Raw genomic sequence first — 51610 nt, 5'->3', positions numbered from 1 at the left:
GATGGACATAGAGTGAGTTCTCAGGCTCACATCTATGAGGAATTAGGGAATCAAAATGCTGAAAAGATCATGGAGCTCTTCCATGATCATCAAAGTCGACTAGAACAGCTAGAAAACGAGTTAGAATAACGAAGAGAATTGGAGAGACAGCTCTGAAAAGAGTTGCGCAACCAAAGAGAGATTGAAGATGAACTAAGAAATCTGGAATTTGAGCCAAGGGAAAAAGAAAGTCGGGATGACAAAGACCTAGTCTTCACTATAGGGGATGATTTTTTCTCTAAAGAGGTCATACGTGCAAAGGTCCCAATAAATCTCCAATATCCCAACATGAATCCCTATGATGGATTTACTGGTCCATATAACTATCCCATCTAGAAGTAAATGCCTCCTTAAATATCTCCTATTATCTCTACCTCATCTAGAAGGTAGATCTCAACAAACTCCCAAAATAAAGGGAACGATTATCCACCAACAAATGTGGAACTACTAAAAAAGGTGGTTATCTACTCTACTATAAATACACTGACACCCCTCGGGTATATTCACGTTCTAATCTACTAAAAACTTGCCTAAAGTCCTTGCTAACCTAAGCATCGAAGTCTCTTACAAGTACCACCCCCACCTCCTCATGAGGAACTCGGACAGGTGGCACTTCGGTACCAAACAAGTCAAACGCTACCATCTAAAGGGATCTAAACCTCATGTTCAAGCCCAAATTAACGTTTTAGGTAACTCTCAGAATAACAACTACATTAAAACATTATTAGTAAGAAATCACTCAGAATATTAAACAAAAAATGATAGACTAACTAAAAAAATATTAAAAAAAAACTTACCTTAATCACACACAGGAAGAGAATCGAGCCAGAAGAGAAAAATAGGAGACAAATAGTAGACAAGAGAAGAGCGCAAACGATGAGCAGTGACATCAACAAGTAGAGAAGGAGGCTGTAGTGAGTGATGGACATGCAGTGAGTGCAACGAGTGGAGAGGAAGGCAGCAGCGAGCAGTGAGGGCGAGAAACGAGACGACGCGGTAACGCAAAAGGGCCGGCGTCCGGCGAGTGGCGCGGTGATAAGATGGAGGCCGACGAGAGACGATGACAAAGAAGGTTGACGCTTTAAGCTCTACCTCTGCCGTGTGTTGAGTGCTGCGAGTGCGAGACAATAGGGTTGGGGAGGGGGCCTCGAAGGCCGTTAGGGTTTTTTTTTTTATAAATACCAAATGACGTCGTTACAGTGACAGCAGGAAGCAGTCTAGTTCAGGTTTTCGATGACAAGCGATGGACAAAAAATGTTTTAGGGACGACTATAAATTTTGAAGTACAACTTTAAATGACATATTTAAGTTATTATTTAGATAATTATTAGGTTTAAGTACAATTTCAATGATCACTTTAAAGCTTACCTCATAAAATTTGTGTTTGTTTCACATTTCGTTTAACATTTTGCTATATTGAATAAAAACCGTAAGATATCCCATCTAAAAATGAGATTCAATGTGTATTTTATTATTATAAATGTTATATAATTAAATTTTTTTCCTTCGACTTAAATTAGTACTATTTCAATTAACTTTTTATTGCTTTTTAAAAATATTATATGTGTATTAAAAATTAGTCATTAAATAATTATTATATATTTATGTATATATATGTATTTTTTTATATTTTTAAATTTTTTTATTTGAGTGTATATTTTACATTAAAAATTAATTTAATATTAATTTTTAATATATACTTATACACAGCATAACTAATTTCTTTTTTCTAACAATGCTAATTACCTAGCTAACGGTAGTCCCTTTCTATATGTGCATGTATATTTGTTGTATGTTAAATAATGTGTAAAGATTGAGCGTATCTTTGACGTGGAAAACATCATTAGTTCATTACAACTTGCAACTTGCAAGGCCATCAAATAAAGGAGATTCCATTATTTATCTTTCAATCATTTCAATACCAATTTCATTTCTTATTCAAACTCTCAATTAAGCTTATAGTGACCAAGATATTGCTCCTCCTTCTCCTTCAAATTAACAATGATGGGAATGTAATTAATTAATAGACAGAAAGAAGTCTAAACCTTGTGAAAAATTGGATATTTTAATTATTATTTTGTTTTTTAAATTCAGTGTGAGTGTTAAAAGTATTTGTTTGCTAAATAATAAGGTGGAAAGATTGAATGAACATACAGTGTGAGTTGTTTATTAGGTCCTGTTTATTAAATGACATGCGTAATTAATCTTTTAAGTTATTTAATAATTAAGTTCTTATATCTTACATTGGGGCCAGCAGAAAAGAAAAAGAAATAAAAAAGCGACGGGCAATGCCGTTTTCTGAATGCGCCTGGGTAAGTATCATGTGTGGACATTAATATAGTTATCAATATGATTCCTAATCTAATAAATAATGCTAAATTAGGATATCAATATGATTCAGAGTAACTAAAAGTAGCTACCGGCGAGAAGGTCCCACTAAGGTATAGGATATTTCAAATTGATTATCACCGTATATTCCATATTCCATATAGGGTAAGTATCATGTGTGGATCGGATACTTTACAAATTTTAGTTTTTTTTCTTATAATTTTATAAACATTATTAATTAATTGTAATCACTTATATTACTCACGTTTCTTATCATTGTTAAGCTTTATTTTCAGCTTTCCCCATCACTACTATGTACTATCCCTTTGCTTTTGTATAAATTTTAAATGATGTAGCAGGATTATATCCCCTCTCTAAATCTTCGTTGAACTAATATTTTTTCCCATTTTTCTTTGAACATACACATTAATTCTCACCTATTAAAACCCTTGCAAGAATTTTTGGCCTGGTATTTTCTTGACATTTACTTTCACCTCCTTCAATCAGAGTTCACCTTCCCAAGGCCTGATGATACGTATTTTAGATTTTTAGAACATAACATTAAAAATGTAATTATTATTTTAAAGTTATTAATTTGTATTTTAAATATTAAAATATTTATTTTAATTTTATATATTATTTTAATTTTATTTATTTAATTAGTAAATTAATATTTATGTTAGTGAATTTAAAATTTTTTATATTTAATATAACATAAGGTATATAAATATTTTTTAAATTATTGTAACCGATAGAAATTAGAAGAATGAAAAATTATTTTTTTAATTTCATGATGAAACAATAATATAAACAAGGGAGGTCTAATGAAACAAAATTGTTTCAGTCTATTTCTATTTAAATTCAATTTTTATTTAATTCTAATTCTTATCTATCTCTTTGTTTATCATTAATTTCGTTTCGTATCACCTCAGATCTATTTGACTTTTCTTTCTACTCCTTTCTTGTTTATTTCCCTACAATCTTGGGTTTTTGTACTTTTTTTTTTCCTCCCGGTTAAAAAATAATGCCTTAAACTATTTAAGCAATTTTATATACTCAACTTATATTTGCATCATGTTTTATATTTTTTAAACCTCTTTATCATACTCCATATTCAACTTTTATCATGCTTGTATCTCATGTTAATTTTTTTCGTAATTTATCCGTTGTAATCGACGTATCTCTGTGCAAAGTATGATCCATATATAAGGTATAACAGTTTTGGTGAGTTAAAAAAATATCATTAGGCCTGGCAGCATGAATCCTATATGCGGGTACCTAACTCGACCCAATTTGATTGGGTAGGGTTGCCAACTCGATCTGCTGCGAGTAGAGTTGGATGCAGAGCGGGTTGAGCCTCAACCAACTCGATTCGCTGCGGGTAGGGTTGGGCGCGGAGTAGGTTGAGCCTCAATCTTACCCGCACTCCCTATAAATATGTGTTATATATGATTAAAAATGTTATATATATGGAAGTTGAACCAAGAACTTTAAGTATGTGCAAAAATTTCTTGGCCACTGAATCAAATTTATAAATTTATAAATTTTTCTCATTTATTTTTATAAAACATATTTTTTATTAAATGAGATATAAATACAATTTTTAATAATTTAGTGGCCTCTATTTTTGTCAACTTGCGAGTAGGGTCGGATACCCGCGAATTGAATGCGGATAAGGTTAGGGTTGAGTATTTCTCAATCTGCAAGTAGGATAGGGTTGAGTGTTGGTTAAAAACTCAACCCGCAAATAAAATTAGGATTGAATTTAAATCCTACCTTACCCTACTCATTACGACTCCTATATATCACCCATCAGTGTCATCGACTAGCTTTCGGTCATTATGAGCTGAAAGCCTGAAACTATATATATATATATATGCACTATACAGATAATATAATGTTCATTCACAACTAAATCTCTCGAGTCAAATTCGATTAAGTGGGCTTCCAATAAGAAAATTTGGGTATCAATAGTTGACTTTAATTCATAGTACAAGTTGTTCTTTTTCTTTGTCAATTTTTTTATAAAAAATAAAAAATGAACACTTAGTGATTTTTTATAAGCCAAGGTACGTAGAGAGAGTATAGAAGCCCTGATGTCACTTTCAGGAGTAAAGAGAAGAGACCCCATAAGATACAGTAGCAGCGCATCCTCTGAACACAGAACCAGCAAATTAACAGCTAAGACTACCACTAATGCGTGTTCATTTTGTGTATGCAATGTGGCCTCCTCACCTTTGACATATGCCAACAACGAACCATCAATCAATTATTATTAATAACACAAAAAGTTCATTATTAGAAACGTATTATTTCACATATTTTTAATTAAAGATATTTTAATATGTATTCTATATGAATAATTAATTTTTTTATACAATAGCATGATTGTTATAAAAAATATTGAATCAACTAAATAATTATAATTAGTTAAACTTTTTATTATAAAATTATTTTTTAATTCTTAACTTTTTATGAATTTTGAATTTAATTTTTAAAATTTAAGATTTAGAAACTAAAATTTTAAATTTTGAATTTAAAAAATTAATTCTCTAATTAAATTTATTATAATAATATTATAACAATTCTATTTCAACCAAGAAATCTATTTACTTTTCTTTCTATTTTTATTATTTGTTAAGAATTAGTTAATAAAATAGGTAATACTTCTTTCGTTTTAAAATAAGTATTTTTTTTAGAAGAGTTAAGAGTGTGAGAGACAGTAAATTTTGTAATTCGGTAGCTATTAATTAGTCATTATTGATGTTTTTAATAGTGTATAATTTTATTTAATGATACGAGATTACTTATTTTTCTTTTATTAATTAAATGTTGACCAAATTTTAATAAAAATATTGACTTAGACTATCTCTTTTTTTATTTCTTTAAGTTTTTTGAAAATTTAATTTTTGCCTAAATACATTATTTTTTAATGAAGTCAAAAAATAGAAGAAACACTTAGATTATTGAACTGACTTGCGAACTTGATTAGTAGAATATTTGGTCGCTTATCATTACCAAAAAAATAAATATTTAAGTATAATTATTTTTATGTGAAGTTAATAATTAAGATTTATTAGATGAATATAGAGTCAATGGAATTTCTGTACAATGTGTACAATAAAAATTTAGGAATGTCCGATTCAATATTAGAGATATAACTATTAGTGTTACTTTTTTATATTAGTTTAAGTTTTTAGTATAAATAGTTTCATGACATGGTATAAGAATTCTAGATCTGAAAGAACTTTAATTAGCTTAAATTTTTAGAATAATAATTTCATAACATGACATTATACAAATATTCCATTAGCTCTCTAGCGGAATTTCAAAAAGCAAACGAAAATAATAATTGATTATTAGAAGAAAAGTGTGTTTGTGATGAAACAAAAATCCCCGCGACTTGGCCACGGTAAGGTTTTGATGATTTAAGTGTTAAGTTGCGTGTCCTAAAAACCCTTAACCCTTGTTCTAAGTTCTATCTATGCTTTTACTATTACTAGCTACTTCATGGATGATGGTAACAACCCTCTTCCTCCTCCGATACAAATCCCACCAGCCACTACTCCAGCCCCAACCTCATCATCCTCTTCCCCCTCTTCTGCCGTGCGGTACCGGGGAACACGCTGCCGGAGTGGGAAGTGGGTGTCGGAGATAAGGGAGCCACGCAAGACGACGCGCATTTGGCTGGGGACATACCCAACACCTGAGATGGCTGCTGCTGCCTACGATGTTGCTGCTCTTGCCTTGAAGGGTCCCGATGCGCCTCTCAACTTCCCCGATTCCGTACAATCTTACCCTATTCCTGCCTCATTGTCTCCTCCTGATATTCGCGCCGCAGCCGCCGCCGCCGCTCAGGCGAGGCTTCCGAGGCCACCGCAGAACCCTCTAGAAGGTAGTAGTAGCGGTGGTGGTGGTAACGATAACGTTATTGTTGAAGGGTCTTGTTCCAGTTTGAGTACTGAAGAACAAGGAGGGATGATGGTGGCGGAGTACATTGACGAGGATGAGCTTCTGAATATGCCGAGTGTCATCGAAGACATGGCCAGGGGAATGCAGGTTAGCCCTCCAAGGATGCACTCTTTCTCCTCCGATGACTCCCCTGGGAATTCCGATTTAGATACCCTTTGGAGTTTTTGATTCTCAATTAGCCACTTCAATTGATCTCTATCTATCTCTGTTGTTGGGGGCATCTATGCTTTTTTACTTTCTGTCTGTGTTTTTAGGTCTTACAACAAACAAAGCCTAGACAATTTCGATTGTTTTTGCTGTTGCTGCTCTTGCTCTTGTTGTTGTTGTTGTTGTAAATACAAGATTATTGAGGGGGTTGTTATGAGTTATGGGGTCACTTTCATGGACACTGCAATGCTGCGTGCAGAAGAAAGATCTATTCATATTTATTGAATGTTGATTCCGGATTTTGTAGTGTTGGTGGATCTGTCTAGTTCGATGCAAAGAGGTTAGGCTTTGTAACTGGAATATTGGATCATGGGGCCTTTCTAGATAGCTTAATTTCTTTCTACATGTATTTAGATCAGATGATGATGATTATGATTATTCTATGTATGTGTCTCTTTTTTTCTAGCCAGCCACTAGCTACTACCAATGGTTTTCTATTCAATAATACCATCCGTTTCTCTCTGGCTGTAATTAATTAGTTCATGAATTTGTTGCTGCTGATCTGAGAGATATACATGGTTCTCTATCTGTACTAATTCACTATGAATCTCTTGTTATTATTTACATATTCATCCCAGTTAACTTTACTTTATTCTATCTGCAACTATTGTTTAATTTGCTGCAAATTGTTATATTTTATATAACTCATAATTTCCAAGACTTAAGATGATATTGTATGCATGATTGAGACTTCATCAAATTAGACCATAATAAACCTGCGGTTACCGTATAATGCATGCATCATCTCTTTAGTTTATGCATATCTGATCTATCTCAAATAATAACTAATTATATGAATGATATATAGTGTATATATATATATAAATGTGATTGATGAATTAAACTGATCTGACTTGCTTGCAGCATATACAAACATAAAAAAGCCGAGAAACAATAATAATGTATTGGAATTGGAATTGAATTCCTTAACTCATACATATATCACATAATTTATTTCATGCATCTATTTACAATATCTATCTCAGATTACAAGAATGATTATGAGTCCTCTCTGATATTTTACATTCACTCAACGATATCAAGGGAGACTCTTCTCTTGGCACAATATTTCTGAGCCCGGAGTGTAATTATATATATATATATATGAATGAATGCAAGTAGCTAGTCCATCATGTCGGCCAGTAGCCTGATATTGATCCATGTTAGGTGAAAAAGCTAGGTTTCTGCTTTAGAAGGTAGATGCTATCTATAGCTACATTTTATTTGAATTTAGAAATAATAGAGAGTTATCAAAATGGAAAAGTATAGGTAACCAACAACATTTTTTGAACAATGTGGTTACATTTGTTTTCGAAAACAGGACAGAACAAGTCATCATTGAGAATAGGACAGGATAAGACACTGATGGACAGAGACACAAAATTTTATGTTCTCGTATTATGTTTAATGATAAACTTAAACAAATTATGAAAATTCAATTTATTCTCATTTTTTTTCATTCAAAAAATTTGAGAATAAAAATATAATAATAAAAAATATAATTATGAAAAATTAATAAAAATAATGAAAAAAAATAATAAGTTGTGTCCTTTATTAGTGTCTCCGTGTCCTTAGTGTCAGGATGGATACAAAATACACTAATTCAGTGTCTCTTAACACATTGTTTCTGTCCATGTCTCCTCTGCCAAACACAATTTTGTGTTTCTGTGTCCCTGTCTCAGTGTACTGTCTCTATAAACAAACGCAGCCTGTGTGAACAATGTGAATTAATAGGGTTAAAGGAGTAAATTAATCTTAAATTTAATTAGTAGCATTAAATTAGAATGTAGTGTATTTTTATTTGATTAGTGGTTGTTCATGTTGTTCAATATGATCATTGTTTACCTAGTATTTTCCTATCAAAATTTATTGTTTTTGACCATCAACTAATCATTAATATTTAAAAGTGTGAATTAAAAATATATTATTGAGTTACTAAATCAAAAGAATTAAGTTGATGGTTAAAAATAATGATAAAAAATAATAAATTTCGACAATTCTTAATTTTTTTTTTAATGAAAAGAAGATCTTGACCAAAATGGGCAGACAACTATTAGTAGAAAAAAGATATATATGACATTGGAAGAAATTAAAGTGAGTAGATGACAATAACATGTTTTCATTTCCTCTCTTTTATCGTATATGTTGTGAATGTATATATGTCCTACATAAATATACCGAGTTCCCTAGATTTCGAATATGTGTTTGATGAAATTGGAACATGGATAGGGATAGAACAAACAAGTAAATGATAGTACATTTTTTGCCTTTGGATGTCAAACTTGGCCGACATCACGCAAAGTTTGTGCCGGCGGTTATGCCAGGATGTTCATTCTAGGCGCCCCTATTTCAACAGTGCTTATTAGTTTGCTAATTGCAATTAATTTGCATCACTCATCATATATTTGAAAATATATGTTTTCTGTCTAAGAGACAATGACTATGTCTTGGTCAATGGTTTGCATCACTTATTACTCATCATTTAATTATATATATATTTTTTTTATAATTATTCATCTAGTAGATGAAAAGTAGTTTTTTTATTCAATGTTACATATATATATATATATAATATATGCATATAACTTTTAAAACAATAATTATGTATCTAAATTAAATTTTAATACTTTTTTTTGAAATTGTTCAGATATACTAGTACATAACAAAAAATTTAGGAAAATTTTTAAGTGTACCGTCATACCGGTGTTTCAGTTATTTTTAACCGTTGATCTTAATTATAAAAAATATATATAATATATATAATTAAAATCAACAATTAAAAATCACTGATACACCGATATGATAGTACACTTAAAAATCTTTCAAAAATTTAATATCATCTATCTTCTTTTTCCTTTATCTTCTCATCACAATTTGTCTCTTTTGATATTCTTCGTACTATGATACAGCATAACCTGATAATAACATGTATGGATCACAATTTCATAAGATACCACTTGGTGGTCATGATAAAAAGTGGAGGCGATATTTTTGCTTAAATAAAATCTTACTACACTACATGTAGTTGAGTAGATAATATACATAATTTAGTCTCTGAACTTTTTTTATACCAACTTATTTTTAATAAAATTAAAAGTGACATTTCAATGACTATGTCTTGCCATGTCAATATTTTCAGTATTTAATAGAATAAATTAATAATAAAAATTAAAATAAAAAAATTAAAGTTTATTGAACTTATAAGAATTTAAAAATGTTATTTATACATTAAAATTAGTTACTAAAATCAGCCACCAATGTATTTATGTATAAATACATGTGTGATTTAATTTATTTTCAATATGTATTTATATTCTAACATGTATTTTATACTTATGACTGACTTTGCTGACTGAATTTAATGTATATATAGTATTATTCATAAGAATTATAGGAACAAAAATAAAAAAAAAATGTGAACATAAAACCTTATTTAAACCTAATATAAGCAACAAAATATATAAGAATCAAAACGTTATTTAAACCTAATTTTTAATATGTTTAACATGTTAAAAGTGAATTAAAAATATATATGAAAAGGTATTTATTACTACGATCCAACCAACCACATGTATTAATCTCTTTAGTAGACAATCTCTTTATTAGTATAAGTACTATAATAATTTAAGTATTCATTATAGTCATTATAACGAAATTAAAGAATGAAGAGGGAAATTATAGTGTTATAGATGCGGGGAACTTGCCCTGGATATAGATAGATACAATAATAAAACAAGTGCATGCATTGTTACTTATTATTAATTACTAATGCTGAAAGCCATCAGTGGACCGTACCTGCTCTGATCTATCTGATACGCGAACTGGGACCTGCAGCTTCAATTCTCTTCAAATCAATTCGATATCTTTTTGGTGTATTCTCCCAAGCTAGCCAAAACAATTTTACCAACTCCATGTGCCTGGATTTTCGAATTATTATTGCCAATCGGCACTTTTAGAATGAATTATTAAAGATGATTGATACACTTAACAACAGAATTTCATATATTATGAGAATAGAATTATTTGACGTTACTACTGTCTAAGCACGAATCATTTATAATCTATGAAGCACGGACACTTTGCTGAGTTGCTGTGTCTGCGTATCAGACACATTTCGGACACGACACTCACTTATACTTGTCCGACACGCGTGTCTGCTGTGTTCAAACCGTGTCTCAATAAAAAATAAAAAATTCTTCTTCGGACATACTTGGACACACCTAAATACCATCACGTGTCAGCGTGTCCGGTTTTATTCTTAATATATATTTTTAAAATAAATTTAGATATAGTATATATTATTATTTATTAAAACAAAAAATATTTTAAATACTTGATATAATTAAAATAAGACATTAAAAATAATTTTAAAAAATTAATTTATATTTTAATATCAATAAAATATTAAAATATCATTACGGTTTATCTAAAAAATACTTTATATTTTATATGTATGTGTGTCCCCGTGTCATGTAAAATTTTCAAATTCGCGTGTCGGGGTGTCCGTGTCGTGTCAGTGTGCGTACATCATAATTTATAATATATTTATAGACACAAATTCAGAATGATGTTTTATTTTTCAATTCTTGGTGAAATAATTAAAAAAAAAAAAACGAGCAAGGCTATTAATAATTGGAGTAATAATACACAACCTGGCCTGATTTGAAAGCTTAGAACAGTAACATACACTAACTCATCAACTCATCGTTGTTGAGAATTTTCATTTCAAAGCTAGTATAATCAATTGGCCGTACGTATATTGGGTTTAATCATCTCTCCTACTTCACCTTCTTAAGTTAGGAAAAGGTGCAGTGGTATACATGTATTATTACTTAATAATTTGAATTTGCAGGAAAGATCAATTTAATATATGACATTAAAATTTTTGTCACTAAAAATATAAATATTATACATAAAATTTAAGTATAAAAATAAGATAAAATATATTTATACAATATATACAATTCAGACTGAAAAAGAAATTATTACTTAAAAGCAATGACTTGAACCCTAAACTATATAACAGTAACTAATTCGTTCTACACACACTTTAGACTTTTCAACTTTAATTCTAGCGTAACAATAATGGTGTTGGCACTTTGGCTCCAGGCTAATAAGTGTTTGTAATACCGTACATTTAGGTAAGTCTGTTTTGAAAAAAATACTTGTGTTTTTTGAAAAAATATGTATTTTAGTTTGTGTTTTGATAAATTGTACTTATGCTTTTAGTTGAAAAAAAAAATACAAGTGATTTTAAACTATTTATGAAGATATGTTTTAAGATAACTTGTATTTTTTAAGATTAACAAGTTTAATATAAATTTACATATTAATAAGTATTTATTTTTATTTTTTTATTTGTATTTATATTTATTACAGTCATTTTAAATGTTAAAAATAATTTTATCATATATAAATTTTGTAATTTATACTTATTAAAATTTATTTTTATTTTAATTTATTAAATATAAAAACTATAAGTTCTTAAAAAGCTATTCTTTAAAAAAAATATCTTTAATAAAGTATTTAAAAAAAAAAATCAAAACCCTATAAGACTCAACCATTATTCAACTTTGTTGTTTTTATAGGCCCCAACCTTTTTTTCCTTTTCCACCGACCCTACTACCCGAATAATCTTATTTTGGATATTGTAACTTTAGAAAGAGAAGTGTATTTTTTTTTTCTCAAATAGTCGAAGATAATATTATTTATTTTAGGGTAAAGTATACTTTTTGTCTCTAAAGTTTGACAAAAATTTTAAAAATACTCCTAAATTTTATTTTATTTCAATTTTATTCCAAAAATTTTCGATTTGCATCAAATATACTCCTAACAGCTAATTTTTCAAAAAAATTTAAGATCAATTCAACAACAATTTCATAAGAACAACCCTCAACATAAGCAAATCAAGCATAATTTTCATACATTATTGTTAGATTTGTCTTAGATTTTCTTAAAAAATTTAGCCATCAAAAATATATTTGATGCAAATAAAAAATTTTTGAGATAAAATTAAAATAATATAAAACTTAAAAATATTTTTAAAATTTTTGTCAAACTTCAAGAACAAAAAATATATTTTATCCTTTACTTTATTACTTGCATTGTTTTTTGTTATATTTTAAGATAAATCATTACTCCGAATTCCTTGAATAATATCATCAAGGTCTGAAGAACCGAGTCAGACCCTAAAACTCCTTCGCCATGGTTATCAGGACATTGGGAGCTGGAATCTGTATATCAACAAAGATAAGCATCATATATACAATATACAATATAATACAAGATGGTACATAGCATTCACCTTAGATATAAAGTGCTCTGTAGTTGTCATCATATATATAGCGGTGAAGCAGAGATGTAATTGGATGCAAACAATGGTCGTTTTAATTTTAATTTATAGTGCTTTTTATAGCATACATATTGCACCAAAGAACAAATTAAAGACTATTCACTACTAACTTCTTCCTTCTGTCTCAAGTCTGAACCTAGCGTATTGTCGTGGTCTTGTACACATTTTAACGCTATCGTGTTAACACTCGAACTTATTCAATTTCTTGAGCTAAGACCAAGTTAATCTAACCCTTAATACTTAACAAAAAAATTAGGAACATAAGAGAACATAAAAGAAAAGAAGTTTTGGTGGAAGAACACTTTATTGATCAAGTGTTTGTTACAAATAATTTACACAAATCTCACACTAACTCTCACCTCTTATTTATAGCCATCCACCTTCTCAATGGATGGTTAGGATTAAATCTAATTAACGGTCTAGATTAATTATCTAGAACCTTCTTTACAAATATTTATCCTACTACAACTTTCTAAATGTTTCTAGATTATTCCATACCACTCTTTATACTTCTATATATATTTACACTCTTCTAGAATATTCTATGACCTTCCATAATCTTCTAGAACCTTATAGGATATTCCGAGACCTTCTAGAACATTCTAAAATATTCCGGAACCATATAGAACATTCTCAAACACTCCAAAAAACTTTACAAACACCGTTAAATTTAACCTTCTAAAATTTATCGTGACAGTATAGTTTCAAAATATTAGGGATATAATTATTTAGAGTTAATATTTAAGTTAATTTTTGAATTTGTAAATGAGTTTTAATTTAGTCGTTAAAATTTTAGTTATATTTATTTAGTTTTTAAATTTTATAAACATGATTTATATTATTTTTTGGGATAATTTTTGTCATAAAAATATTAATAGAATGTTGATATAGACAATCATATATCACGTTGGAACTTATAAAATGTAATTTTGATTTTAGCGTTTAAATAGTTTAAAAATGATGTCGTATCATTTGTTTTGTAAAAAAAAGTTCTAATAAACACCGCTTATAATATTGTGTTTAGATTATTTGAATATCAAATTTAAAATAATATTATTTTTTAGAATTTAGTGTGACATTCGGTTGTTCATATCAGTATTCTGTTAACGTGATTAATATGAGTCACATCCACAAAATTTGAGAATTAAATAGAGACAATTGAAACTTTAATAAAGACTAAATTGAGATTTACGTGTAAGTTGAAAGATCAAATTGAATATTATCTATAACAATATATGTTGCCTCCTCTATTAGTTTAAATTTTTTAGAAGTGTAATTTTATGATATAATATCAAAACTCTATATTTAAAAAATTTAGGGTTTGATTTTTGGTGAATCTCAAAAATAAAAAAATACCATAAGATAACTAAAAAAAAGTCCATATAAAAAAATAAAACAAACTCAAAATAAAATCTTATTAAACAAATATATTAAAAATATAATTATTTAATTCATTTTTTTTACCGTTGACTTAAATAATAATAATAATAATAATAATAATAATAATAATAATAATAATAATATTATTATTATTATTATTATTATTATTATTATTATTATTATTTATACTCTATCTAAAGATGTGAAATGGAACAAAAAGTATAAATAATATATTTCTCATAACAAAGAATAATTAAATATTTCATAATAATATGATTACTTTTTTTATGAATAAAAAAATACATTATATATCATAATATTTTTATTCGTATTCTATACTTATAATTACAAGTCTAGTTTGATTAAAATTGATGAAACATTACTTATATAAATAAAGAATAAAATAAATTAAAGAAGAAGAAAGGATAATGAAATATGCACTTCTGAAATTCCACTCCCACACAATGAATTTCTTTTGCCACACATCCATAGTAACTTTATACGTCCACGTATGGCAATATTAATCTTGATCATATATACAAATTCCAGTTTTAAAGAATTTTATATTATTAAAAGCAACTTTTTATTAAATATATTTATGTGATCATTAAATATAATTTTAATGATGTGGGGTAGTTCATGTCGCCTTGCAATTGGGTTATTGTGATGAAGGGTTTCCATTTCGTATAAAGTCCCTAGATTGAAAATTCGGATTCCTCTTATTCATGACAAGACCAGATGGCAGATGGTTCTTGAATCTTAGCTCCCAACTTTAACGATCCACGCCTCAGATGAACGACAAGTGTAAAAATAGACTACACAGGTTAATATCATCGTTAGATGGGGACTACATTATTATTCTTCACATGAATGAGTGAATGAGAATGATGATTAAATATAATCATATATAATTAATTAATTGGAGAGGGTTGGCCGACTTGTTTGATGCACAACCCAAGAAAAGAAAAGAAAAGAAAAGATGTAGACAGGGGCTGCTGCTCCTATAGCGGCCATGCCCACATTTGGCTCTTTGCATTGATAAGTAAACTACCACAAATTAAATGCCACTGTGCTCCTCAAAACCACTGTTCCAAAAGCGGCTGCACCAAAACAATTCTCTCATATTATCCTTAATCCTACCGTTACATCCTGTATGGATAGTGTCCATGTTCACTATAGATATCGACATGATCATAGTATATGTCTATTATTTATTTATTTGAGATATAAATATACTAGTCAGAATATATCCATTTTCTCCGACTAGAAGGTTGAGCCAGATTCTGAGTCTGATGGATTTATTCATCATGAAGAATATGTTCCTCTTTGTTTCAGTTTTTTTCTTTTTTTAAAAAATAATAATTGTTGAATTAATTATTATTAAAATATAATTCTTGCTGTCATTAATGGTTAAATTTTTTATTGAAATTATTAGAGTTTTCTGTTATATGAATTAATTATTTTTAGTTATGAATAATAATAGAGGAAAAAAATACGTAGTGGTAGATGAAAATTTTGGATAATAATAATTAGGAATATTTAAAATTGATCAAATTTGAACAAAAACCAGCTAACCGAATAAAAAAAGTGATAACTGAACAAACAAAAAATAAAAAAATAACCGAAAAATTAAATTTTACAATTTTTTATTGGTTCAGTTCGGTTTTCAATTTTAATAGAAAAAATATGAACTAAATCCAAACCAAACCGATCAGCATAACTAAAACTCTAAATATCATTACACTCATCAAACCTAACCCTAACACACAGCGCCGCATTCACACTCATTCTCACTCATCACACTCGTTCAATTTTTTCTCTTTCACACTCGTTCAATCTTTTCTCTCTCATGATAAGGGTATTATAAATTTTTTAGTATTTTATGTGTTTTGTGCATCTACTTTACGAAAAAATATAAAATATGTATGATTTTTTATGTGAAAAAGGGGATAAATGACATAGTTTTTTATTCTCATATAGAGGTTTTGGGTTTAAGTTTTATGTCTAACTTTGGCCAACGAGCTATACTTCAAATGGCATAGTCTCTCCATACTCATTTAGAGGTCGCGAGTTCGAGTCTCCCTATCTTAAAAAAAAAAAAGAATAGGGGCCAAAGGCCCAAAAAAAACAAAAAAAAAAAGTTAAGACAGAGTAACTGGTGTTGAGTGGGCAAATTTAATGAGGACATTTGTAGCAAAATTCTCTTCTCTTCCCTAAACCTTTTGCACGATACTGACGAGCTAAAAGAGATGAAAAAACTATCCGTATTCAACTTAAAATACTCATTGACAAAGCCTATATTTATATATTTATAAGGGTAAAACACGTAGTTAAACCAAATGGAGAAAAAAATACACAATTCGACCAAAAGTAAAACCGTAATGTGAATCTCCCAAAAGCAGCAACCTATGTAACTCGAATTATTCTGATTCGAATTATACTAGCATGAGCTCTATATGGTAATTCAAATCATGTTCATTCGAATTACACACAAACAAGTATCCATAGTAGTTTGAATCACCTTGTTTCGAACTAGCACACCGATTTAAAGCCCCTAGTAATTAGAAACAACCTGATTCGAATTACTACCGGTTTGGTTGTCCCTAGTAATTCGAAACAATCTTATTCAAATTACAAAGGCTTGGCCTATAAACGGAGTTCGAGTCAAGCTCATTCGAACCACTATTTTCAAACTCCTGCACCACCAAATCCTAGAGGAATCTCATTCCGTACGACCCCAACAAATTGTTCAACAGAATACTCAGCTGATGGGGATGACCCAGACCGACTCTATCGTTTGGATGGGGTCGCCCATATAGTTGGTGTGATCAATGAAGAGGTTAGTGCGATTTTTTCCTTTTAAAATGGGATTTAATGTGTTATTTTTTATGTTTCTTCCTTTTGTATGTTATAATGATAGTGATTATATACCGTTGTTAAGTGGTTATATCAGTGGTTTATTAGTGAACACAAGTAAATAGAAAAAGTATGAGTAGTAAGGCTAACAGAGGGTGGAAGTTATCTGGAGTCAGTTTATTTTTGTTTATATGAGTGGTAATCATTGAAGTAATTTTTTTAGCGTAATATTATACTCTCTCAAAAAGAAAATGTTTTATTGTAATTAAGCATACTCTTTTTAAAAAAATGTTTTAAAAATATTTTCTCATTAGGCCCAATTTGATGTGTAAATGAGGTTATTTTCCATGTTGACGCGTAACATGATTTGATAGAGTACAAGTTGTATGTTCTGCTCTACGATATGCATTAGTGAATGATGTTGTGTAAATATGTTTCGACCCGAGAGATAATCTGATACATTCATTATGCAGCCCACCAATGTATCTCGAGCATGCGATGGCAGCAGGGTATGCGCTTGGATGAGAGGTACGTTCCGTACTTGCAGATAGCCGGCTTATACCATCTAGCGAGGTTGAACGAGAGATGGTTTAGGCTGAATGAGCCCCTGGTTAGTGCATTCGTGGAGCGCTGGCGTCCGGAGACACACACCTTTCATATGCCATTCGGGGAGTGCACGATTACACTGCAGGACGTGGGGTATGAGTTAGGGCTGCCGATTGATGGGCATTATGTTAGTGGTTGCCTGACAGATTTTCAGACATACATCGAGGGTGGTCGCCCAGCTTGGGTTTGGTTCAAGGAGCTGCTGGGTATGTTGCCTCCTCCTCCTGCTGTCCGGTGGCTAGCTGGGCCTCTGCCCCTCTCCCATGCAAACAAATAGCTCGGCCAACCTCTCGTAAGTGGCCTTCACTAGTGAATACACCGAAAGGTTCCTGACTCCCTTCAGAATGAAATTGACACACTCCGAAATATTCATCGTCATATGGCCAAATCTCCTACCCTCATTCCAATGCTGAGTCCATATTGCATCCTCAATCTTGTTAGCCCAGCTACCCCGGGCAGGGTCTTCAGTTCGTAGAATATCAAACCAGTAATCGAACTCCACCTCAGTCTTGGCATATGTCGCATTCACAAGAAGCCTCCATGCATTTTTGCCCTTAAAAGTGAGGGCAAAATTTGCCGCCACATGTCGAATACAGAATGCACAGTATGCAGCAAGTGGTAGCCAACCTCCGTCGGGAGCCTCAAGTACGGCCTTGATACCATTGTGCCTATCTGATATCACCAGGATACTCAGCTGCGGGGTCATGTGCTGGCGGAGATGAGATAGAAAAAAGACCAGGATTCAACATTCTCACCCTCCACGAGTGCAAATGTAATAGGCAGGTTGTTGGAGTTTCCGCCCTGCGCAATTGCAACGAGCAGCGTACCCTCGTATTTATCGTACATGTGGATCCTGTCAATACTCACCAACGGCTTGCAATGACGGAATGCCTCAATATACGGTGAGAATGTCTAGAAAAGCCGGTGAAAACAGGCTTGCGAGTCGTCCACCTGCCCCCTACTCTAACAGGACTCGTCTTTTACACCGCAACACTACCAGGTATCGTCAACTGCACACCTAAGATCCATCGCGGGAGCTCGTTGTATGACTCATCACAATCTTCGTAAATATGTGCCACGGCCTTCTGCTTAGCCAACCAAACCTGCCTATAAGTCGGTCTAAACCCGAAATGTGCCTCTGTCGCATTCAGCAGTACCTTGATACAGACGGATGCATCAACTCTAACCATTGGCATGATGTAGGCCGAGATCACATGATAATCAAGACTCCTGTGATCGTTCGAGATCGACGTGGCCAGACAGGTATGAGGTCCGTTGTACCGTTTTACCTCCCAAATACCCCTGCGCTGGCGGAGACTGATCCTAATCAACCATGTGCACCCGTTGCCAAATTCAGTACACTTCTCAAGGTAATCGGACTCCACCACCTTGTATTGTACCCCCCGTCGGATGCTATACGTCTTCACGCTTAACACATCCTCTTTTTTATTCTGAAACTGCTGACCAACCTGAAACTCTGATATACCTCCGGTACCCTGCGTATCTCTAGCACCAAATCCAATAGGCCAGGTTCTTAGGAACCCCCTATTTTCTCATGGCATCCAAGTCCAAAGATGAAAAGTGCGGCGAGTACTGTTGAGTCCCTAAGCTGGAACCACCACCAGCCCCACCTGGATTACTCGCTGCTATGTCATCACCACTCTCATCAGCAATGATGTCTGACTCCACATCATCAGCGTCATCGTCATCCGGTAATGTATCGTCCATACCAACCGATGCCCCCACACTATAATGAAATTGGCGTCTTATCAACGATACCAACTTCTCCAATACCACTGCGGTTGAGATCAACGGCGAACGACAGGGAAGCCACATGCTCGTCCTGACCATGGCTGGTTTTTTTGCTTAATTCGAATCAATATGATTCAAACTACCTTAATACGAGATGCATGCATAATTCGAATCGTGTTGATTCGAACTACTTAGGACTATTAGCATGCATAATTTGAATTTATTAAATTCGAATTATACTTCCTTGTTAATTCGAATTGTGTTAATTCGAATTACTTATGATTTCTTAGTTCGAATTAGGTAAATTCAAATTACATTAAAATATATTTTTGGGTGATTCATATCATAATTTTTGTTTGGATATATAGAATCGTATAAATATTTCTTCCATTTGATTTAATACAATTTTTTACCCTATCTATAACTTTATATATTCATAATCTATATTTCAATATCTATGTATCATATTATACACCAACTAAATAGATCCTTATGTCTTTCTATAAAAGTTTATTATTTTAATTAAATTTCCATTGCCCACATATGGTTCTTTCCATTGATAAGAAAACTACCACAAATATTAAATGCCACTGTGTTCTTCAAGGTACTGTTCCAAAAGCGGTTGCACCAAAACCATTTCTCTCGCATTATCTTTTAGAAAGAGTTTCAAGTGTGCCTTCTTTCTAAAACGTTTATTATCTTAATTAAATTTTCATTTACTGTTTTGGAACTATGATTGTTCTTTTTATATATAATATATTAATATGTTGAACACGAGATTACATCATAATTTTTCTGTTCAAATAAAAAATATTTCCGGTGGTATAAATGTAGTACTTATAAAAAAATATTCAGACGCTTAATTCTGATAAACAAAATTTATATAGTATAGTTATCTCAAAAAAAAATTCCTTGTACTTATTCTTTATTTTATACCTATTTTATTTAGCCATTGAGAAGAATTGTTAGTTACCGAATAAAAGAAGAAAAAATGTTAAAATTCCACATGAATTGCAAAAGAGAAACTGAAAATTAATCATTTAACTGAGTTATAATGTTGAAATCATTTATTATAATTAAATATATTTAGTAAGTATTAGTTAATATGACTGTGTTTAGGGCACTACAACATTTTGAGTCTATGGCCACAGTTTTTTTTGTCACAGTTTTAAGGAAAGGTGACCATAGATAAGGCTATGGTCACAATGATAGATAAGTCTATAGTCACGATTTTAAGGTGGGGTGACTATAGAGACTATGGTCACGGCGAAAACCGTAACCATAGATTTTCACCGTGACCATAGATTAACCTATGGTCACGATTAAAAACTGTGGTCTAAAGTGTCAGAATTTAAAAATTATAACCGTGACCATAAAAACCGTAATTATAGATAAAAAAACCGTGATCATAGACCTATGACCACGTCAGAATAGGCCACGGTAAAAAACCGTGACCATAGATCCAAAACTGTGACTATAAATCTATAGTTGCCTTTTTCACTAACTTTTATCGTGAACATAGACCTTTTTTTTGTAGTGATAATAAAAAATATAAATCCTAATTTTTTTTTTTTTATTTTTCTGATTCAATATAAAGATGATTTAGAAAAACAGTTTTGTATTTGACATACAGTAGTGTACTGTTTATGTCAATATAAAAAGAAAAAGATTTGTCGTTGTATGATATCCCATTTTGAGGCTAAGCGGGGATTTGTCCTTAGCAATTGAATATCTATATAGGCATAATAAAAGTGAAAATCACATAGCCTGTCGTACGGTCTTATGTTGGAGTCAGTGGTTCACTGGCTCTTTATCAGTTGTAAGTATCAATTTCTACATTCAAAAACAAATTATCATAAGAATTGGGGATTTGGGATGCCCTTTTGTGTGTGAAACGTGTTAAACATTAGGTATTATGAAGATTGTGTGTAATTTTAGAAAAATATAAAACTTGTAATAACAAGTGTAAAATGTCGAGTTAAAGATAATAGAATAGGACACGGCTGATAATTAATAGTCAAAAGAAACATTTGTGCCACTAATTTGATTTAACTCGTTCATATATCTTTAATTTGTTTTGTAAAAAAAGAGGAAATAGACTTAAAAATTCTTCATATTTCAAATTCAAAAAGGAAAAATATATTAAATATAAAATTAGATTTATGCACAAATTATGTCATTCAAAATCCCTTTCATGTAAGAAAAGCAGAATACCATATACGGTCCATAAAAATTCGTTAGATACTTCACCCCTTTGAAAAACTTTCCTGTGACTATATAATTTCACTGGAGAATCAGAGATGTGCAGTCGCACATGCATTTTCTAACAGCAAAATTTTTTTTGTAAATATAAAAATAACAAAAATAAGTAAATGTTTAATTTATTGGAACCAGGTTTAAACATCTAATTCTGTTGCCCCTTTATCTTTTTACCTTGTGTGTAACTGGCCCACTTTTTTTCTGTGTGTGTTAGTGTTTGTCTTGATTGTGGACGAATAATAATAGGACTTAGGCATTGCCTCAAAAAAAAGCCGAAATTAAATGGTGTCTCTGGGGCCAAACTTTGCATCCCTTTAATCTACCTTATAGCCAGTCACTATCACATTATGTGACCTATGTTTGTTTCCCCAGAAAATCATGCATTATATATACAAGTTCATTGACAAATTGAATACTAACATTGATTAACTCTCTAAGAGTCTAAGGTCAATTTGTAACAAAATATATATTTAATTAATGTTTGCTTCAGATAGAAAATTGAAAAAAAAAAAAAGGTACAAAATAATTGTGGGAATCCACGTATTCTACTCGTTTCCGCGTAAAATGAACAAAGGAATACCAACCTTTTTGTTATCTCAGTAAATAGCACCCTTTTCGTCGTTTTCTTCATGAGTCATTCAATTTGAATAACCTGGGTCCCGCACCGTCACTATAATTCACCAGTAAAATATTCTGGATGTACAATATCAATGGGCTTCATTAATCAATATATGAAAAATATAAAAATAAGATTAAATATATTTATTTCATAATATATTTATTAACTAGAGCTTTAAAATATTCACTATCTAGGATGATCTACTAGATTTTACAACAAAAAGTTGAAGTCAAATAGAAAGAAAGATAGCCCTTAAGATTTGTGATTTTAGATTACTCTATATTAGGTATGAAGGGATAAGGCAAGAGTAATAGTAAAGTACGGATGGAAAAAGGCAGTTAATAACTGTCAACCGCGTTTGGGAAAGTGTGATGGATGTCACCTCACAGAAAAGGCATCTCTGACTATGTGCTCAGTTGAGTTTAGTAATTGGTTGAGGCCTGACACTCTAGAAATTTCATACTGGCCCTACTTCTTTTCTTTTTAACTATTTTCTCCTTTTCCTTCTTCTTATCTTTTTGTCGTGCTCCAATTTTTTCTTGTTTGTTTGGGTCACCCTTCCCTCCTTTTCTATTCTCGTGTTTGTTTTGGGTTCTCCAATGGAAGAAGCTTCCATTTGTTGGGCTTTTTTGGGCTCAGAGCAAACCCAAACCAGTCCATTAAACTCGGAACCTTCCACATTACCAAAATAAATAAAACAAGGACTCTCATAACAAAAAGAAAAAGGAAACTCAGAACCTTCCATGGAGCAGGACCAAATAAATAAATAAACAAAGAATCATAACGCTAAAAATTGTTAATAAATAATAATATTTCATTAATTTATTAAGGTAAACTAAAAAGAATATGCGAGTCAATTGTCAAATTCTTTTAATCTCTCATCCTTCATCTATTTGTCAAAATTCATAATAAATTATTCTATTTTGTTATAGAAAATATAATTGTCAACCGATAAACCACTCCACCCCCTCCTTTTTATTCTTTTAATTTTTTTGTTTACATTGATCAAACTTCTTTGATTTGGCACAATCATTAAACTTTTAAGTTAATGGTATTTTATTGCAAAGTTGGGACAAAAAGCTAGCAAATAAGAGAAGAAAAATAAACCAAGTTGGGTTGGTCTAGTGGTTAGCTCACTAGTCCGCTTAAGCAAGTGTCGGGGGTTCGAATCCCGCCTTGTGCATGCAGCAATCCATTGGCCAGCGGCAAACCCTTAAATGGAGCTCAGTACCGCGACGGATTAGTCCTTGACCTGTCGGGTTGGGAGATACCGTGGGAAACACAAAAAAAAAAAAAAAAAAAAAAAAAAAAAAATAACGCTATGCCTACGCAGTACGCACACATATTTTTGGCATGTGGTTATGTAAGTATGAACCCTGGTTTTGTGTCCATGATCCAAGTCCACAGTATCATTTCCCTACGCAAATCCAGCTTTGTGAAATCACTTTAATTAAGTCTTAACTATACTATTAAATAATTCAATCTAAGGGTCAAGTGCGGTGCGTTGTCTCCTCTTGCTTTCTAACCTTTACGTCACACTGACGGAGCCAAGACCGGAGGCAAATCCCACCCACAAAATCCAAAGATCTAAGCCCAATCACTTCCTTTAATCAGGTAAAGAACAAAGTGAATTAAATACCAAAAAAGAAAAAAAGAACAAAGTGAATTTTTAAAAGAGTTTTAATCTTAAACAATATATTAAAATATAAAATAAATATTAAATTAAATTATATATTTTATACATAAATATATAATAACTAATTTTAATATATAAATAAGATTTTCAAATCTTAAAAGAAGAAAATAAAATATAAAATATTAATAATAAGGTTAAAGATTCAATTCCTTTGACCATGACAAGGACACCCAGTTCACTTCACAAATTCTTGTATCTCTCTTTCCAGGTGATGGATGGCTTATCACAATTCAAGAGACACACACCCCCTTCTTTCTCTTCACCTTCTCCTATCCCTTTCAGTCAAGCCCCCCCTTATCCAGTTTTAAATTCTAGATGTGGGGAGACAAAGTCACACGTGTCATAATCCACACAGGGCGCATGACAACTCCAACTTGTTAAATGCAAAGGCGAAGCCCACTCTGCTACTTCTTACTTCTTACAATTCCTTAATCATAGTCCATACCGTGGGAAGACAAAGACAAACTGCAACCCATAACTCCCAATCAAATTCCTCAAATAAACTAAGCCCTAAATACTAGAAACATTAAATTACTTAGCTGTCTCCTCTCCATAGAGTCCGCGTTGCCACTTTCCTTCAAACACAGTCTCACTTCCCGCACACACTATATATAACTCATCAATTTCAATTCTCTATTTCCCTCCCAAAAACACACACACACAACAACAACAAGTCAAGACCAGAAACAAAGACATCAAACGCCATAAACTCACCCTTTTCAACAAACTATTCCATTCACTCAAATAATTTCAAAGTTATAAACTTTACATCCATTAGCATGTTTCCCATCAATCATATTGTCAATAACCAGCTTCCGAGTAGCTCCTCGGAGAACACTGTCTTGTCATCGCCGTTGTCGGAGGGGGAGGTAGTGCTGGCGGCTAGCCACCCCAAGAAGAGAGCGGGGAGGAAAAAGTTCAGGGAGACGCGCCACCCTGTGTACCGCGGCGTGCGGCGGAGGAACTCCGGCAAGTGGGTTTGCGAGGTGAGGGAGCCAAACAAGAAGACGAGGATATGGCTCGGGACGTTCGCCACTGCGGAGATGGCAGCGCGTGCGCACGACGTGGCCGCTATCGCTCTCAGGGGGAGGTCTGCCTGCCTCAACTTCGCAGATTCGGCGTGGCGCCTTCCCATGCCGGAGACGACAGACGCAAGAGACATCCAGAAGGCTGCAGCGGAAGCTGCCGAGGCATTCCGCCCCGTGACGGAATTGGAGACTGGTGAAGTGAGGCGGGAGGGTGCTGTGGGGGTAAAGGCGGCGTCAGAGACGACCATGGTGGCGGAGGCGGCGGAAGAGCAAGAAGGAGAAGGGGTGCCGGAGATTTGGAGGACCATGGCGTTGATGTCTCCAACGCATTACAGTGGGAGTGAGTTTGGCGTTGATGACGTGGAATTTGATGATGCCGAAGTATCGTTGTGGAGTTATTCGATTTAATTTAAGGAGGCAAAAAATACGAGTCATTCATTCATTCATTATTTATTTATTCATTTAGAAACTATTTTTAGGAATAAAGAGATTGTTTGTGTAGTATTAGACGTTTTGACCTTTCTGGGCTAAAGTGTCCGTACTCCTAGGTTTTTTTTTACACTAGTACGGATGATGCCACAGAAAGTGATGGGGAATGTGGATAGATAGAAATATAGAAAATCTGATTAAAAAGACTACATAGAATTTATTTCTTCAGATTGTGTATAATTAAAAAGAAAATCAATCATATATGTATATATAATTTATGGTTTTTATAGTAGTAACAATTTGTATCTATATTATTATACGTACTCAAAGTTAAATTTGTATTTTCTTAGCTTCACATAAAGTATTAGTAGTTTTAACGTAAGAGAAATGGAAAAGTACGAGAAGTCAATGAAATATTTGTATATAATAGAGGATTAGGAAATATTAGAGATATAACCATTAGTGTTATCTTTTGTCATCAGCTGAATTTTTGGGATGAGTGGTATCATGACATGTTATTAGAACTCTGGATTCGAAAAGTCAAGAGATCGACTCCAAAATCAGTTTAAGCTTTTCATCCCACACATGAAAGATATGCTAATAACAGAAAATTAAAAGATAAAGCACAATCTGAACATAAATTAAAGAACAAGCAGTGCAAAATAGCACATAGACTAAACCTTTTCAAAACTACAGCAAGATCATAAGGAGCAAGCATGTATGAGTTCGGAAAGACACCAGAAACAATGAATAGAAAGATGGGATTGAAACTGACGATTTATCCACGGCAGTTGGAATCCAATAACGGCTTGAAAAGGATGTAGTTGCAGTGTCAGAAAGAAGCATGACACAAGCAAACAGTGATGACTGATGAGTGGTGATACGAGAATTAGCATTACCTTTATTATATAACTTTTTCGTCTTCTATTTCTCCCACTTCATTCTTCGGTTTATTATATATATAACTTTAAAACAAAATCCCACGTGGTATAATGTAAAAAATATTAATTAAAATATAAAAATATAATATCAGAGAGTATTTATTGTTTAATGTTTATAACTAAGCCATGCATATAGAAATAACTGACGTACCTTTGATATATTATCTTTCTGTTATTTTGAATGAATTCTTGTTGTAATACATACACAGTTCCACTCTGCATCTAAATTGGGAATCAGGGTTGCCCCAACCTCCTCCAAACTTGATGATCCCATTCCCACGGTACCATGATTTGGCACGCTGCGCGATCCAATCCAATCTACTTCCATCGAACTTGAATTTAAATTCCTTCTCGTTTATTCCAATCCACAGCGACGCACATGGATGTAGATGGGGGCAACAAGCGTGTCTTCCACCGTCTTGCTGGAGCCACGGCGGCCGACACCAGGCACCACCAAAAAAAAGTGTGCTACCATTGGCAAGCTGGAAACTGCAACAGACATCCCTGCCCCTTTCTCCACAGCGCCACCGTCTACGGTAGCACCATGTCTAGCAATAATAATAATAATGGCCGCCGGAGCCAAACTTTTATGAATGGCACTTCCACGTGGGGCCATGGCAGTGGTGGAGGTAATCATAGAGCAGTTAGGAAGGCTGATAAAGTTTGTAATTACTGGGTGCAGGGGAATTGTGGTTATGGTGAGAGGTGTAAGTTCATTCATTCTTGGAGTTGTGGGGATGGTTTCTCTTTGCTGACTCAGCTTGAAGGCCACACCAAGGTAAAAGTAAAACAATCTTGGTAACATAATCATGATCGTTCTTGAAGTTGATGGGTTAGTTTTGTGTTGAACTGAACAGGTTGTGAGTGGAATAGCTCTGCCTTCTGGTTCCGATAAGCTTTATACTGCAAGTATTGATGAGACTCTCAGAGTTTGGGACTGCCAGTCTGGACAGGTTATGTTCCCACTCTTTTTTTAATTGGAAAGTATGAGGAGCCAATGGAATATTTGTACAATGTGTACAATGGAGATTTAGCGAGTATTAGAGAAATAACTATTAGTGTTACCTTTTTCCATCCGCTGAAGTTTTTGAGATAAGTGGTATCATGGCATAGTATTAGAGCGCTAGATCCGAAAGGTCAAGAGTTCAATCCTTGGTGAACCTCAAAATCAATTTATGGTTTATTATCCCTAATACTCGGATGGTTATTTTAGATAGTATGGGAAATGTTCATTTTGTAACTCAATAGTCCGTTGTCTCCCTAACGGAACTCTTTCTTAATTTGTGCATGTTTCAATGCTGAGCTTGGTTTTGTGTGCAAATTGCAGTGTACTGCTGAGATCAATGTTGGTGGCGAAGTAGGGTGCATGATCAATGAAGGACCTTGGATTTTTGTTGGTATACCCAATTGTGTTAAGGTAAGAGAGGGCACAGATTGGCATATGCTTTTTTACCACATCATGTTTGGCTGATAAAATGGTAATGCAGGCTTGGAACACTCAAACTTGTATGGAACTAAGTCTACAAGGCCCTGTTGGACAAGTATATGCTCTTGTTGTCAACAATGATATTCTCTTTGCTGGTACACAGGTAAATCATTTCTCAATTCACTCTTTATTTGTTTAGTGTAGAACCATAATTTATTCTTACCTCTTGTATTTTAGGATGGGTCTATATTGGCATGGAAGTTTAACGTAGTGGTCAATGTCTTTGAGCCTGCTGCATCGCTTACAGGTCACTCTCGTGGTGTTGTTTCATTAGTAGTTGGACCCAATAGACTTTACTCTGCTTCAATGGACAATACTATAAGAGTAAGTTGCATAGGATTAATCATAAGCACAAGCATGTACTCCATTATTTATTGTGTCTTGGATTGTAATTTCATACTTTATTCTAATTGGATGTTGTCTTTCAGGTGTGGAACCTTGAACATTTACAGTGTCTACAGATATTAACGGATCACACATCTATTGTGATGTCAGTTCTCTGCTGGGACCAGTTCCTTCTATCTTGTTCACTGGACAAAACAGTAAAGGTTGGCTTACATTATTTGTTGAATTCTAATCATTTACTAGTATATAATTTTTGTAATCTTGATTTCTCTCTTGTACATACAGGTGTGGGTTACTACAGAAAGTGGAAAGTTAGAAGTAACATACACTCACAAAGAAGAACATGTATAGATGTTTGAATTCATTTGTTTATGTTGATACAAGTAAATATGCATGTGTTTTTTGATGATTAATTAATGGTATGATGTGGCTGTAGGGTGTGGTTGCTCTTTGTGGGGTGCATGATTCACAAGGAAAGCCAATTTTGCTTTGCTCTTGCACTGATAATACCCTACGCCTTTATGAGTTACCTTCGTGAGTATAATTTTGATTAATGGTTTGATTTGGTTTAATGGTAACTAAGATGTTGACTAACTCTTCATTACTTTGCCACATCTTTTTCAGATTTCTAGATAGAGGAAAAATATTCACAAAACAAGAGATACGAACAATTAAGATGGGGCCTGGTGGCATATTTTTCACTGGTGATGGATCAGGTCAAGTGAGAGTATGGAATTGGATAATAGACCCAACCATTTCCATCCAATAATAATAATCCCTTTTGGGTTTTAATATTATATGTCCAGTCTTGTTACATTTTGTTAAATCATACCCCCAAAATAAGTTCAAAAAAAAAAAAAATCTCTTATCATTTTGACTCAAGGATCCTTAAATTCCATCTTTATTATATATCCACTTGATAAAATTTTACATTTATTTTAACTTCTATAATGGTGGTGATGCAAGTTACGGTTTAGGCCTTAGGAGATGTATCCAGTGAAAATGTGAAATGAACAAATTTCTATTGTGTATAATCTTCATGATTAATCAAAACTAACATTGTTTTTTATATTAAAAAAACTACACAAATAATTCATAATGTAATATGTAATATGTAATCACAATTTAATAGTTTGATCGATAAAAATAACATTTTTTTTATCTATTGAAAATGTAAACTTGTAAATTTACACCCGAATGAAAGTATTATGCCAATGTAAAAGCTAGGCTAAAATAATTGAGTTAAAGCTGGAGCCAGGTCCTTGCTTGATTCACTTTCACGTTTAACCGTAACAACATTTGAGAAATTACCGAGGTTAGAAACAAACTAACCATAAACAGAGTAATGGTATAAGTATACTTGTCCCCTAAGTATTCGTACGACTTTATATTTACCAGTAATGACAGTAACTCACATATGTACATCTATGAATTTTACTAATTTTCTATGTGAAACCAAAAATAAATTGCTATTGCTAATAATTGGTATTTAGATTCATCAGATTAAGAAGCTTGCTTAAGAAATAAGTCTAAGCCAGCATTTGACTTTTCAATAGTTAGCTGGATCTTTAATTTTATTTTTTCAAACATAACTTTTGCATAAACAAACATCAAAATTCACATATAACTAGCACCCATTACCTAACTTTATCCTTTAAGTATTGATGGCTATGATCCATGAACATGTGTGACGTGCAATCTACCTTTTTACTAGCTTTCTACGATCTTTTCATTGATCCAATGAATCAACAATAAATATGATGCTGAAATTTCAAACACAAAAAATGCCAACAAATCCCAGACAATGCAATGCATTGCTACTCGATATTTCTTTTTTTTTTTTCTTTTTTGTTGCAACTATAATTCGGTGCCAAACCGCAGCTACTGCCTATAATTCATTAACTTGTTGACATAAAGAAGATTTGTTCTAATTGAGTCTCTGCACGCTAACACACTTAAATTATTCGAAGTCAACTCCAATCAAATTTCTAATTATATTACACCCATTTGTTGAAACTAGTTAGTTGATCAGTTGGATTGGATTTGGTTCATGCTTTTTGGAAAACCTTTTAGCCACAACCATGCATTTATTGTTAAAAAGGTCAACTATTAAATATATAAAGAAATTTTGAACCCCAAAAAATATTGAAGAGATGGTTGAGGCCTTGAGGGGTTAATAATTGTGAGGAAGAAATATAAGAATGAGGCAGATTGATGTCGGCGGTTCCCCAGTCCCCACCTTTTTAAGGTCTGTGTGTAAAACTCTATCCCTTTATTAAATGACCGAGTAAGCAACAATTCTTTTTGGAAGTAAATAAATAAGGAGAGCAAACATAATGGTTTTTTGTTATCTCTGAATATGTGTTCAAATTAAACAACATAGATTATTAATTAAATTTTATTCTATATATTTATTTTAATCAGTTTTGTTACTCTTAATAAGAGATTGTCATTTTTTTATTTTTGATATTGAATTAACAATAATATTCTTTTAAATTATGGACTCTTGATATGTTAATCTCAAATGTGAAATGATTTAATTTGAGATGCAAAAATTAGATTTTAAGTCAAATTCTTCAATTTTTAGAAGTACAAAAATTGAATCTTTTAATTTTTTGATACAAAAATTAAACCTTTTAAATGTTTAAACACAAATCAGAATCCTTTAATTTTGATACTTCTTATTATTTTAAAAAATATTAAAAATTATAATGTTAAAATATATCAACCATACGAAAGAAAAAAAAATTAGGCTAGGATCGTATGTTATATAGTATGGGAAAAATTTTAAATGTACCGAAAATATTAGTGTTCTAATTATTTTAACTGTTGATTTTAATTAATATATATTTTATATATTTTTTATAATTCAGATCAACGGTTAAAAACCAATGAATTATAACTCAAATGACATAGTTTCTTTATACTCATCTAAGAGATTGTGAGTTCAAATCTCTCTATATTTGGTATAAAAAAAATCAAAGATTAAAACAACTGAAATTCCTATAGTATGTATGGCCCTGAAAATTATCGCAGTCACTGCAAACAATGGAAGTGATGGCGGCATCACATACATAGATAGATACCTCCCACTTCATGCTGAGCTGATGATATTCTTGGGAATATCCCTTTGTTTCAATCGAGGATTTTTGTACTCATGCAATTCCCCTTGTTTGTATTGAGAATCTACTTTGATTTACTTTGAAATGGTCAATTACATTTCATACATGCATATTCTCTCTCCTATGACCAATTCAAAGCTAAGGTACTTTTTATTTTTCTTGATTAAGACTCAATCAATAATGGTATTAAAAGGTTTATTGACTAAAAGTGGCTGTAGCATTATTAAATGGTAGCATAATCTATGATTTCACATGTCAAAATTTAACAAACTAGACCCAGAAAAACTCAACAAGCCTTGAATTACTAATTACTAGTAATTACTAATTACTATATATACTTTCCCACTTCAACTAATAAATTAACCCCTATTTAAGAATCAAAGTTCTAGTACTGCTATTGTCATAAAACATATCTAGTTAAGACTTAAGAGATAGAATGAAAACAAACGCCACAAACTTAATTATGTCTTTGGTTGAAAACCCAACTTGAACGGCAAAGACACTTTCCACTCACCACAATAACGCCCCAAGACTCCTCAACCAATGAAGTAAACTAATTCTACACGTCATATATAGATATACAATCACTATTTGCTATTGCTATATATATAGTTTGGGGTGGTTTCTTTCTCTTATCTATTAGTATACACACACACAGACATTCCACTAATTATTAAGAGATATAGAGAAGATGAAGATGGGTGGTTCATCATCCTCGCGTGTAGTGGAATCAGCAACATGGTTCTGTGTGGTGGTGTTGGTGGGTATGATAATGTTGGGGTCCATAAGGGTTGATGATGATGGTGGTGGTGTTGTAAAAGGGGAGAAGCTGGGAAAGAGAAGGGTGTGTGATGAGATATATGTTGTGGGAGAAGGGGAGACACTTCACACAATCAGTGAAAAGTGCAGTGATCCCTTCATTGTTGAGAGGAATCCACATATCCATGATCCTGATGATGTTTTCCCTGGCCTTGTTATCAAAATCATCCAACACCTACCAACCACAACATACACATCATAAACTACATAGGTTTTAGTTTAATTTTCTCTGTCTTTGTCATTCTATAGCAGGAAGATCAGATATATAAAGGGAGAAGTTCAACAACACATCTTGTAGTTATCTATAGTTATATACTTATATACATTAGCTAGGTTTCTTCTTATTCTTCTTCTTTCATTTAATCATTTTGAAGAATCATAATGAAAATATACAGTGTGGACTAGTTTGTGCCACATGAATATTTCCCAGAGAAATATGAGCTTCCCATTTTTATGTAAATTCAGGCATGTATAATATTGTTCTGACTTTATTTTGCTCTGCTCTGTTGAGAGAAGAGAAAGGACTATAGTTGAACTTAGATCACAAGAGTTCCAAAAGCACAAATATTCTGATTAATTAGATGTATTTTCATATCCCTTCTAGTTTTATGTTATCTAATTATTATTCTTTGGCAATATAATTTGGAAGTATCATAATACTTTTGTCTTTCTTTTGAATTTGAGAATGTACGAAACAGAGAAAAATACGAAGGAAAGTGATTGAAGCCTTCTAGCTTTGAATTGATGGACACGTCTTTCCCATGATTTTTCAAACTAAAGAAATAGAACGTAGTCTTGGTATACGAGGTTAAATTTCTACAAAAGATACAAGTAGTGTTTAAGAAATGAGGTAGTATAGGGAGCCAATGGAATATCAGTACAATGTGTATAATGAGAGTATATGAATGTTCGATTCAGTAGTAGGATATCAGATGTTTATTACCCTGGTACCCGGATGGTTATTCTGGATAGTATGGGTGTATTGTGTTTGCGAAATTAGTAGTATTTTATTCTCATATTCATTTTTTAACTCATATTGGGACAAATAAATAGCCTATTGTACATATTGTACAAATACTCCATTGGCTCCCTAGCGGGATTTGAAAGAAATAGTAGTCCACGTCTATGTATTGGTTCCTCTCTTATACAACGTTTTGTACACTGAATTATGAAGGAAAAATACATTGTCCATCATAACAAATGACGTATAGAAATACTTATAAGAAAAAAAACCAACAAACTGTATTCGTAAGTGTCTCATGTCCTTTTTGGTAAGGAAGTACTGTGTTTATACCTTCAATTCCAGTTTGTTCCTTAAATCTTAAGTCATTATTACTTGAACTTAGCACGTGTCCAAATTTCTGTGTCAGACACCAAAATTTTTCCCACTAAGTACTGTGTTGTTTTTTTAGCTGGAGATAGACAAATATAAACCTGATTGTTACTCGAATTTTATGGGATATGGAGTAATCAAGTTAACTTAATTAATAAGGTTCTTTTTTTTCTTTTTCCCTTTGATGGAAACTTATTTGTTAGTATGTTAATATGTCATTCCAATTCCTTATATATAGTATATAGCATGGAGATATATTAAGCCATGCTATTTTAACTTTTAAGTCATGCATGTGACAAATCAATGAAGAAGTTCGTGGAATTTTGTTTATAATGATAGGCAAGGGAAGCATTTTCAACAAGTTCCAAGAACACTGAGTCTTTGTATGGAGTTGGCGTTGCAAATAGATGTTGTTGACCAAACAAATTATAATTGCAAGAGCAAATAAAGGGTGGTGGTTCATGAAGCGTTCACTTTAATAATGTTCTGGTTATGATAATATTACATTATATCATATATAAAAAGAGAGTTCAATTCATTAACCCTGCACAATTATTCTACCATCTACCAAGTGAAGTTGTCCATCAATAATGGGTTGGGGTTTGAAGACATTTAAATGCTCATTTCTTATTTGGAGCCTTTTCTTTATTAGTTTATCTTATTCTGAAAATTTTGATTTTGAAAAAGGTAAACATTACTTTTTATCATTATTATTAGATCTAATCATATGTAAGTGTCACTTAATTTTCTTTGATCTGTTCCATTTATGCAGCTCCAAAGTTCAAGTTTGTGAAAGAAGCAACTTTGGCACCACCAATCTTATATTATGATTATATAATAATTGGTGGAGGAACATGTGGTTGTCCACTAGCAGCAACACTTTCACAAGGTGCAAGAGTTTTAGTCCTTGAAAGGGGTGGTTCACCATACACAAACCCAGAGAAGATCAACATATACAACTTTGTCAGTGCACTATCTGACATAAGCCCTTCAGCATTTGCACAGCAATTCATATCAAGGGATGGTGTCCTAAATGCAAGGGCACGTGTCCTTGGTGGTGGTTCTGTCCTAAATGCAGGATTCTACTCAAGAGCTAGTTTAAGGTACATAATGGAATCCGGGTGGAATGAAACTCTGGCAAAGATTGCATATAAATGGGTTGAGAAGAAGGTGGCTTTTAAGCCTACACTGCTGCAGTGGCAAGCAGCAGTGAAGGATGCATTACTTGAAGTTGGGGTGCTACCTTACAATGGCTTCACTCTTGATCACCTTTATGGGACTAAGATTGGAGGCACCATCTTTGACAAGGATGGTAATAGGCACACTGCTGCTGACTTGTTAGAGTATGCTGATCCAAGGAGGATTTCTGTTTATGTCCATGCCACAGTCCACAAGATACTCTTTAGATACAATATAGGTAATATTGGAATTTCTTTTTACTTTTCTTGCTAAAATTCGATTACCCTTTATAAGAATAAATACAAATACTTCTGTTAATGACTGAATGATTTATAAGTTCTTTCTGATTTAAATTTTAGATCTTATTTAATAGTAGATAAAATCATATTGACATGATACTCCACAAATATAATGTGCAGAAAGAAGGAGGCCTCAAGCTTATGGAGTGATTTTCAAAGATGCATTAGGAAAAATGCACAAAGCATACTTAGGAAAGAGGTCAAAAAATGAGATAATTGTATCAGCTGGGGCCCTTGGAAGCCCACAGATACTGATGCTGAGTGGAATTGGGCCTGCAAGCCATCTGAAGGCCCATGGAATCAAGGTGGTTTTGGACCAGCCTCTGGTTGGCAAAGGTATGGCAGATAATCCAATGAATGTGTTGGTGGTTCCTTCTCCTTTACCTGTTGAAGTGTCTCTGATCCAAACAGTTGGAGTCACCAAGTTCGGTAGCTTCATTGAAACAGCCAGTGGATTGAGCATAGGTCATTCTTGGGCTGAAAGGCTTCAAGGGATCTTTGAATTTGTGTCCAACCAGGTTGGTATTGGTGCTAAAGTGCTAATGCTATATATTCATCACATTATTCAATTAGTTAATACTAATTAAGCATGAAATTTGTTTTTGGTTTGAACTTTTCAGAGTGGGAAACCATCATCAGTGATGTATCCACCAGAAACAAAGGAGGAGAGTGTTGGAGACACCATAAGATCACTATCCAATCCAATTCTGAAAGGAGGAGTCATCCTTGAAAAGATCATAGGACCAAGATCAACAGGGCATCTAGAACTCGTTACCACTAATCCCAATGACAACCCTTCAGTTACCTTCAACTATTTCAAGGATCCAGAAGACCTAAAGAAGTGTGTTCTTGGCATGAAAACAATCATAGATGTCATCAACTCCAAATCATTCTCAAAGTTCAGGTTCAAGAACATGCCTGTGGAAGCTCTCATTGACTTGATGTATCACATACCAATGAACTTGAGACCAAAGCATGCCTCTCCTACCCTTTCTTTAGAACAGTATTGCATAGACACTGTCTTAACTATCTGGCATTACCATGGAGGATGCCAAGTTGGAAAAGTTGTTGATCTTAATTACAGGGTTCTTGGTGTTGATGCTTTGAGAGTTATTGATGGATCCACCTTTTATCGCTCTCCAGGGACTAATCCTCAAGCTACTGTTATGATGCTTGGAAGGTACATGCTTATTAATTAATTAATTATTAATTAACCATTGTGCTTCATTATTATATATTAACAATCAGTATATATACATTTGTACAGATACATGGGAGAGAAGATTTTAAGGAAAAGATACTTCCCTGCAAAGAAGTGAAGGGATAATTCACTGGGTGCTAAATTTTTTAGATCCATAGTTTATTGTCTTGTATGACAATCATTTTTCCAAAATATTATTACTACCCGAGATTTCAGATAATAAATATTTTTAGGAGAATGTATACTTCTTTCTTAATCTATTATTTACGTTGTTCAGAAAAAACGTTGTTTTTCTATACTTTCTCATAAAAACAATAGAAAGATTGAAGTAGAAAGATTCATGATAATTGTTACTATTATATAACTAAAGAAGCAGTGTTTAAATTTAAGAAATAAGAATATGACATAATAAGCATTAGCATATGCTGATGGGGTACCCAATCAAACCCCCTAACACCTTCGTAAAGTGGAAGAAGCATCTAACTTTAATTCCATATCTTTTTTTTTTTCTCTCCAAACCACTGATGGAGACTAAGAAAGATAAAGAATCTACTACTCAGAAGGAGCATTTTCAGGGGAAAAAAAGAAGATTTACGTGAAGAATATTCACAGAGCATAAGGCTCCTCAATGTAAGCATATGCTTTTTGGTAATTGGTTTATTCCATCCTCTTTAATTGAAGTAGTGAACGGTTGCTTATAAATTAGAATGGTGATGGAAAGGTTTACGTGCAAATTAAATTGTATAAGCAAAGGAGCTATAGGGCTTCTCTTTCTTGGCAGGAAATGAAGATATATACATATACATATACATATACATATGTATGTATATGTTCTCGCCAAAGGAGAGTTGCCCTGTTGCTGCTTTAGCTTAATTTTCCAGTTTTCCATTCTGTTTTCTATATCTATATATATATATAGCTCCACAGAACATCCAAAAGGTAATAAATTAAAGCCTATGGCCTTCAACTTATTGAAATTTAATGTTGTGTATGTTTCATGGCTCATGCATTAAAGTTTTTTGTTATTATTATGAGCACTACTGAGACTCAAATAAAGTATTGATTTACACGATGAATCATCAATGATATCATTCCATATCATTAAGCAGACAGCAGGCATTTTAATTTACTATATTGAAAGCAGAAGCCATTGTTGGAGTCCTGATCTCTCTTATGCATTCAGATATGGATGGCAAGCTAATTAAGGGAGTTACCTTCAATTCCTCAATAATCAAGATTAAAACTGATAGCAGCAACTGCTTCTTGCATGCATGTAAATAACAACGCAAACAATCCACCGCCCAAAGAGCATTGAAAATTAAGATTAAGGGACAACAGTCTACAGATCATTAATTACTTTTGCATATTAATTTTCTGAGCATTGTATATACACAAAAATCAATTATAAAAATCAGCTACTAGAATAAAATATATATTAAAATACAAATTACATATTAAAAAAGAGGTAAAGTATATATATATTTGTATACAAATATACAAAAATTAAATTTTAGTAATTAATTTTAATATATAATTTTTTTTTTTTTTTTTGTATAACAATGGTAGCTTACTTTATGTAGTTGTTTGGTTATCATTAGACGCTATAGACGACTTTCTGATTATAGGTCAACTTGTAATTACCTCGTTTGCTTCTAGATTCTCGATAATTAAAAGTCAAATGTCACAAAAAGTCTCTACAAGTTTTGGCAACAATATAATAGTCAACTAGTTGTATTCGTCGTGAAAGAGATTTTGAGTTCTAACAGACATATATGTATGAGTACTTCATATATAGGATGCAAAAAAAAATGTTATTTACAGAAAAAAATAATTACTAAATTAATTATGATGTATTTGTAGATAAATATATTTTATTTAATATAATTTTAGTGTATATTTTATATTTTAATATATATTTCATATCAATAACTAATTTTAATATATTATGAAGTAAGGAAAGTTTCATTCATTTGATTCAAGTTGAAGATATTGCTTTTAATATATAACAATATTCCTTTCAATCCTTTTTATAAAAAGCAATAAAAGAATTTTTTTACTGAAATTAAATAGTAAAAAAAGAAAAAATATATATATACTTTATAACATAGGCCTTATTCACACAAATAACGAAAAACATACAATAAATATATATATATATATATGATTTGTTATTCAAAATTTGACCCACCATAACGATCTTGGAATCGGCTTTCACTAAAAGGGGATAAACTCTCCGAAAATCTCTCCAATTTAACCACCACAACTCCAACAATCGGAATAATAGCACCTAGACTTCGTCAAACCAAAGGAAAAGATACGAGTAACCGCTTAAAGGTAACTCTATATATACAAGTGACTCATTCAGTCACAAGTACGTAATTCACTCTATCTTAATTTTGAATATTCTTATACTCTCACTGACTTGAGCGTTGGAGTCCCTTTGCAGGTGCCCAATGTTGCCGTCCTAAGAAGGAGACGACGTTCCTCTCTCCCGCTCCAAGAAAAAACAAATTCAAGCGTCAGCAGAACGAGCTATACCTCGTCGGGATCTTTCACACAGGAACATTTGGCGCCCACCGTGGGGCCCGAAATTTTCTAACCCCACAATTCTTTACCCTCTGTACCCTTTAATCTTTTTTGCAGATCACGACGCATAGCAGACGAACACAGCCACGCTTCCTCAAACCCTACCCCCGCCGAGCTGCTAGCCATCAATGAGACCCTCCGGGCCAAAAATCAGAGGATGGCCGAACTCTTACGCCAGAGGCAGCACAGTCACAGCAAAGGAGGGGAGCACAAGAACGCTAAAGACAAAGATAACAATGATGAACACACATCGGAGGCAAAACACACTATACCTAATTCCCCGAAAACAACCACCAAAAGAACCAACCCCTTCACAAAAGAAGTCATGAGCTTCGAGATGCCCAAAAACTTCACCCTACCAACAGCTCTAAAGCCCTACCTAGGAATTGGCGACCCAAATATCCATGTCACAAAATTCTATACAATGATGTTTATGAACAAAGAACACGACCCAATCCTATGCCGAACTTTCCCCACCTTCCTAGATGGAGCCACTTTGATTTGGTTCTCCAATCTCCCAGAAGGCTCCATCTCCAACTTCGATGAATTGGCCGACTAGTTTGTCAACCACTTCGCCGCATCTAAGATATACGTGCACAATTCCGATTACCTGAGTACTATTAAGCAAGGGCCATATGAAAGCCTGAAAGACTACATGACCAGGTTCGCTGAAGCAACTAATGAAATACCCAACCTAAATCCAGAAGTCCACCTCCACGCTCTGAAAAGCGGCCTTCACCTAGGGAAATTTCAGGAGACCATAGTCATAGCAAAGCCGAAAAGTCTAGCTGAATTTCGAGAAAAGGCAACAACTCAAATCGAGATCGAGGAGCTCTAAGCACTCCAAAAGGCAGAAAAGCCCGTCCCAAACAGGGAAGATGAAAAGCGGAACAAACACCCGAGCAATAGAACAGACCAAAGGTCATTTAAGCTCACACCTAAGTTCGACAACTACGCTCCCCCTAAATGCCAAAAGAGAGGACATCATCAGAGATATCCTACACTAGAAACTCATCAAGCCTCCAAACAAAGCAGGCACATACTAGGATCAGCGATACATGGACAAGTCTAAATACTGCATCTTCCATAAAAAATATGGATATTCAATGGACGATTGTGTTATAGCAAAATACCTCCTCGAAAAACTGGCCCAACAAGGCCTGTTAGACAAATACATTGACACCCGAGGAAGGAAACGAAATGCAGAAGACCTCGGCTAGTATTCTAGAACAACTGACAATTCCCGAGACAAGGGAAAAAAGGTAGATGAAGATACTAATACACCTTGCCGAATAATAAACTGCATTTCTGGCGGTTTTCAGGAGGCGGATGCACAAACTCGGCCAGAAAAAGATCCTACCGAGATATGATGACCGTGACAGGGTCAACCTCGTCTCAACCTGTCAACCAAGACAAACCAGAAATCTCATTCCTCCCTAAGGACTATAAAGCAACCGATCGCAACCTTGACGACCCCGTAGTCATCACTACACAGGTGGGAGAGCCATTAGTCAAGAAGATACTGATGGATTCGGGGAGTAATGCAGACGTGCTATTCTACTCAACATTTCAAAAAGATGAAGTTAAGTGACAAAGCCCTCCAACCATCATCCGGGAAACTGGTAGGTTTCTCAGGTGAGCGAGTTTCTATCCAAGGTTACATCTGGTTACAAACCACATTTGGAAATTATCCTGATTGTAAAACCATAGACATACAATATCTTGTTGTTGATTGCAAAAGTCCTTACAATATAATCCTAGGCAGACCCTCCTTAAATGCATTCAATGCTATTGTTTCTACTGTGCATTTGTGTGTTAAGTTTTTTCGTAGGATAACAAAGTCGTAACGATCCACGGAGACCAGAGGAAAGCTAGGCAGTACTATAACGCTAGCCTGAAGAACGAATACCCAAGACAGCCTGAACAGCAATATGTTCAGGCAGTATACAATTTGGAACAATTACCTCCCCTGGCCGACTTGGACTCTTGGACCAACTACCAAGAATTACCGATGCCAATAGACGACCTCACGAAGGTTCAACTAACATCCGAGGAAGAAAAGTATACATACCTTGGCAACGCACTGAAAAATGAAGAACGTGAACAACTGGCCGAGCTATTAAGGCAAAATGTCGATCTATTCGCGTGGACTCCGGCAGATATGCTAGGGATAGACCCCAACGTCATCTGTCACAAGTTAGCAATCAACCCATCAACGGTAAGTGGAGGATGTGTGTGGACTATATAGACCTTAACAAGGCCTGTCCAAAGGACGCATACCCCCTCCCATGCATTGATAAACTAGTTGACAGTTCTTCCAGTTTCCAATGTTTAAGTTTTATGAATGCCTATTCTGGTTATAACTAAATACAAATGTATTCGGCCGACCTGGATAAAACTGCTTTTATTACTAACAATGGAAATTTCTATTATAAGGTTATGCCATTCGGGCTCAAAAATGCAGGTGCCACATACCAAAGGCTCATGGACAAGGTCTTTTCAAACCAAATTGGCCGAAACATAGAAGTCTATGTCGATGACATGGTGGCAAAGACACTACATTGCAACAAACCACATTAAGGACTTAAAAGAAATATTCCAACAACTTCAAATGTACAACATGAACCCCAATCCCAAGAAATGCGCCTTTGGAGTGCAAGGTGGGAAATTTCTCGACTTTATGCTCACCTGGCGAGGTATTGAAGCTACTCCCGAAAAATGCCAAGCGATTCTAAACATGAGATGCCCAAAGACAGTCAAAGAGGTTCAACAACTAACTGGTCGGCTAGTAACGCTAGCCAGATTTTTACCCTGCATAGCTCACCGATCACATCACTTCTTCAAAACTCTAAGAAAACAAGAAAAATTCGAATAGACCGAGAAATGTGAAGCAGCCTTCACTGAGCTTAAGACTATACTCTCAGAACCGCCAATACTCCAAACACCAGAAGTAGGTAAACCACTATACCTCTATTTATCTGTTACTAATCACGCTATTAGCTCTGTCTTGGTAACAGAGACAGGAAAACAACAACACCGAGTATACTTCGTCAGTAAGTCCCTCAAGAATGCCGAAGTCAGATATCTGAAGCTGGAAAACTCGCTTTGGCCCTCATAACAACGGCAAGACGATTGTGGCATTACTTCCAAAGCCATACCATCAAAGTCAGAACTGAACAATCCCTCTAACAAATTCTGACGAAACCTGAATTGGCGGGGAGGTTAATTAAATGGTCGATCGAGCTATCTGAATATGACATCCAATATCAATCCCGAGGAGCCATCAAGTTTCAGGTGTTGGCCGATTTCGTAGTAGAGCTCACCATAGAAGAGCCTGATTCCACGAAGAATAAATGGACACTATACATCGATGGAGCTTCAAACAATAAAGGCTCAGGAGCAGGAATACTACCCAAGGATGAACATGGGACAGCTTTAGAACAATCCATACAATTTACCTTCCATGCGAGCAATAACCAAGCATAATATGAAACACTCATAGCAGGGTTACGACTGGCCCAAATGGTGGGCGTAACGCAGCTAAGTGTCAAATGTGATTCTTTGCTCGTGGTACAACAGGTAACAGGTAACTTTCAGGTTAGAAATTCACTATTAGAGAAAAACAATACCATCACTAATAACCTTATTAACAGTTTTCAGACATTCGATATTTCCCATATACCTCGAGAACAGAATGATAGAGCAGATATCCTCTCAAAATTAGCAACAACGAGAAACCAAACTAAAACACCTATATTATCTCAACTAGCACTCGATGAGCCTAGTGTTATGCTAACGACAATTTTGAGTATTTTACAGGAAGAGGACTGGCGAACACCGTTTATATGTTATATACAAACAGGTGATATACCTAGTAGTATTCAAAATAAAAGGAAATTCAAAAGAAGAGCAGGTTTCTATACATTGCTCGGATCCGTGCTATACAAGCGGGGATTCACAAGGCCTCTCCTCAAATGCCTAAACACGGCAGATGCTAAGTTAGCAATGAACGAAGTACTCGAAGGTGTCTGTGGAACCCACATAGGAGGATGAAATTTAGCTTCCAAGATCCTCCGAGCCGGTTACTACTAGCCAACGTTACAACAAGACTGCATGCGTAAGGTTCAACACTGTGACCATTGCCAACATCATGCACCAATTATTCACAATCCAGCTAAGCAGTTGCACTCATCCAAGGTAAGCTGGCCCTTCAACAAATGGGGGTTGGACATCCTCAGACCCTTTCCACCAGCACCAGGGCATGTTAAATTTCTAATTGTTGCTATTGATTACTTTACAAAATGGATAGAGGCAATACCATTAGCAAAAATAACTTCCGAAAAAATGATATCCTTTGTATGGAAAAACATAATTTGCAGATTTGGTATTCCTCATTCCATTATAACTGATAATGGTAGACAATTCATAGATCAGAAGTTTACAACTTTCTTACAAAATTTCAAAATAGTTCAACAATTCTCCTCCGTAGAACACTCACAAACTAATGGTTTAGCTGAGACTGCCAATAAAATTATCCTGCAGGGACTCAGGAAAAAACTCGAGGACTCCAAGGGAGAATGGGCCGAACTCATCCCAGAAATCCTATGGAGCTATAACACAACAGAGCAATCATCAACAAAAGAAACTCCTTTCAGGCTGGTATACAGATGTAATGCCATGTTACTTGTTGAAATTTCACTGCAATCCCCTAGGACCGAGAACATCAATGAAGACGACAACATTCACAACAGACGAATTGAGCTTAACCTCGTCGAGGAAAACCGAAACAAATCAGCATTGCAACAACTCGCCACAAAGCAAGCTATAGCTGGAAAATACAACAGAAAACTCAAATCGAGGACATTTTCAGAAAGAGACCTCATCCTCAGGAAAATAGAGGACGTGCGACGGCCACCAGGACACGGCAAGCTCAGTGCCAACTGGGAAGGGCCATTCCGGATATATAAAGTCATCGGCAAAGGAGCATACAAAATTCAAACTCTCGATGGAGTTATACTACCAAACAATTGGAACATTTCTTCTTTAAGAATGTACTATAGTTAGTCTATAAGTCGGGTACGGTGATGTACTCTTTTTCCTACTACTAGATTTTATCCCTAAGGAGGGTTTTGCTGGAGAGGTTTTAATGAGGCACACCACCCCGCAACCTCGCAATTATCATTCTACCACATAACAAACACAATTCACTTCACATAATCCATTCTCCTACTCCCTCGGCCGAGAACTATCCAACTCATACAATGAGTATCTCAAAAAGATTTTCGCATAAGGAAAATCACACAAACCTATCGAATATGTGTTATAAACACAAAATCAAATTTCAACATTCACAAACATGTTCAACTAAAAGTTACCAGTTTCAAAATATACAAAAGGAACTAGTACTTGGCCAAAAGCCAAAAGTTTTTAAATCAACAAAACTAAAAACAATGTAATCTACTACAAAAAGATCAAATTAGACATCTGGGTTCTCACCCTCCCCTTCAATACTATCTTCATTATCCTCAATCAACTCCCCGCCAACAACAACCTTACACGGATCCATGGCGGACAAATCAGCTGCAAGCGCCAGAAGTTTAATTTGCTCAACAGCTCTCTCAAACCCCGCGGCGAACATCTCGAGACCATAGTCTTCCTTGTCAGTCTCGAACTTTTTCTTTTCAGTAACAAATACAGCCAACCTGGCCTCCAAAGTGGTTTTCTCCTCATCAAACTTCTTCCCAACATTCTCGGCAGCAGTTAGTCTCTCTTGTAAAGAGTCCACCATTTCTAAAGCAGTGCGAAGTTTGTTCCCTTTATCCAAATTATCTTGCATCAGCTGATCTACAGCGGCCTTGTCAAACGAGTCCCTAGCATGCTTTAACTCCTGAGTGCGGCCGATAGACATCAGCCGAGCTCTCATCATCTGAAATAACAAACAAATCAAATCAAACACACACAAACCAATATTAAACACAAAGAACAAAGAAAAAGGCACCACACCTGAAGATATTGACAAACGCCAATATCACCAACTTCCTGAGCCAATTTAATGTCGGCAGGACTCTGACAATACTCATCGGCAACCATCGACAGAGGGAAGTGCTTGCTCCACAATGAGGTGAGGTCCTCATCTCCCACCAACCTTGTCATTAGCCAAATTCACCACCTTTTCCTTTTTTGCATCCCCCCTCTTTCGCTTATAGCTTACCTTCTTAGTAGGAGAAGGTTGATTAACCTTGGCTTCTTTTTCAGCCTTCACATGACTACTAGACCCTCCCTTATCCACATTCTTCGTACAGAAGAATGCCCTCAAACTACTAAAGGTTACCTTAGGAGCTTTTTCAACTGAAAATACACAGAGATAATGACAAAGTCAAAATCTATAAATCAAAGCAAACCAAATACAATTAAATATTTATCTATAATCTCTGACACAGCATCCTTGTCAGAATCCCACTTAAGAAGTTCCACAATAGACAACAGGGCAGAAAAAGAAATATTATTAACAAAAAATTCCACCACCATTTCATTTCGATACTCCATCTCCTCCATCCCCAATACTTGCCTAGGCCTCGGACACCAAAACAAAGGGAACTTTTCCAGTAAGCATTCATCAACATACCACAAAAATTCATCCTCACTAACACTAACCCTTAGAAACATCGATTTAAAACCTTTATAAGATGACTTATACAAACTAAAGATAGCCCGACCCAGAGTGCTTGCTAAGTTTAACCATCCACCTCTCTTTACACCTTTACACTGGAATAAGGCAAAGAAAACCTCCAGCGACGGCTCAGTTTCAAGATGTTCCATTAGCACCTCAAACGCCCTAACAAAAGCCCGTGAATTGGGATGCAATTGAGAGGGTGCATATTTAAGCTGCATCAACACCCCCCGCTCAAACTTGAAAAAGAGAAACCTAACACCCAAATCAACAAAAATACAGCTATACATAAAAAAAATATTCAAAACCATCACCACGATAATACACACGATCAATAGCACTACATGGCAAAAACCTAAGATTAACACCACTACCCTCCCTAACCTACGAAGATGGTAAGCCTAACTGAGATACACTCTGTTCATCATCAAACACGGATGAATACTCTCTAACTGATTCTGCCACCCATGCAAAGGGATTATTAGGATCCTAAACCCACACTTAATCAACAATCTTATCCTTCCCGTCAGTAGTTTCCTTCTTACCCTACTCCTGACAGCCCTCCCTACCGCAACCTTTTTCCCTTTCTCCATCTCGAAAACGCAAGTAAAAACAATATGGAAAACAAATCGAGCGAGAGAAACTAGCCTTTCTTGCTCATCTTCAGCAAACGCACGAAAAATGTAAAGACACAAATGGAATAATCAAGAGCCTAGCAGAAACCACCCACTAGCCCACTACCCACATCTTTAGCAAATTAAAAAACCATAACAAACCCTATCCGTAGATGAAAAGAGATACACTGCAAATCAAATGGTCAATATTCATCATCGTTCACATACCCAATGAGCATTAAATACAACTATCTTTTCCAACATCTTCTCTCTCTTCAAAATTTCGCAATAAACAAGTCGACCTTGGGACTTCTACAATACCCGATTCCGAGCTATACAAAAGCTTGACCTGTTATAGCTCGATTTTGCAAAACAGGTCAAGCTTGGAGGCTATGATCCATTACTCAAAACCTGGCTCACTACAACGATCTCGGAATCGGCTTTCACTAAAAGGGGATAAGCTCCCCGAAAATCTCTCCAACCTAACCACCACAACTCCAACAATCGGAATAATAGCACCTAGACTTCGTCAAACCAAAGGAAAAGATACGAGTAACCGCCTAAAGGTAACTCTATATATACAAGTGACTCATTCAGTCACAGGTAGGAAATTCACTCTATCTTAATTTTAAATACTTTTATACTCTCACTTACTTGAGCGTTTGGAATCCCTTTGCAGGTGCTCAACACCGCCGTCCTAAGAAGGAGACGACGTTGTTCCTCTCTCCCGCTCCAAGGAAAAGCAAGTTCAAGCGTCAGCAGAACGAGCTATACCTCGGCGGGATCTTTCACATAGGAACAATATATATAGTGTCCATCAATATATTTTACACTTAATTAAATTTCATTCATGAATGGAACAAAATAAATTTTTTCTTACTGTAATATGTAGCTCAGAGTTTCTCAAGTAACAAGTAGTTTACACGATTGAATCCACAATTTAATATTTTTAATTGTTGTTTTATGTATATTTTTTGTACTTTTGTTTAAGTTTGAAGTTTTGTATTTGACTCATATCTCTATTTCTTAAATCCTTTTTAGGAATAATTCTTTGCTTTACAATCTTTTCAATATGTAATAAAAAAGCTTAAAAGGAATATATATAATATATGTACTAAACCATAATTTACTATATTTGAGTCCATAATTAGCCATTATTTTTTGCGTATCTCATTTGAACTTTTTTTTTTTTACCAAAAATAGGAGACTCGAACTTGCGATCTATTAATTGAATATGGAAAGACTATACTATTTGAGTTATAACTCATTGGCTATGTCATTTGAACTTGAAATTCTGTATTAGATCCCTCGTATCCATTTTTTCCCAAGTATTTTTGGTATAATTTTAATAACTTTGACACACACAAAAAAGCTTAATAAAAGAATAACTAAGTAATCTTTTAATAAGGGTTAGTTAACAATCTTTGCAAAATATATTGCAAATCTAGTAAATAACTCCGAAAAGAAAAAGAAAATCTCGTAACGAATAACAACTTGAGTGTTTTCTGTCCCGTTGATGAATATATAGTTGATATAGGATGTGCTTGTTAAAATTTATATATTTTTTAAAATTAATTTATTGAAGGTAATATTTTAATTTAAAAATGACTTATTAAAAGTTCTAATAGTTATATTTAGTAAATAAAAAAAAATAACATTCTGCAGTGTCTTTTTTGTCATGAAAATATTGAAAAGGTGTATGTTTGAATATATGATTTTGCTAAAAAAATCTTAGAATATTTCTTAAAAATATAAAAATAGAAGAATTTTATAAAAAAGATTCTTTAAAATTTTTAATATATAAAGTAATTTCTACCCAACCCTCTCATAAATAGCAAGTTAGTTAAACCATGAAAAAATGTAATTTATAAATTACAATGGTTTTTTAAAATGTCTCATTTTACAATTTTTTAAATTTCTCAATCCATCCAATTTTCTTAATATGCTCCATATTTTCAACCACACAAAATTTAAAAGAAAAATAATAAAAAATTGAAAATAAAAGTTAAAAAAACAAAACAAAAACAAATTAAAAGTTGAGAACAGCTAATAGTTTCAATTTTCAAACGTAACATGGATCTTTATTTTTCTTATATCTAACACCTCTATATATTACATACACACAAGACACAAGTGTATAAATATATTAGAATTTTTTATTCTTTGGTTGTTTATAAGATTTTAATTTAACTTGTTATTAGAAAAGTATAAGCATTATACATATAAACGATATCTCTGATAAGATGTCCATCCCTAATCTCCTTAATTACTCTTGTTCTTCGAGTTTTTAATTTCTGTTTTGTTTTTATTTTGAATTTTTTTAAACTTGATTTTTATTTTTTGATTTTCTTTTTTAAATTTTTTTGCTGGAACACATTAAAAAAATTGGATACATTAAAATTGAAATTATTGCGATTTACAAAATGGGTTTTACCATAGTTTATTTACAATTTGATTTAATTAATAACTAAAATTAGAAAAACAACTAATCTTAATTACAAGTCAACTCTTCCAATAACAATTACAAGTCTTATAGAAGGTAACTAACTTTCTATTTATGAGAAAATTGTCTATAAAATCATTCTCTTTTTATATTTTCAAGAAGTGTTCTAAATCCTATGATCGATCATGACATATATCGCTACTCTAGGTTTGAGAATATATAGTTGAATAATCGCAAATATCAATGGTTAAAAAAAAAGGAAAATAACTTTGCAAATTGAAATTTTAAAAAATAGATTGTTCTTAACAACATTTGTTAATAATGATATAAAGGTAGTATTTAAAAAAAAATTAATACATTTATATTATACAAAAATTCAAAATTCATTTAATAAGCTTATTATTTTAAGTGAATAATCCTTTTATATTGATTGACCTTACACTGTATATAACGGCTAATGTTAGGTAGAAAAAAAAAGCCAAAACTTACCTTATTTAACATTCTATTAATTGTTGCGATAATTAATTAATGTTAAATAAGACAAATTATGACTGTTTTTGACTGATTTTCTTTAGTTACAAAATATTTCCGATAACTATATATGTTGGTAGTGGTCACATAAAGAGCATCCAACGATTCCTGTGTTTCAATTTCGTCCTTCTTCAATTCCAAGCTTCGTCTAAAAGTAGGTGAAAAAATCTTTCAAGAGATAGTGATACCATGAGGACCTCTAAGAATCAAAACCTAGTGATGAGAACAATTATCAACCCAACTTTTTCTTATTTTTATTTCCATATATAAAAGAAAAGGAATTGCTTTAGATGAGTATATCCAAGGCATAATCCAAGATGCCGTTTTCTTTTGTGGTTAGCCCTAAGGTTGCATTGGTGCCTATAAAACTTTGGAGGTGTGTGTATATATAACTGACTAACCAAGAGCGAGCATGCATGGCATGTTTGAAGAAGTGCCATTAATTATTATAATAAGCAATTCACTCGTAGGGCAAATCTCTATTGGCAGGTTATATATTATATATTGCTGTTGATAATTAATTTTATTATCTCAGTAATTAATTAATTTGCCAAAGGAGAGCTGCCCTGTGAGTGTTTAGCTTAGACATTTTCTTCTTTTCTATATGCATATGCAACCATTTCAAAAGGTATATATATCTGAGTTTTTTCTCTCTTTTTTATAGATTTTAATATATATATAAAACTAGGAAAATAGGTTTTAGGGTTTAGGAAAATCATATATATTTTTTTATATATATATTATTTTTGGAAATGCCATATTAAAGTGTTGCAATGATAGATTTTATCACATTTTTTTTTAAGTTTAAAATACCAAAAACTTGTTATATTTCGTTTTCATCATTTTGATTTTTTTATGAATAAGAAATCTTATTATGTAAATTAAATCCCAAACCCTATATAATTGGAATTGAAGAAAACAAAAATTAAACCTGATAAATTATTGTATCTAGGTCATAATTAGCGTAGTTGTTTAATTACCTCAGCATTGCGTATAGTCGTCCAAGTAGCCAATCTAAAGAGTTTCGACCATAAGTGTCCATAACTAGTCTAAGTGTTTGGATTTGTAAGTTTAGTCTTTGAATAAATAAATTGAACTAACCCATCTATCCATTATGGTTGTTAGGAAAATTATATTATTAATTAGGGAAAAAAAGTTGTTTAAGTAAATAAATATAAAATAATATTATTAGCAATTTATGATATATTATTTTTAAAAAGATAGTTTTAATATATTAGAAAAAATTTTCATTCACATTAGAAAAAGAGCAATTTTAATCAAAATTTAAATTAAGTAACCTGATTAATAGTAATGATGACTAAAATTGTTGATTAATATAAATTAAAATTACTAGTCTTAGCTTAAGCATTTTAGTGTGTGCCTTCATTTTATATGCATTAATAAGCTATAATTTATCGAGCTGCTTTAATTTTCTCTAATAAGGCAATAACGCCATTATTAGCCAAGCTTCATTCTATGTCCCAATTTTGACAATCTTAGCTCTAGCCTCTATGCATTACAATTCCCTTTCTGCCACAAATTCATATATGATAAAAGAATAAATATTATTAAGGACACAAGAAAAAGAGAGATCATTAGCCAATGGCAGTTATAATTGGAAGGTGAGAATAGGACGGATATCCATATATTCCATACCATATGCCATACCTCCAATGCAATAAAGCAATATAATGATTTATGTTTATTAGTCATAGGGTATGGTACTCCATGGTACTCCACAAATCATCCAATCTTGTAGTTCTTTGTTGCATGCATGGCTCCTCTTTATTTCCAAACTATTGTTTCATCGCACCTAAATTCAATGTGAACAAATGACTCCGATATTGATGTGATTTAGCCCAAATATGTACGAGTATATCACTTCCTTAGTTGTCACTGGTGTCATATGAAATATTCAGTAGTTCTATTGTTTTCTTTTGTTGTTTTTCAATGGACGTTAAGAGAGAATGGTATTTTTCTGAGTATCCTTTTTGTTACTGCACAGAGAAGAGTACGGCAAAAATACTCTTTAATATAGCATTAAAGGATTGATCGAGATAAACACTAATTTATATTATAAAAGTAGAATTGTATAATTTTTTTATAATACTAAACTTTAGTAAATATTGATTAGACAACACTTTCGGTTGAAGACTTGTATCTAAAAATGGGAGAGTTCGCTGTGCCTTAAGACTCCGAGTTTCAGGTTAACCCACCAATAACCAAGCCTCTTGTGAGGTCAGATCCTGAGGCCTAGACCATCTCACTGAAACCAGACGTCATTATCTTTGCAACATCCAGTCTTTGGAAAAAAAATATTATTTTCAAAAAAAATTCAAATATTAGGATACTGTTTTTTTTTTTTTAATTTTAGCAATGGACTTCATTTCGAATTTTCAAAAATAATTAGTTGAATCACAATGGATAATAACAATTGTTATTGTCTCTAGAGTATATAGGAGTACACAGGAATAAGTTGTATTTTTTTAGAAATAATGGTTTTTTTAATTTACAATAG

General features: G+C 33.3%; 6 protein-coding genes across 6 annotated transcripts; 5 read left to right on the top strand and 1 right to left on the bottom strand.

The window, feature by feature from the left end:
• The first annotated feature begins 5731 nt into the window (after nucleotides 1-5731).
• On the top strand, nucleotides 5732-7107 carry LOC107619546 (ethylene-responsive transcription factor ERF027). Its single transcript, XM_088500584.1, has one exon. The coding sequence runs from the start codon at nucleotides 5878-5880 to the stop codon at nucleotides 6505-6507; it is 630 nt and encodes a 209-aa protein (XP_088356710.1). The 5' UTR covers nucleotides 5732-5877; the 3' UTR covers nucleotides 6508-7107.
• A 17418-nt stretch (nucleotides 7108-24525) lies between these two features.
• CBF4 (C-repeat-binding factor 4) lies at nucleotides 24526-25775 on the top strand. Its single transcript, XM_016322052.3, has one exon. The coding sequence runs from the start codon at nucleotides 24846-24848 to the stop codon at nucleotides 25500-25502; it is 657 nt and encodes a 218-aa protein (XP_016177538.1). The 5' UTR covers nucleotides 24526-24845; the 3' UTR covers nucleotides 25503-25775.
• A 944-nt stretch (nucleotides 25776-26719) lies between these two features.
• LOC107616100 (zinc finger CCCH domain-containing protein 48) lies at nucleotides 26720-29114 on the top strand. The gene is made up of 9 exons (XM_016318100.3): nucleotides 26720-27242; nucleotides 27322-27417; nucleotides 27792-27881; nucleotides 27952-28053; nucleotides 28128-28274; nucleotides 28379-28498; nucleotides 28581-28640; nucleotides 28732-28829; nucleotides 28920-29114. Exons 1-9 carry the CDS (start codon nucleotides 26844-26846, stop codon nucleotides 29062-29064), a joined length of 1257 nt encoding a protein of 418 aa, XP_016173586.1. The 5' UTR covers nucleotides 26720-26843; the 3' UTR covers nucleotides 29065-29114.
• A 2801-nt stretch (nucleotides 29115-31915) lies between these two features.
• Nucleotides 31916-32671, top strand: LOC148546941 (uncharacterized). Its single transcript, XM_088500079.1, has one exon. It carries the CDS (start codon nucleotides 32109-32111, stop codon nucleotides 32436-32438), a length of 330 nt encoding a protein of 109 aa, XP_088356205.1. The 5' UTR covers nucleotides 31916-32108; the 3' UTR covers nucleotides 32439-32671.
• Nucleotides 32672-33815: 1144 nt separating this feature from the next.
• On the top strand, nucleotides 33816-36605 carry LOC107616101 (Glucose-methanol-choline (GMC) oxidoreductase family protein). The gene is made up of 5 exons (XM_021111262.2): nucleotides 33816-34256; nucleotides 34342-34986; nucleotides 35168-35565; nucleotides 35668-36227; nucleotides 36315-36605. Exons 1-5 carry the CDS (start codon nucleotides 34160-34162, stop codon nucleotides 36364-36366), a joined length of 1752 nt encoding a protein of 583 aa, XP_020966921.1. The 5' UTR covers nucleotides 33816-34159; the 3' UTR covers nucleotides 36367-36605.
• A 7705-nt stretch (nucleotides 36606-44310) lies between these two features.
• LOC148546940 (uncharacterized) lies at nucleotides 44311-44757 on the bottom strand. The gene has a single exon (XM_088498124.1). The coding sequence runs from the start codon at nucleotides 44755-44757 to the stop codon at nucleotides 44311-44313; it is 447 nt and encodes a 148-aa protein (XP_088354250.1).
• Between the last annotated feature and the right edge of the window lie 6853 nt (nucleotides 44758-51610).

This window comes from Arachis ipaensis, chromosome B9 (genome assembly GCF_059453495.1).
Source record: "Arachis ipaensis isolate K30076 ecotype BB chromosome B9, ASM5945349v1, whole genome shotgun sequence".
NCBI classification, from domain to species: Eukaryota; Viridiplantae; Streptophyta; class Magnoliopsida; order Fabales; family Fabaceae; genus Arachis; species Arachis ipaensis.
Note: the sequence above shows the minus strand (reverse complement) of the source record. Positions and strands in the feature narration are given on the sequence as shown.

Coding starts and splice junctions, on each gene's coding strand:
- LOC107619546 (XM_088500584.1), top strand. CDS start 5,878: ATGGATGATGGTAACAACCCTCTTCCTCCTCCGATACAAATCCCACCA.
- CBF4 (XM_016322052.3), top strand. CDS start 24,846: ATGTTTCCCATCAATCATATTGTCAATAACCAGCTTCCGAGTAGCTCC.
- LOC107616100 (XM_016318100.3), top strand. CDS start 26,844: ATGGATGTAGATGGGGGCAACAAGCGTGTCTTCCACCGTCTTGCTGGA. Junction 27,882..27,951: donor GTATACCCAATTGTGTTAAG/GTAAGAGAGGGC, acceptor ATGGTAATGCAG/GCTTGGAACACTCAAACTTG. Junction 28,499..28,580: donor CACTGGACAAAACAGTAAAG/GTTGGCTTACAT, acceptor TTGTACATACAG/GTGTGGGTTACTACAGAAAG.
- LOC148546941 (XM_088500079.1), top strand. CDS start 32,109: ATGAAGATGGGTGGTTCATCATCCTCGCGTGTAGTGGAATCAGCAACA.
- LOC107616101 (XM_021111262.2), top strand. CDS start 34,160: ATGGGTTGGGGTTTGAAGACATTTAAATGCTCATTTCTTATTTGGAGC. Junction 34,257..34,341: donor AAATTTTGATTTTGAAAAAG/GTAAACATTACT, acceptor CCATTTATGCAG/CTCCAAAGTTCAAGTTTGTG. Junction 34,987..35,167: donor ACTCTTTAGATACAATATAG/GTAATATTGGAA, acceptor TATAATGTGCAG/AAAGAAGGAGGCCTCAAGCT.
- LOC148546940 (XM_088498124.1), bottom strand. CDS start 44,757: ATGAGAGCTCGGCTGATGTCTATCGGCCGCACTCAGGAGTTAAAGCAT.